This window comes from Anomalospiza imberbis, chromosome 6 (genome assembly GCF_031753505.1).
Source record: "Anomalospiza imberbis isolate Cuckoo-Finch-1a 21T00152 chromosome 6, ASM3175350v1, whole genome shotgun sequence".
In the NCBI taxonomy this organism is placed as follows: Eukaryota; Metazoa; Chordata; class Aves; order Passeriformes; family Viduidae; genus Anomalospiza; species Anomalospiza imberbis.
The window spans coordinates 5,433,808-5,496,271 of NC_089686.1; the positions used below are offsets into that span (position 1 = coordinate 5,433,808).

Below are 62,464 nucleotides of genomic sequence, written 5' to 3' on the forward strand. Positions count from 1 at the left end.
TGAGAAGCAGCCCCATTCCATGCAGGCAAGTGGCAGACTTGACAAAAACCACTTTTACCCTGCTGAATCCTGAAGATGAGGCTGTAACTAGTTTGGGATACTCCCACAGTGCTCCCTAAATAATATCTGTTTTTGGCAGTGCCAAAACCAAGTATGTGCTCTCTGCTCTCCTCCCCTGACCACACCCATGCCCGTGGCTCATGGGACTCTTGTGAACACACTCAATACATCACCACTCCTGCATCAAACCCTCGAAGTCTTGTATTGATGCCTTAGGATTTAGCTTTTCTATTTTTCAGGTCCTGTACTGCTTTAGTGTGTAACTCTAAAACTCCATGGCCTGTCAGCTGCTGTTCTCCCCTTTTGTTCAGACAAAACTATTCCTCTCTAGGCCTGAAACTCAAGGACACCTCATTGTCTCAGCCACGAGAGATGCAAATAACAGTGAACTGGGGGGGCAAACTTGGAGTAAATCACTTCATTACCTGAAACTGTATTGGAGGATTAAGCTCTGATATGTAGATGGACCAAACTTGTAACTGTATGAAAAACTTGTGACTGTTGTCCATCTTGGGTGTAGCCCCTTGGAGGCTTTGACTGCCCAAGGTGTCCCTAGTGAAGGCCTTCAATAAACACCTGCTTTTATTCTCTTAATTTTGTCTAGCCTCTGTTTTAGCCACTGCACAGCATCAGTTTCAGTAATAATTTTCTCGACCTCAGTGGGAGTAAGGACTCTGCCTTGTTAGATGGAGGCATCAGTGTAAGTAATCAGTTTTCCAACTGCTGCCTGTGCTCATCCTGCTTCCAGCCACAGCTGAAGGGGTGACACTACCCAGGTAGTATCTGTAAATCTGTTCTTTTAAACGCTTGTAAGACATAGCTGCATTTCGTATCAAAATATTTCAACTGCTAAAATTGTTAGGAAAAAAACACCCAATCCAAAAACTGTCTCATATATCTTACCTGGTACTAAAAGCTAAATGATAAGAGTTCTATTAAGGCTAAGGCACAGAGAGCCCAGTTTCTGAAATGGAATCTCTCTTAAACGTTTATATGAGCTCTATCATGACTGCTTCTTGCCATTTAATCTGACATTTCACCTAAACAGACACTGATTTGCAGAGATGATTCCAGAAGCACTTGGATTAATAAATGCCACAGTCAGAAATACCCCAGTGATACAAAGCAGAAGCAGACAAAAAGCCACACATAGATCACAAACAGTATTTTTTTAAGGATGGGGGACCCTTCTACAAGAAAATGCAAGGATGACTTTTTAGCAATGTCAGTGAAACTATCAAATATCAACACCCGTAGAAGGCAGAGACAGAAACACATGTCTGTGACACACTGTGATCCATGAGAATCTGGAGAACATCCGTTTCAAAAGTTTCCATGGCAGTCAGCAAAAGTACAGTGACAATTCCCAAAGTAAATATACAGCAGCAAAGCACCATCAGCACTTAAACAGTTGCTTTCACTGCTGTGAAATGATTTCAAATTATAGTAAAAGGCATTAGGAGAATTAGAGCAGAATGTGCCACAGCAGAAGGTAAAAGATAACACTCAAAGTGATTAATTCAGTCTGAGATAGGTTTAAAAATCCTTTACATTGAAAGAGAAACCTAGCAACTGCTGCCAGACATTTTAAAAATACTGTACATGCAAATATACATTTTAATGGCTTTATAAACCACCGCAAGATTATCTAGTAGTAACATTAGCAAGCCTTTAATGAGCTGAGTTAATGATTAATGTTGTAATGCTGCCCTGTATGTTTGCTGCAGCTAAAGAGATTAAGAATATTAGGCACTCAGATTTGAGGCTGCCAGAGCTGGTCACTCTGAGATGATTCAGTTACCTAGAAAGGGCCAAGGTGTTGATTTGTACAATAATTCCCTCCTGGTAAGATAGGAGCTCTTTCCAGTCAAGCAGAAATCCCTATACCCAAATTAGATCATTTGGCTTTCCTCACTGCCAACACTGAGTCATCCCCTCAGACACTCAGAAGCAAAAGCAGTTCCAATTTGCTACTGATAGTACCAATGAATCTCTGAATTTGGATGCCATGTCCAGGTTTAATGCTTGTCCATTCAATTACTGTTTAAAAATATCAAGCAGATCACAAAATGGTATCAGTTGGCCTTGTTGCAAAAACTAATTTACAGAGCAGATTGTCCCTAAGGTTCTTTGTCAATGAGAAAGGAAAGAAAAAAGGAGTAAATTGCTGTCAAGGAGAAAGGAAAGAAAAGAATTTGCTGGACAAGATCCTCTTTCTTGCAGAGGGTGGTGTAAAGGGAACAGAACACTTACACAAAATTACATTAAAATATCTCTAAAGAAAGCTCAGAGTAGACGACTGTTTTGCGGCTTTTTCCTTGAAATAGAAGATGTGCACACTTTTCAGATCATTAACATCTCTTCATTATAATTTCAAATTGTTCCATTATGTACTTGCCATGATATTTTAATTCAGGAGAACATATTTGGACTCATAGACTTGTTATAGACTTTTGCTAAAAGAAGCAGTACATATAAATATAAATATATATATATTTGTCTTTATGAGGCACCTACAGATACAAAGTCCAAGCTAAAACATCTTTTGCAAGGTGGAAATGTGGAAGGTTCTGCTTTCTGTGGGCTTGGAGGGACATCTTGTGACAGGAAAAAGCGGCACAAGCAACGAGCTGCAGACAGAAGATGCACCTTGGCAGAACGGCAGAAGCTGCTTGAGCAGTTTTCTCCCTCTCTACTAAAAATGTTTTTAAAAACTAATGTAAAGACTCCAACAAAAATCTTTCCAATTTGCAATAAATGTAACCTCCATACTCACAGACCAGACATCTCTGATGGCATTTGTTTCAGTGAGGATCCGATTTTCTGCCAAGCAATCCTACCCCTGGGAAACGTGCAGCTGGTCTCATTCCAAATAATGGGGGGAAAAATCCCCAAAAAAACCCATAGTGATTTAATTATAATTGATCTTACATTGATAAAATTATTCCAGTGTAAATGGCTCAGTGAGCACTTCTTTTTTGGTTTGACAATGGCCTATTTCAGGTGAGGCTCACATTTGTCACTGGTTTCAGCATCAGTAAACTCCTGCAGCTTGGCACAGTTAATCTCCATTTCCCCTGCCCCACGGACAGGACACCCTCCCATGGCACAGGACAGAGGAAAGCTCCCTAACCCTCCTTTTTTGACATTCCACAACCCAGTTTATCAGCCCCACTCTACACAAGAACAGAGCAAGAGGAGATGGCACTGCAGCTCAAATTTGCAGCCCAGCAAAGGGATGGGGAAGGTCTCCAAGGGGTTCTGTCAAAATGACAGCCAAGCAGGGCTGAGGAGCTCAAAAAAAACCCAATTTCCACCGTCTCCTTAGGGCTGGAGCACTGCTCCCATGGAGAAGGCTGGAAGAACTGGGGTACTTCAGCCTGGAGAAAAGAAGGCTCCAGGCAGAGCAACATGAATTGGACAGTCGGCAAATGCCAGGTAAAACACGGAGTAATAAATCTATGAGGAGGAAGAATCTGGAAACTGAAAATTCAGTTCATGATAGTGAAAATACAGAGAAATGTGTCCCAAAGTGTGAGACAGGCTTTGAGTACAGTTATGTCTGAATTATTTACTCTGTTGTTTACTGAGTCCAGTGGAAGGAGAAGTGGGTGCAATCCCTCATCCTTCCTTATGAAGGTGGCCAGAATAGCTTATATTATAAAAATATCCAGATATTTAGAATCTCCCAACCACCAGCCACCATCATACCCAACCCCAGGGAGATCTCAAATAACATTTCAGTCTCTCAAGGACCTACAAGGGACTTTTGACAAAGCCTTGGAGTGATGGGACGAGAGGGAAAGGCTTTAAAGTCTCAGAGGGCAGGGTTATATTGGATATTAGGAAGAAATTCTTTACTGTGAGGGTGGTGAGGCCCTGGCACAGGTTGCCCACAGAAGCTGTGGCTGCCCCATCTCTGGAAGTGTCCAAAGCCAGGTTGGATAGGGCTTGGAGCAGCCTGATCCAGTGGAAGGTTTATTCAGGGCGTAGTTTTCTGTGTAGTGGGGTTAATACATGGTATAAGTGGAGCAAAAGGGGAAAAAAAAACTGCTGCAAGAATCCCATTCATTGCTAATAAGTGTTAATTCAAGGATTAATCATAGCAGATGTGTGATTACTTCAAAACATTCTGACAGAGGTTTTTACACTCTCAATTATATTCTGGTAGATTTTTTTCACACATGCAGAGGGGCTTTTGTTGAGGTTTTTGGGGGATTCTGAGCTCTTTCCGGTTTGTTTTTACTTCATCTTTATGCTTTGTGTAAATACATCTTATTGAGTCCAAGGATAAGTGGGTGCAATTCCTCACCCTTCCTCACGAAGGCAGTCAAAAGGGCTTTTCCTACATTCTTTTCTGAACCTTTGGAATCTAAGAAAGAAAAAGAAGTTTATTAAAAAGGCAGTGGAGTATTCCAACCAATTTCAAATTTCTTGCACTGCAATCCCCATTGGACTTCCATTAGAAATACAGATTCTGCAGTGCAATAACTGAAAATTATTTTTTGGAAAAATGTTTTAAAATAATTGTAAAATATTTTTTTAGATGGAAGGTGCATTTTGGGGTGTGGTATAAAGTACTCCTGTAAGACTTTGCAAATGTGCTTTGGGAGCAGAAAAAGAGCTACTTAATTGCTATATACTAAGAGCCAAAATTGCAAACATTGCAGATTTTCGTGCAGAGAAAGTTTTAAAAGACACATTTGATGTTAATCAGCTCCCTTTGATTGGCTGTAATGGCACAAAGACGTTCTACTGCATAATGCATTTTGTACAGCATGGACATAAATAGAATATTTGCATTCCCAGTACAGATGAAATGGATTGTCTTATGAGGATGTTGATCAAGAGGGACTAAAAAGAGAATTGGTTTTCTCAGATTATCCCAAGTTTCCATGCATAAAATACTCCTCAAACTTTTATTTTTTTTTAATATAACATTTTCCTTGGATAAAGTATTCAAAAGGTTTCAGACCTGCCTGTTGCTCAAGGAGCTGTGGATTCCTCTGCTGTTTAATGGGCAGTTAAAGATGAGTTTCCTTTCCAGACAAATTTATACAATTTCCAGCACCTTAGAACAATAAATATATTCTTTCACAAGCACTCCTTTCCTCTGCTCAAGGAAGAAGACACAGTTCAAAGCAATCAGGTTCTGGCACTTTTTCACTTACGTATTGAAAAATCACATTTTATGTATGGATCATATATTACTTATTAGAGGGTTCTGTAATTTAGAACCTCTTTTTGGATTTTTTTTTCCTCTCTCATTTGAAAAAATATTTTAAAAATTGAAACCTTCTGCAGGAAATTGATTCGATAGAAGACTTAAATGAAAATAATACCTTATTTTAAAACATATAACTATTTCTCTTGAATTTTGGTAGCTACTGCTATGTTGCCATTATTGAAAAACTTTCTCAGAATTCTGCACAGAGAGTGGGATCCCAAATTATTTGGAAGTGTCTAACAACTTTCTGTGAAAGTTATTAATATTTTGATTTAAAAAGTGACATTTTGTTTTCAGTGCTGCAAAGTAATAGTTCTTCTCAGAAAACAGACAAGAGATGGTCTTAAAAAATGTGTAAATTTGCTAAAGATTTTTTGTTATTGAAATGGAATCTCCCAGATTGAAAATATGGAAGCTCTAAAGAAGTTCAAACTACTTTGGTTGAAAAATAACCTGATGAAGAATATGGAGATGAGTCTTGTGTTCTTTTTAGGATTTCTTTTCTTCTAACTGGTCAAACGTATGGTATTTCAATAATATGGTATATAAATTGTCTAATAAATAAGGAACTTATAGAACTGTTGAATAACAAGGAAAAATTATAACTTTAATTTATAAAGAATTAAGGATGAAACATTATTTGGATTTGCTTAGCTGTCAAAGTTTTCTGCATATACATAAGTCATTCATTTTCAAATATTTTCTGAGATTCTTCCTAATAAAAAGGGGTTTTTACTTTTCTTATATGTGCAGATTTTTGTCTCAATTTCAGTATTATGTGAAAGGATTGCCAGAGGGTTTTTTGTTGCTGCTGTTGTTGCTTTCTTTTGTTATTTTGTTTTGTTTTGCTTTGCTTTGCTTTGCTTTGTTTTTTGTTCTGTTTCGTTTTGGGTTTTTTTGTTGGGTTTTGGGGGTTTTGTGTGTTTGGAATTTTTTTTATTCTGGTATAACTTGGAGACATAAGCTCCTTTTCAGAAGGAACTTTTATCCTGTCTTTTTCTTAGGCTCTTATATATCAAATCATCTCCTATTAAAAATTATTTTCTCCCCATGCTAACCTTTGAATTGGAAGCTGGTCCAGAACCAGCAAGAGCTCTGTGATCAAAAATTTGGCAGATAAAGGGAGAAGAAAGGTGTGAATGCCTTTTTCTAGCAGAAGACTGTTGTAGATGTCGGTGAACCCAATGGGAAGAATGATGATGTCTGACTTATTTCAGAAGGCTGAATGATTTCTTTATTATAATTATGCTATGATACATTAATATACTATATAAAAGAGGATACTAAAAACTACATGCTACTTTCTCTAACTATCTAACTCTCTCACAACTCGTGATAACTATCTAACTCTCTCACAACTCGTGACCCTGTTCTCCAGAGTCCAGACACAGGTGGATCCGATTGGCCATCAGGCCCAAACAATCCACTGTGATCCAACCAGGCATTCGCTCTAGGTAAACAATCTCCAAACACATTCCACAAGAAAAAAACAAGGAGCAGAAATAGAAATTGTTTTCTCTTCCACTTCTCTCTGTGCACCTTTATAAAAATCCTGAGAGAGAGAGAAATGTGCTTGCCACAGAAGACCACGTGGCTTTCTGGATTCCCTGGCTCTCCACACCCCAACAGGGAGATGGAATTGCTGCAGCTCCGTCCATTTTCCCGTGGGAGAGAATGTGGGAAAAAAGGCAGAGGAAGATACTGATACCAAAGCAAAAGCAGTCAGAGCAGGAGATGCTGATAGGGGTGAATGAGACCAAATCACTGTCAGCCTTCAAACTTGTTTAAAAAAACAAGGAAAGAGAAATTGGATCATCTAAGTAAGGAAAGGGAAGACTGAGAAATTAGAGCTGACAAAGCACAAGTGTAAAGGGAGCAGAGCATTTGCAGAAATGGCTCTTTACTACCAAGTATCATTATTCTGCTATTAATGAAGCAATGGGACTACTTTTGGGCTAAGAACAATGTATTGCTTTGATAAATGTCGTTATTGGACACGAAATGAGTACTCAGAAGCTTGGGAAGTTTAAAGGAGAAAAAGAGAGAGTTTTATTCGAACATCTGGTATTTATAAAATTTTAAAGGTGACTGTGGATTGGAGGATGGAATTACCACCTCTCCAACCACACTGGTCAAACTAACAGTCCATCAATTCTCTCTTCTCACAAAGAAGATTGCAAAACAATCATTATTTACATGAATAGTGTGAGAACTCCAGTAGAAATATGTAAACATTATCAGAAGGTTAAAGAAGTTTTATGAGAACTTTAAAGCTTTCAAAAGAACTATAAAAGAAAAGTTAACACTTTTAAAAATCAGGGCAACAGATAAACATCAGTCTTTGAGGCTGTGAGATTTATGAGAGTAAGCAGCTGGTTATAGCTTAAGGGTACTTACAATTTTTTTGTTATATGACAATATATAACTTTCCAGTCTAATGGACAGATGCTACAAAGTTTATTTTGCTTTTCTAACATATTACTTTTACTTAGTTTTTCTGCACTGCTGGTAATTTTGCCTAATGGACTTCTGTCACACATAAACACATATGCTTCCATTATAACTTCTAAACTCTTAGCTTACTCTATACAACCACATTATAAACTACATATAACCTTACATTATAAACCCTTCACCATCTTATCAATACAGTTTCTCACTTGCATAAGGCATATTTTTACTTACAACCACAGAAACATAAGTTTATTATTTTTCTGCTTAGTGTCCGCGTATTGTATTTTTACATCAGTCTAAACTTCTTCTAAGGCTGCAAACTCTTCAGTGTCTCTGGAAGTTTCTATTTTTCTAATTCCCACAGGCAAGGACACTACAAACAGAAGTGGCACCTCACTGCAAGGAACTGCAGTGTCAAGGTGGAGAGAAATGATTGACATCAGTGATTTAGTTCTCGTGATTTCCCCCAGGCCAAGACATGGGCTGCAGCCAAAAGCTAATGAGCACTCCTGACACGAGGCATGATCGCCGAGGTTCCTCATGCCCAGCTGTGAAACTGTTTATTTTCATCACAGTATCATTTACAGAGGCTTTCCAAGCTAATCCCCTCTTGGCAAAATGCATTCTCTCTTTCCATGTCAAAAGAAAGCTATAGTTCATAACAGAGGCCAACATTGTTTAGACTCCAGTCAAATTTGTTTTTACATTTGAATGATCTGCCTGTTAGCCTGCAGGCTCTTCAGCATTTGCAGTGCTATATTAGATTAAAACTGTTCTGTTTAAAACATTCACAGGGCTTATATACTCTGCAGAATTTGCAAGAGGTCAACCTCACTGGAAAAAGGAAAAATAGGAAGGTGGTACCAGTCTTGCATTTTTATCATGATCAGTCTCATTATTATCAAGGATTTATGTAAATTGTTTCATTTTCTCTCATTCTAATAAAAATTTCCTACCAACTCGCACGATTTGAAGTCATATCCAAACTGCACAACCCTGAGCACCCCAAAGTTTGTGTCAAAACTCTCCAGGGCTCATCTTTGTGTACTCCAGATTCCTTCCCACAGAGGAAGTCATGTCAGAAATGACAGAATATTCATATCAGTGGGATTTGTTCATATATTTATTTTTAATTTTCAGGGCCTTTAGTATAAAGGGCACTTAATTCAAATGTAAACCAAGACTGTTTCATTGTAAAAGGAAATTAAATAATGACTGCATTTCTAAGCAGGTTTTGGAGAATCTAATATTTTTTTCTTGGTGTACTTTCATCTGTAACCAAAAAAAAAAAAAACTTCCAAATGCTATCCATACATTTGGAGTGGAAATAGAAAAGAATTAATAATTATTACATTTGTGATGTCACTGATTACTATTCTTCAGCAAAATCAACAACCACGTTTCTAGAACACTTCATGTGTTGCAGGGGATCCATTTCCAGTTTCAGTTCTGCTGGGTCCATAACTGTTTGAATCAAATACCTCAAATCTCTGGTAGAAGCTTTGACCAAAGGGCTCTTAAAAGGAACTGCAACAAAACAGGAGTCTTTACACATAAAATAGAACCAGAAAAATCTTGATTACACAAAAAGGACCCCTAAAAGTGCTTTGATCAAGAGTCAACAGATTTTTTTGAGTGAGGGTGCAGAGACCAAGGACTCTGTTGGTGCAGGCTCCTGCCATATGTGGACCAGGTAATATCTCGGAAGCAGAAATGTGCTTCAGTCACCTCATCTCTTTGTCAGATAGAAACTGCATATTTGAACATTTCAAATGATATTCACATTGAGAAGTATAGGCAGAGTGGACTAAGTTGTCTTAAGAATTTTATGGAATTTTTATACGTTTTTAGTGCACATATAGAGAGCTTATCTTTTGGAGATACAAAACCAAGATCATTTTCCTGCTGTGTTTTAAGGTGAACTTTTGCTCCTGGATCCTAATGGGGCTTTTTACCAGCTGGAATGTGAATTGAGCAAGATGCAAATGTTGGATGAAACATGAAATAATAAATCTTTAAGGAGTAATAATCTATAAACTGAAAATTCAGTTCATGGTAAGGAAACCACTGAAAATGCATTCTTGAAAGAGCAGTCTTATAAAAGAAAAATAAATCCACTAGAGGAAAAAATAACTTTCTGCAAGAGAAAACTGAAATAGTATGTTTAGTGAATAATCATATTGGAGAAATGCTTGGAAGACTGGGAGAGTTTTCTGGGCCTTTAAACAACAGACATCCAGCAAAGTGCTGGGAGTTTGTGGGTTTTGGTTTTTTTTAATGTTTCTCGAAGGGGAAGGGTTGCCTGTAATTCCAATGTCATCTTTCTGACTTCTTTTTCTTGTCATTCTCAATTCTGGCTCAGGACTTCCAAGTAAAATTCATCTAAAACCAACGGCCAGCACAAAGTCTACACACAGAGAATCCCTCACTAATGGGGCCTGGGGAGGGTGTCAGTGATGCCACAGATCCAGGGCTGGACACCAGCAAAGCTTGGAAGTTCATGCATCAAAATAAGGCTCAGGCTTTTGGATCAGTATGGGACCAGTATATCCAAATTTTAGTGTATATTGTATATTCCAGTTATAGTGGAATCATCTATCACTTTCAGACTCACAAAAAATGAAAAACAGCAATTAAAAAATCCAGACAATAAGCAAACCTTCCTGTAATCATTATTTTCTCCGAATTTGTAGTTTACAAAAAATCAAAATTATGTCAATTGTCCATTGTTGTTGTTGTTGTTGTTGTTGCTGTTGTTCCAGACAGGATTTTTAAGTATTTCAAAGCGGAAATGAAGAAAAGTTTTATTTGGGTGGTACAATTCTTGTTGGTATAATTGAAAACAGTGGGGAAAATTCACTTTGAAGAAGACTTACTGAATAATCAATGGTAAACTTTTACAGATACTTCAAACTAGAAGCTGTTTCTTATGATTCCAAGTTAATAACTTTTAACAAGACAAATTTATTACAAGGATCTGGAGTATTTTGAAGCATCAGAACTCCACAGGCTCCATTTAGAGACAGCTGGCATGAAAGGAAACACTCCCTCTCCTTTCCTTCTCTTGGTGGCAGCTGAAGCTTTGAGCCCACAACGACTGATTTTTTGTTGCCTTTTTCTTTTCTTTCTGTATATGAAGGTCTTGATCATAAAAAGGAAACATAAAAGAACAAGCAAGCTGTCCAACTGCCTCCTAACAACAGCAATTTGATTGTTCTAAGTTGCTACACATCCTTTCTTGTAGGGAAGCTTTGGAAGTCACTTACATAACCTTTGTAGGAACAACCTTGACGCTCGGTTGAGGGGAGATTCAAATTTAGACTGGCAGCATTTCAAGGACTGTTTTCTGCTTGAACACTCCAAGCTTGTCCACCTCAGGTGTGCCTTCTTTCCCTGTTCAGGGATGTTTGTTAGAGCTGCAGGTACTCCTGTACTCGCAGCTTGCATTTGAGGTTGTTTATAAATAGAATTCTGCTTGCTTTTTATGCCACTCTCTGTTGAGCCAAGGATCTTTTTGTTCTGGCAAGGAGAAATTAATAAATCAGCCTTGTAGGGATGAAAGCCAAACCAAAGGGTTTTGGATGAGTAATCTTAGCACATAGCCGTTTTTGAGAAAGAGCATTTTTAACAGCTGCAGTAATTACTTTGGCTTTCACAGCTCATTCTTTTTAAGAAACCTTTCCATTAATTGAAAAGCTGGGGAACCTGCTTCTTTTCTAGGGGGGTTCTCTGTTTAAGGTGTCTGATTACCACAAATTCTTTAAGGAATCTTAAAGAATCAGGTGGAAGTATGGGAGTTTTTTTTTTTATCAAGTTTGACTGTAGAAATTATTGTAAGTACTTGCAAACCAAGACTGGTTTAAAAAGATTTAAACAGATTGAAAATATGACACTGCAAAAAGAGAAAAAGAACACTATGTGATTAGATATTGGTATTTGGTGCTTAACTTGGAATGCAGCCCCTGCATAAAATAAATTCATTTGGCTCCATTCAAGAGAGCAAAATTATAATGCAATGAAACTGGCAAGAGGTAATGCTTGTGATTCTTTTTTCCGAGTGGGAAAAAGAAGAAAGTCATGCAGAAAGAACTGAAAAAACAATTTTGTGCAAAAGGAGAAAAAATACTATTAGCTTCTTCTCTGTATGCATTTCTGCACATGGGTTGAGTTCATGTTGAGTAATTCAATCATTATTCTCTACCAGAGACTTCAGAGTAAGCAGCATCATGGGAATGAAAATAAGATGCATATTTGGAGTGCCCAATCGAATTCTTAGGCTGAAATTTAAGAAGTTAGGCTGAAATTTAACAAGTATTTCTGTAAAAAGAAATTTTCAGTGTAGCAGAGTAAGTGCCTAAGTTCTATGAGGCATTTAATGTAGCATTGGCCTGCTTAACTTTATGATTATAAGAACAGAAACATTTTGCAAAGCAGCAAGTAGCTGAAGATTCTTAAGACATTTTACCCAGACAGAAGTGGCTTGAAGCTCCCAAAAGTCCCTATGGTTGGTGTTTCTATGGCTCTTGGTCTTCAGAAATAAATCAAATCCCATCCAGATATTGCATTTCATTGTATCACAGGACAGCATGTGCACGCCAGGACAGTCACAAGGTGCATTTATCCATGCAAGTAAGTCACAACACTTTCTGGCTAAACCTCAACTTTGAAATTTTCATGACTGCACTCATTTTTTCAACTGCCTGACAAGAAGCATTTTGAGATTGCGATGGAGCCAAGACCTTTGTTATAAACCCTGCCCTGAGCAGCTCATTGTGTCACCAGTGCTCTGAGGACACCCAATTGCCCATTTGTACCTCTGAGACAGAACACGTGAATCCATTTCTTCCTTTGCATATTTGATATTTGTGACTGTATTACAATTTTAGTAAAGATGGTGCTTTTCATCTTTTTTAAGTGCATTTACCATAAGCATGTAAAAGTTTATTTTATATGTAAGCTGAGAGCTTGAGGGGAGCAAAAAGACCTTTTCAATCTCGAAAGCAAACTCGCATCTCCCCGAGGGACAGCAGGTTCTGAGCTCAGAACATTTCAGCTGCCAAGATCAAAACAAATTCCCTGGGCTTCAGAGCATTCCCATTTGGAGATGCAGTATTTCAGTTAATGGCATAATTATGTTTTGGGACTTTTTCAGAGGGTTTTCTTTTGTTTGCTTGGGGATTTGGGGTGGTGATGCCCTGGTACAGGGTGCCCAGAGAAGTTGTGAGTTCCTCATCCCTGGCAGTGCTCCAGGCCAGGTTGGATGGGGCTTGGAGCAAACTGGGATAGTGGAAAGTGCCCTGAGAAAAATGAATTTGGTATTGTTTTGGGGACCTTTTTTGGTAATGCTGAACATGGAAACTCTTCTTAGTGGCTACAAAAAGGCAAGAGAAAAAAAAGTCTTACAAGTGATCTCCTGGTGACAGAGAAAAACAGTATTGTGGATTTTGTGTTAACCACAGTCTGTTGTACCTAGTAAATGCTGTGTTTGTGTAAACTTTAAATGGTCAGAATGTCTTTTCTTGTCTTTTTCTCCTCATTATCATATTTGTCCTACCTTGCCCTTTCTCTTTTTTTTTTTTTTTTTTTTTTTTTTTTTTGCAAATCATCTCTTCACACTCACTTCTCACCAGTGCCCCCCACTAGTGTCTGGGGGGAGTGTTTGGAAGACCCCCACAGTACCCTCTGCAGCACCTGTGTTTACTGCCTGTGGAACAGATTGGCTCAGTGGTTTCATGAGCTGTTTTTTAAACTATTTTCATTTGTATTCATTTGAACACAACATCGTTTTGCTATTATTGTGTCATTCCTACCAGCACTACACAGGTGTTAAATGCTAAATGAGCACACAGGAAAAAGATCCTGTTCCCCAGTTAATGGTCTGATTTTCTTGCACCTGTCTCTCATTCTGTTGCAATAATGACACCACAAATTGTTGCCTTATTCACTGTTCTTTACTTTCCCTGCATGCCACCCTTTATCATACATTTATGGTATATTTTATGTTATTTTATAGTTCTATTTTCATGCTGCTTAACTGTTCTAAAATGTTTAAGATATGGTCTCGGTCAAATAAAAGAACTTGGCTCTTGCTTCAATCTTTGCAGGAGTCTGACAGAAGGAAAAAGAAAAAAAAAAAAAAAAGCTTTTCTTCTCTCTAGATGTCTAAGCTTATGTGAATGTCCCAAAACAGAATTTCTGAAACAAGATGCTAAGGCAGAAGGCAAAATCACCAGGGATCCTGAGAAGTCCTTCAAGCATGGGGAGTCAAAATTTGGATAGATCTTGTAAAATATGTGCTGCATGGAATAATTCCTGCTGCAGGAAGGACACTTTGCAGATACTGCAGATGGCCATGGGGTGGCACATGCAGCCTGGAAAGAAACTCTGAATTACTGCTGAATTGTTTCCCAGTGGCATTTTGGCATGTCAGAAAGCTCCACAAAGGGCTTTGGCTACTGGGAGTAATTTGGTTCAGCATTACCAAAGGGCTTTGGCTACTGGGAGTAATTCCAGACAGGAGTTTGAAGAATGAGAAATAACTAGATGTGTCTGATCTTTTCATGACACCAATTAGTTGTGTGACTCTGTCACTGCAGTGGTTTAGGATTGGTCAGATTTCAGCCAAATTTGAAAAAAGACAAAGGCAGTCTTGAAGGTAATGTGTTTGTGACACAAATCCAAAGGATACCTGGCCTCACAGGTCCCAGTCTTTATGAAATTATTTGTATTTTGGATTTCAAAGGTTTTAAATATTAGCCAGCTAAAAATGTCAGATTTCACAGTACAATCACTTTTTTTCCTGCCAAAGTATATTTTTTAATTAATAAAACAATTAACTCAGAATCATGATATAGAAAATACTTATTTTTTTTAATATGTACTACATCTATATTAGAATATTCATTTGCCAGACCAAGATGCAGCCTGCCTGTTATTGCATTGACATCACTGTGGTGTTGTCCTATCTGCACTCCCAAGCTAGAATTAGAACCATTAACTGTCTTTTCTCCCTCACTTATGGGAAGTGATAAGTGCAAAAGTTTTCCTTGCCCACAGTTCTCCAGCTTGTGCAATGCATCAAATTTATCAAGCCAACTACCCAGAAGCTGATTCAGTAATCAGGCCATGGAAATGCCACAAAATGATGCATCTACTTCTGGCAATGGTGTGTGTTTGCAGGCACTCATTAGCATAAAGTTAAGGTTAAATTAACATTTGTATTCTAAACTCGTCTTTGACTCTGAGCTGTGTCAGAGTTTTCATTCCTCAGAACACAATCTCTGGTCAGCTGAAGTGCATTCTTTCCAAGACAGTAACAGGCGAGAAGGTTCCTCCTTGAATCTTCTCTGAAAGGTTTGTGCTTGTTTAGCTGACCGAGTGGATGTGAGAGGGGCCACGCTGCTATTTAACCATGGCTCCACACTAACAGCAGCTTCACACCTACCCTTCATCCTCTGGGACTGGGTCAGCGTTGCAAAGGGCAATGTGCAAATATCACAGAGGAAACCTTCACCCTTAAAACCCACAGTCTTTGAGCAAATAAGAATGAGGAATAGCATTATAAGTAACCAGATTAAATCACTATCATATTTATCCTCTGATATGTTCTGCTTTACCCTAGTTTTTGCACGAAAATGGAGTTCACTTCAGTAATAATTTTAATCTGTTCTGATACACCCTCTTAGCTTTACATTGCTAACAGAAAGCAACATCTCTGTCTCTCTAAAGGAACTGGAATTGTTTCTAGGTTCTCAGAAGGGAGGAAATTAAAGCTAATTTGGAAGGTGATCACACCAGAGTATGTGTTGGAATCCAAAATGCAAGGAACTCTCAGAACTTTGGTCCTGTTAAGCCAAAGCTTAGAATTAAACACAGGATTTGATCTGAGACCTTGGAAAAGGCTTCCAAACTTAGGTGCTGGAAGTGAGAATGTGGGTTTACAGTTTAAAGCAGAGACTTGTTAAGCTAAGTGGAGGAAAGTTTAGAGTTTTAGAGTTTAAGATACAGAAAAAATAAAAGTAGTTACAAAGGTAAACAAGGAGTTTAGAATGCTGCACTGTAGGTTTGTCATAACATGATTGGCTAAGAAAGCTTACACCGTGCATGAGTCCATAAGACAAAATATTTAAGGATTAAGTCAAAAACATAAATATCATTGTTGCCAGTGTTTTATTGGTCAATAAGTCCTTAAAAGGTCTTATAACTAGAAGTCTTGTGACCTCTGAACCATGCAGTGAAGATGTGAGCTGAGCTCACCCTTCCTGTCTGTGTAAAAGATAAGAAAAATAAAATTATAAACATCATGTAAAAACTCAGCAGTCCCAGTTCAAAATTCCTTCTCAAATCCTCACAAGTATGGAGCAGTTTTGGACAGTGCAGGAAGAGGAGCACTGCAGGAGAGCTGTCCATGCTCTCAGGATCTAAGCCAGACTTTGACAGGCTGAGATCTTCATGCTGGAATCTGGCAGTTGTTTATTCTGCACAGGGCATCAGACAGCCAAGTTGAACTCCTTTATCAGCCTGTGTGAGTCTGCATGGCAAAGAACTCCAATGGTGGAAAGGAATTGGTGGATCTTCACAGAAAAAGATACCCTTGACTCAACATCCTGAAATTATCAGACTTAACTTAAAAACCTCAATATATTTACCCTGATTTGCCCACTTTGGAAATGTGGGCTTCCTTGGGATAGGGGAATTGGGACTGCAGCCACGTGCATTGTGAGAGGTTTGTGTTTGACCAAGGGCTGGTCCTGCCAGAACACGCTGCTGGATTTTAGTGTCTCACACTGGTATTTGGTACACTTTGATTATGAGAAATTAAACCCAGTTTCTAGAAGATCAGTGTTATAGAAAGATGATTTCCTGACTTGATTTCTATTCGTTTCCTAATTGAACTCCTCTCATCTTACACTCAGCATTACATTTATAATTTAATTAAAAAGCAGAAAGTTTGCAGGTTTCAAATGCCTTTTATTTTATACAGCTCAAAAACCAGCATCTGTTTTCTATGTTCAATATAATTGTGGAAGAAGAAAAGAAAAACACAGAAAGATTCATTCTGTCTCACGATTTGTAACGTGATAATGGTGTTTTGAACATGGAACTGACAGTAAAGGTCAGGCCTCAGACTGCTGAAATGAAAAAAGCCCACAGTATTTACAGCGTTCAAGGCCAATATTTAGTCAGGTACAAGTGAGATATTTTTGGTCAGATTTTCAGTACAGTGAATTCATTACATAACTGTTACTTTGTTATTCAGCTTGGCCCATGACTTAAACCAAACACAAAAGTTAAAAATTAACATTTGGACTTGATTCTGATGCAACTTACATTTATTTAACATAACTCGAACTGGTATTTCTCTGCCTATCAGTTATTATGCAATGTGAATTATAATTATTGGGCTGAATCCTAATTGCATTTCTTATTGTGTAATGGGCACAAAATTTTCAGAGAAAAAATATCTTAAAAGGAATGTATCTGAAAATAAGACACAACCTAAACTATCATCCTGTCCTTTCAATTTTATGAAATATGTGACTTCATGTCATTATGTCAATTATTCAGGAAAATATTTTCTTTTTTGTTAAATCTGAAGTCAACAGAATGCAGCCTGAGAGGAAAAAAAAAAAAAAACCAGAAATTTTGGAGGTAATATTCAGGAAGAGGAGAAAGTGAATAACAATTCTCTTCCTGTTTTACCAAGGTGCCACCTTTCCAGTGATTCTGTGTTTGCAGTGAGATAACAGCAATTCTCCTCTCTCTTTTCCTTTTCCTAAGGATCTGTTGCCTGTCTCTGCTTGGCTCCACTCTTCCTTTGCTGCTCTTTCATAATGGAAGAGTTGCCATTTCCTTCCTGTCAGCAGCATCCCTTCTCCCTGACTCCCCACCTTACCCAGGTCACTTTCATTTCAAGGAGAAGTTGGAGAATAAATAATCTTCAAATAACTGCAGAAGAGTCACCACAGCCTTTTCTGCCTTTTCACCGTTTCATCCAGTGTGTATTCCCACTTTATTGTCTTTGTATGGTTTAGCAGTGGGACAATATTTCATTAGCACTCCATCAGTTGAACTTTTCTCATTTTAAAGGCAGCCATGGAGCATTAGAGAATTTGGGTGCATGTCAGGCAAAATTGTAATTTCTGATCTACTTTTGGCCTGGGTTCTGAGTTTGAGTAGGAGCAGCCTGAGCACACAGCAGGACATCTCTAGACCTAAAAACACCTCTAAAGCTTATCTTCAGCTATAATTAATTTACTTCCTTAAATAATATGTATGATCTGGTGAGAAATTAAGCTCCAATTCCTTCATAAAGAACATTTAGTAGCAGAAATATGCTTGGTTTGTGAGGTGAGCCCACAGGACAGGACTGGGCCAGGGTGCACATGGAAAACAGAACTTGGATCATGAATACTGGGATATTAGTAGTAGCCAAAAGCTTTGGTGCCTGTTTATATGACCTCCAATTTGAATTACAGCATCGATGTGATGTCACTTTATCATCCATCTGACCTCGATGATGGTCATTTCATTTCAACAAATAAATAAACACTCCTGGAGCACCCTGGGTCTCCCTCAACAGGCCCAATACTGAGCAAGGGGAGTCCTGGGCTCTGGATCCAGAGAAGTGTACTTCAAGATTAAACGTGTCTGATTACTTTAACCAAATATTTTGATGTGAATCATAACCATGTGATCACTTTTGAGGACAACAGAGGCTTGAACAAAGCGCACGCCCTCAACCTCAGCTGGAACCAGCTAAGAAGGCCCAGGGAAGAGATAAACATTTTACAAAAACACATTACTAACATAAGCCAGTCCTGACATCACACACAGCCCGTGGCACAAGGTGGGCAGCAGCGCTTGGAATTCCTGGGGAAGCATTCTAACAGTTGTAAAGGCTTAAAGCCTGGTCCTCCACCTCGTTATTTCCGAGGCTGTTGCAACGTAAGAGGGCTCGTGGTCGTGTTATGGCATTTTGTTCTCACAGAGCCTTCACTCCTTTTTGCAGTCCCAGCCTGACCAAGTGAGTAAAATGCAGCATTTTTTGCACAGAGACATCTCTGAGACATAATTCCTTTCTTTTTTTTTTTTTTTTCCTTCCCTTAGGATTTAAACATATTGGTGGCCTGTGCCAGATATCAAAACCAAACCCTTGTGTTAATTCTGCTGTCTCAGCTGCCCTGAAGAAGGGGTGGGAGCAGAAGCATTCCCAGCCCTGGGAAGAGCCATTCCCAGCCCTGGGGAGGTGTGTGCACACTGGGAGTCCCTGTTCCTGCCTGGATGTGCCTGCAGCAGCACAGCTGTGCTGGCTGCAGCTTTGGGGACAGAGCCAATACTCAGCCCTTTTTCTGACTCCCTTTCATCCCTGTTGCTCAAGCAGCTTCTGGAACAAATCTTTCTCTCTGTGCTTTATCCCCCTTCAATGAGTATATTTTAGCATTATTTAAAGGGCTCATCAGAACTGGCAGATTTAAACATGAAAAATTTGAGGCATTGAGACACTCTTTAAAAAGTTGGGTTTTTTTTAAATGATCACTTAAGTTTAGTATTTTGTACTAGTCAGCATCAGGCCAACCATTTGAACAGCATAACTCTGAAATAATTTGAACAACAAGCCAACAGAGGAGACAGAACTCCATTGGGGCACCCAGGAAACATCCAAAAAGATGCTGCCTTGTCTATTTGTCCTGCCAATTAAGCTCCAATTAATCTCTTCAACACATGCTAATATATAAAAAAATAATAATAGCTACCAGTTCCAGTCTCTGTTTTTTTTTGTTGTTATTCCTTAGCTACTTATCATAATAAACTTATAATTTTGCTGTGTTCTTTGTCACCAGCTCTATGTGTCAACAGCTCTTGAGTATTACAGAGAACTAAACCTAATGAGTGACCAGGAGACTGGAACTTGATGATCTTTAAGGTTCCTTCCAACCCAAAACACTCTGTGATTCTATAAGCTTTTGGCTTATTTGGTTGTTAAAATATACCTATATTTCACTGACAAAGACATTTTTGCTCATGATGTGAGAAGTGTGTATTTCATGTATTATGTGTTAAATATAACATGGGCAGTCCAACATATCCTGTATATATAAGACAGGTTTGAGGTTTCAGTGCCACATGTAAATCTTTTAAGTATTTCTCATGTGTCCTATGATGCTTTCTTTGGGGATTTTTTGATATTATTTCTAGGTCATAAATGAAATACCTAGACTATAAAAACAAATCAAATACACCTTATGTATTAGTGAGCTGTGCAAGATGAGTCAGCTTCTGAGCTAGCCCCTGTGATTCCAGAGCAGTTTATCACCATCAATGTCACAGAAAATGGGGACAATCTCAACTGGCTCAAAGGTACCTTGTCCCCTGTGTTTTGAGCAAACATAAGCATGGATGGCACAGTGACCCTGTTGGAATCATAGCAAAGCTCTGGCTCTTGTCACCAACGAGGTGACAGTACACCAAACAGAAAGGAAATGCAAGTCTATTTCTTGCATATAAGTTATATTAGAAATTTTAAAATATTTTATCTCCAAGCCAGCCACATTTCAGCTGAGTGTCACTGGGCAGTTAAAGGCTCTCAGTGACCTGAATCAACTCCTGATGTCTAATTAAGAAGTCACAGAAGCATCAAAAATATTGCAGGAGCAAAGATGAATGAGGCTTTATGTTCTGTTTTGTTGCAGCTTATACCAGGTACTATTGAAAAGGAAATCTTCAGGAAAAGTTCTGCAACTGTTTTTACAATGCAAATTTCATTTTCTGAGTTTTGTGAATATAGAAGCTTTGTCCTTGCCTCTAGCAGTAGGTCAGAAATTAATTATTAAACACTGATCCTACAAAGATCTTGGCTGGTATCAAATTTTTTATTCTAGCATGATCTTGGAAACAGTCATGTTCAAATTCTGCTGAATCCAGAATGCAAGAGTAACTATGTTTGACAAATAGAAACATTGGAGTGGAAAATCAGAGAATCACAGAATATTTTGGGTTGGAAGGAACCCTAAAGATCATCTTGTCCCAACCCTTGCCATGGGCAGGGACATTCCAGGTTGTTCCAAGCCACATCCAACCTGGCCTGGAACATTTCCAGAGATGGGGCAAACACAGCTTCTCTGGGAAACCTGTGCCAGGGCCTCACCAACATGACAGTCAAGAGTTTTTTTCCTAATTTCTAATCTAAACCTACTATCTTTCTGTTTAAAGTCATTTATCCTCAATATTATTATCACTTCATTTGCTCATAACCTTCTACAAGTTCCCAAGTTTGCTACCATTTGTATAAAATGAAAGTTCTGCAACTGATTCATTAACATCCCTGATTGAAAAATACCTGCTTTAAAAACATGAGCATGTTTAGATTCTTTTAGTAGCAAATGAAATACAAAATATTTTCTCTAACCCATGCAAATTATAAGATTATAATTATATTCATCCTTATCAGATGAAGAATCATCATGGTTCTTCCCAAAGGTGTAGAAAAACATTCATTGGAGCTATCTTTCCCTTCTGTATTCTGACTATTTTTAAATCCTTAGACAGGCTCAATCCTACAGCATTGCTTGAATTTCCTTAGGTCCTGACTGCGATCTGCATGAGCCCTCAAATTTTCATTGACATTTTTAGCTTCCATTTTCAGCAATCTATGTTTCTAACAACTGTCTAATTCTCACCACTATCACTTTTCCTATTTTTCATTCACTTCTGCTATAGTGGAATAAAAGGGCCATGGCCTGACCCAGCAGGCCTCATCAATATTTGCTTTTATCTGTAAACTTGAGAGCGTGAAGGTGTTTTAAATGCACATGAGTGTCTATCGATGAAGTATTTAGTGTTTCTGCATCTTTAAACATCTCCTAAACAGCTTCACATTTTTTAGATCAAGTTTCTGTGTCACTCTGGTGGCATTTTGCTCATGCCTGCTTGCAGCACATGAAAAATTTCCTTTTTAGAACATCAAGGCCGTACAATGGATGTGCTTCTGAGACACACTTGCTTGTTCTTTTAAAGCCAAGATCAAGTGCTTAATTTACTTGCTGATTCCCGGAATTCTAAATGCTCTGGAAGTCAGTGAAGCCTCAAGAAGTCTGAGCAATTTTTTAAAGATAAAGGATGCTGGTGGCAAAGGTAATGACAGAACCAGAGTGACTCAGGAAATTGCAGCCAGCTCCTTTGCATTCTCCCCCTGATCTGTAGAAATTGGCCCTGAGAATTATTCATTAGAACACTCAGCAGCTGTGCTCGGTTTCTTTATTCTGCCAATTTTGAACCCAACCTTTTTCTGATGTCACAGAAGTATAATGTTGAAACATTAATTCTCCCAGCAAATTCTATAAACATAAATTCTCTACTACATATACAGCAACAGAGTTTTCTAATGCTGACCCTTCAAATATACCCTGCCCTAAAATTTAGAGGCTTAGGAATATTTCATGTCTAAAGCCAAATGAGCTTTGCCATGTGCACGTTGAACCCTCCACACTAATCCATTTCTTGTGATCAGGCAGGATTAAAATTTCAGAGTTCTACTCAATGCCATTATGAAAAGCAGATTGCAAGGAGAGAGCCTGTACATCTAATTTCAAACCAGCAAACACTGCAAGTAACCCTCTGAGCATCATCTCTTACCTTGAAAGACCACTTGAAATTATAAACTAATTAAGTAGTGGGTGATGAGCAGCAGGACTGTGGGAAACTGGTTTGCTTTAGGAGACAGCCTTGTCTTTGGGTTAGCCAGTGCTTAATCAGGTGTGAATTCTCAGGGCTCCTCAGATCAATCACAACAGATCTCTCCTGGATCCTCCATTGCCCGGCATTGTATTTGAGCCAATATTTGAGCCAGGCATAGTATCTGAGCCCATATTGCAGCTGTTCCTTCACAGGGACCATCAGTTTATAACGCTCATCCAGCTGCTCATTTTCACAGAATTTATAGGAAGGCAAGAAATGCTAGTCTGACAAATTGTTCCCAAACTCATCAATAGGTTTAAAAATTAGCAGTAAAGCCAGCAGATGGATATACAGATAGCATAATCCCATTAGCTTGTTTCCTCAGGAAAGTGACCTAGCAAAAAGCCACTAGACTCAGTGGAGGAAGATCCAAGGTCACTCTAACCTGTTCTGATCCATCAGCTGAAATCATGTTAATCTGCCCAGTATGAAAGGTTAAAAGCTGCTCTGTCAGTTCAATTTGTTATTACAATATAGAATAGCTAGAGGAAAACACATTTCTGCTGATAACTGTAGCATTTCATTCTGTGTGCATTAGGGAATTCATGTTTAGAAAAATTGCCAGGAAAATGAATGCTTTAGCATATGTCATGTATGTTTTGTGACATCAGAGAGAAGGGACTCATAAAGGGTACAGTAAATACTTAGGAAAAGAAAATAACACAGCCAAAATGTTCTTTAGTCATTAAAAAGCAACCTAATGGTACTGATTATTAAAGTGATTGTCTTACAGACTACCTAGATACAATACTCAATGATTTGGGCCCTCACAATATAATCTGAAGTTTTTGATTGGGACTCTGATCTTTTCTGTGTTGAACAATGATTGCTAACACACCATGGTAGATGGGAAGTGGGGAGTCCCAGTCATACAAACTGATTATAGTCAGGATCCCTGACTGCTTTACCTTTACAGGAAGCTTGCTGCCAGGTGTCCAAAGTCAGATCCTGTCTAAGAAACTCATTTCACAACCAGGACAGCAAAATACATGTTTGGTATCAACATTTGTCTTTTTTCTGCTTACATCTGTCTCTTTTTGTTGCTTAATTCAGAACTGTGGAGGTGGTATTTGCAGATCAGTTTGGAAATGTCTGCTGTGTGAATTTATAGAACAATGATCTCATGTCCTTCATGTTTAATCTTCCTCCCGAATGCCAAGGGGGATTCATAACACAGTCTTATCTATTTTTTTGTAATAATAATAATGATAAGCTAATTTCTTTTGATTGAAAACAGTCTTTAATCTCCCTTAATACCCTGTTGTTTGTGGGTCTTGTAACAACAGCAATCACTCATCACCAAGCTGATTGCAACGACTCTTTTCATTTTATGGTACGGTTGCAATAATCTGATCCAAAATCAGTGAATTGCACCAAACTGTCTTAAACTGACCAATCATCTCTCTAAAGATCAAATTCCCAAATCAGGAGAGTGTAACTGGCGGTTTTGCTAATGTGTTAGCAGAGGAACATTCTGTTTGATTAACTGTGTTTCCTTTTTGCATGGATTATGGCTGAGCTACAGTCAGATTGAATCAATACTGCCTGGACAAAAGCTCCCAAATCAGGTAACAAAGAGGGAGCAGCTATGCTCAGAGGTGGCCTTCTGACTATGGACAGCAAGGACATGACAAAAGAAGCAAGTGCCATCATCTTTTAAAATCTACTCTAATCTCTCCTGTACTCCATGGAGGAGGAAGGAGGTGCCTTTAGTGTCAGTAGCTTTGGATCTCCCTTTTTTAGCTTCTTCTGAGCTTGAAGAAACCCAGTAGATTGATAGTTTTGTTTCTTTGTTTTTCACACGTATGGCATGTGGGCACCACCTTGTTGTCTTTTCTTAGCAAAGTTCTTTGTGAACAGCTTGTTAGGCCACTTCTTCATCCAACCAACTGTACCAGGCTGCCATCATCTGTACTTTGGATCCTTCTTTGCATAGGGGGCCAGGCATACATTCAATTTTTTTCACCTTTCTGCAAAGCACTTCATTCTGAGCCAAGGAACCAACTGTCTCTTTGCTGATTTGATCTGGGAGATTTTGTCCATGTGCATCCAATCAGATTGATCACTGATATTTTGTTTTCCTTCCTAAATTTGTAACACATCACACAACAAAATTTTAGAAATATATATTCGGATGGTGAGAAATATATTGAGATAGTATTTCAGTCCCTTGAGCCTGACCTGTGAAAACTCAGCTGTCTTAACACTGTAGGATGTTCTGATGGCAGTCACAACTCCTTGTTAGAATCATTGAGTTCAGTCAGTTCAGATTACTGCACCTTTTATGAGCACAGAGAAGGCTTTTCTTATATTCATCCAAAGCTCTTCTGCAGCACTGTGTGTAGTCTGAGCAGTCCTTCATCCTGCCATTAACCCTCCTTCCCTCTGCGCATTCCATAAGTGAAATTCTTTTCGTCATCCTCTGGAGGAGGGGGCCGTACTCCCTTCGTCTTCTTTTTCCCATCACTGTTGGATCTCCCTGTGTCCTAAAAAGCATTTCCAAATCACCTTTCAGTTTGCATTTCTCATCTGGGCACTTTTTCAGGGCTGAAACTTCCGGGATCTGTCAGGATTCATATACTCATTTCTGTATTTATAAGGCAACATCCATCGTCAAATTCAGCTTCATCAACTCAGACAAGTCTCGCAAAGCCACCACGCAGAATTCCCTCTATACATTGGTCAATTTTGTAGAAGTAAGAGAGGCAGAGCATCAGAGAACCCCACAGAACCCAAGTGTTGCGTGCATCCTTCTCAAGACTTCACCCAGCTCTTCTTGCCTTCATTCTTTCTATATGTTCAGCATCTGGATGGTGGGAAAAACATGAATTTGTTTTCAGATTTTCTGGGGAAAAGGGACATTGACAGAAGCACACATGGATATGGGTTGTCCAGCCATTCAACACAAAATCACAAATTTCTGTACTCATTTTGTGAGTCTGTTTCCTCATGGGAGATGAACAATCCTTACACAGACTGGTCTTGAAATAATTATTCAGTAACTGTAGGATCGCCCCTCTTGTTGATGGAAAATATTTTTTCACTCTAATACCTTCCAGCTTCTTCTCCTTTCTTTTCTTAAATAATGAGAAAATGTACCTTTTAAAATACCCCTGAAACATGTCAGATGTTCCCAAATTTAGTGTAAGTCAACATAAATATTCCATGAAGTTTCTCAGGAAGCTTCTTAGAATGTGACTTGCTCAGAATCACTGATTAAAACAGCTTTGAGCTCAGTAGCTGCTATTTAACAGAATTTAAGTCAATACTGAAATGGAAATAATGTCATTATTACTGTATGACATATATAACATGGACATTTTTTCCCCACAAAGGCAGCACAAAAGTATTTAGTAAACACCAACACCTCATTTCAGATTTATTGATGCTTCTTACCATCTTCAGTTAGTAATGCTACAGTAATATTGTCCAGATTACTTTTGGTATAGATATACACTCAAACTGCTTCCCCCTCTCCCCTTTTCTGTATTTGCTCTTTCCATCACTTTTTTAAATTTTTTTACTTCTCACTATCTATTTCTTTATTTTTTCATTTATTCTATCTGCTTTCAATTTCCCACTATGGGGATACTCTCCTCTTAATGACTGTTGTTTTCTTTCTCAAATATGAGGTATTCTAGGGACAAAAAAAATGTGTCAAACACTCCCCAGATCCTCTTGACACTTTCTCCAGAAATCGAATTAGCCCTTCATTTTTGCAGCCTTGTTGAGGTAAGCCTGTGTAATAAAGTATGCATAGAACATATTTATACACCTCATCACAAATTAGTATTGCCTGTTAACATACATTTTGGATATTGTTTTGTGTGTGATGTATGAATGTCACCATCTCTCGTCCTCTACCTGCTCAGCAATCGCCAATATTTAGCAGTTATGTGGAAATTGGGGTTACCAAGCCCATTGTTGCATTACCTGGGTCAGAAGGAAGAAGCAAAGGTAAAATAAGAACTCTTGTTTTCCCTTATTTTTATTATTAATCTGTTAGCTCATGTTGCCTAATTACAGGTCAGACAGAACATAAAGGAAGCTTTCACAAGCAGAGGAGTGGAACAGTGCATGTTGATTTGTTTAGTCCTGCTGTCATTCAGCTTGTAAGAATACACACAGAAATCACCAAAGAGGTCCCTTCCAACCCAAACTATTCTATGATTCTATAAGTATTTTACTAAATTAAGCAGCAGTTTACAGCTGTTTTCTTTTCATGTCCCCAGACTTCAATAAACAGAGTGTGTTTATTTAATTGTTTGATTTTCATGGTCTGGATGCAGAAGGTTTAACCTATCTTCCACACAGGGGGAGTGCATATATGTAATGTTTACACCTCCAAGTACTAGGTTTAATTTTTCAACACATGTCTTTTACAATATACAGATATAACTCCTACAAAATCTGTGCCAGTGATTAATCAAATTGCAGTCATCCATATGTACTCTTCATAATTACACATATAACCAATGCCAATCACAATGATTGACCTGAGCCTTATTTCTCAGGATGCCCAGATTTTATTTAGGAAGATATTTTGTTTTAAGCAGAGATGGCAGATAAATGAAATCAAACACATTGTCATCCACTGTCGTTGAAGTGGTTCAAAACAACACACGAGCAATTCAGAAAGCTTATGAGTGGCTTTTGCTGAGGTAGAACCACTGATCATTGCTTGTGTTTTGACAGCCAGCAAATGCACAAAAAAGGATGGAAGCTGCCTACCAGCCCTTTGAACAAGTGAAATAAGTGTTATTCAGATACCAAGGACAATATTAATGCATCCTATAATGGGTCCCTAATGCAGTTATCATGGCATTAAAATAGATTTTTTTCCCCCTTCTGGATAAAATTTCTATAGCAACCTCAAGGTTTGTAAAGTCAGAAAAAATAATAGATGTAGATGCATTTTAGAGGTTTCTTTTTTTGCTCTCTTTTTGTTGTCTCTCTTGTCATTAGAATTTTTATGATGATATTATTATAACAATTTTTTTTAAAATTTCAATTATTAAAGTGTTCTTATCTCAACCCACAGGTTTTACTTTTTTTCTTATTTCTCCTGGGAATGAGGGGGGACATGAATGGTGGCAACATAGTTGCTGGCTGGGGTTCAACGACAACACAATGCCATGCAACTATATCCACATGGAACAAGAACAGAAGGAGCAGAAATACCCACACTTTGACAGGGTATTTATATCTGATATTTTTTTCATAAAAGTTTCAGACATAACTTACTTTCTTGCCTCATGTTACTACATAATGCAGTTTAACAGCAATTCTGCCTGAATGTTTGAAATTGTAATTTCAAGGTGCAATACTCACCTTAAAACTTCCCTGTCCATCTTTTCTCAGTAACTGGGACTCCAGTTTATCTCCTTGATGATCATCGCCCACACAGTTCTTTTCAACTTTAATTTGATAATGCAAGAACATATTGCCATGTCTTGAAAGATGCTATTTTATCCCATCTTCTTCCACTGGAAATGCTTCAACACAGAAAATAGTCTTTATTTATTGCCTTGCCACAAGCCCGTTGGTTTGAGTCAGCTCTCACTGTTCCTCTTCATCAAACTACTTGTCTCCATTATCGTGATTCAATCCTGCCTTTGCCCATCCTTGTTGAGAGTGAGGTTGTGTCCTACCTCATGCCTTGAGCATGACCACTGCAACTGGTCATCAACACCTCTTTTTGCCATATTTCAACCTTTGCTGCCCCTTTTGGTGACAAGGCGCTGCCTGGACCTTGTTTTTCTCCTCCAGACCTTGCCCAGAAATTCTCACTGACTGTGAAACTCAAAAGAAAGCTTCCCAACAGCTGGGCATCTGCTGTGATCACTGTCACACTGACCGATTTCATTGTTCCTTATCTTCTTGTGCTTGCCCATCTGTCAGTCTGTCTGCATTCATTGGGTGTGCCTCATCTCATTTTACAGTATACATTCACTGGAACAGAGATTTTTAGAGGGATTCACTGCTAGGTTTCCTAAATACAAGAATAACAGCAACAGAGAGGAGGCCAGCCCAGCACGCGTCTCCTGCGAACAGAAGGGTCATTGTCTCTGTGGTCCAGTTTATCACTAAGACCCCACTCACTGAAACAGCTCATTGTCCCACAGCAGACCTGTATTTTTTGTATCACAGCATGAAACTTCACTGGAGATTTGTTTGATGAGTGGAATTCCTTCCTTCCAGCCCAAAAGCCTGCATAGTCCTTTTAACATTGGTTTATCCAGAAGGATCCAGTGAGTAATGAGGAGATGTGGAGTCTGTTCCCATTTTGTGTTCTGCAAGCCAATTCTCGCCTTTTGTCTCAGTTTTGTATTTATGAAGCACAGAAACAGTTCTTTTACAGATCTGAAGCACAAGTGTTAAGGATGATAAGCATCAGTACAATCCGTTTTATTTTCACATCCTCATCAACCTGTTCAAATTTTCCTAACACCTCTTTGCTTTATTGATGAAGCTGATATACCTATACCTGTATTCATAGATGTAAAGTTGAAAGAGGGCAGGTTTAGATTAAGCATGAGGAAGGAATTCTTGGCTGTGAGGGTGGGGAGGCCCTGGCACAGGGTAACGAGAGAAGCTGTGGCTGCCCCATCCCTGGAAGCGTTCCAGGCCAGGTTGGATGGGGCTTGAAGCAACCTGGGATAGTGGAAGGTGTGGTGTTCCACCCCCATGGCAGAGGGTGGAACAGGATGATCTTTAAGGTCCCTTTGAACCCAAACCATTCTCGGATTCCATGGTTCTATGGTAAGAAGCTCTACCAGTATACACCTACAGCACAAGGATATTCTATTTCCAATTGTCTCCTTAAATTTTTTACTGCCAGGGTGCTGTCCCCATGCTCAAACACATCTCAACTGTTGCTGCAAATGCTACTTGATGCACTAAATCTCACTCCTTTGCTTCCCACACCTACATCTTATTTTTATCCTTGTATAGATTTCTTGCCTTGAATATTTTACTGTATAAATAAAACTCTTTAGCAGGATGTTACCTTCTAGGTCTTATCAGAACAAATGCTGTGATTTGATACTATTTCACTGCTTTGCCAAACCTCAGTCTTCACACTGATATTAGGTCACTGCTGAAACCAGGTGGGTCAAAATCCATGTACACTCAGGCTCTGTCTCAGAACTTTATCTGTCAAAAATGTGTTAGCACAGATCTCTGTCTGGCTGCATTAATATCTCTGTTGGCAGACTCAGGGCCTTCAGAAGTTAGCAAACCACACTTTCCTACTTGAAGCCACAATGCTTGTATACAGAGTTCAAAGCACTTTTGGATTGAGTCATTTCAGGTGTAAATGTTCTATTTCAAAACTGACCCATGCTTTCATTCATCAGACATCACTTAAATAAAAACATGGCAGAATGAGTGAGTAAAGCAATAGAAGCATGTTCAGACTATATCTTCAGAGAAGTATCTGGTTTGTATTCAGGTTCAGTGAAGATGTTATACCTCATTAGCTACAACACAACTGAGCCATTTTCTCATTAGATCATCCAAGTGGAACAACACAAAAGATTTTTTGAGTTTGTCAGCTGCATTTTGGTTGTGCTTTTTAAAGTGCTTGTTCGAAAGAAAGAATTGAAACCGTATGGTGTTGCTTAAGCTTAAAAAGTGCTTTTGATCTTAAGCTTCAAAAGAGATTTTTCCCAGCAGAGTAGGCTGGCACTTTATTTAGTACCAAGTTAGGTAGACACCAGAACACTCTGTACATAATAATATTTTCTTGTTTCATGCTATTGATTAAATCTCTTTTAATGTTGTCACTGCCAAATTTGAGATGATTTACAGTTCTTTACTCACAAGAAGTTGATCTTTACTGTTTATATAACTGCAAAACCAAAAAGGCTTTTTTATCATAAAGACTATGATACAGAATCTTTATTGTTTGGAGGAGTATTTTTCTTTTCTTATGAAGTGTTTTCCAGTTGCAAACTCACCAGGGGACTCTGGATTTCCTGGAATGCCAGCAAGCTTTACAAGACATAATCCTCTCAGAGCAACAAATGGGAACCTGAATGAAAACATTTACCATTTATTTGGCTCTGATCTTATACTTGGTCATGAACATCAAGAGAGTCTCCTCAATAATTCAAATGAAAGCAAACACAAATAAACAGGATTACAGATTCCTGAATACTTAACACAGTTACACTCCTTCAGGTTACACTTCTTCATTACCCCTTCCCATCCCTGGAAGTTTTCCAGGCCATGTTGGACAGGGCTTGGAGCAACCTGGGACAGTGGAAGGTGTCCCAACCACAGCAGAGGGTTGGAATGAGATATTCTTTAAATTCCTTCCAACCCAAACTATTCAGTGATTCTGTGATATTCTGGACACTTAACACAGTTAAACTCCTTCATGCTACATGTTACATGGTCATATAGAGCATTTTTAACAAGTACAATTTTATCTTTCCTGGGTATTTTGCAAAACTGTAACTTATACACAACCTTCCCTGAGCTGGAAAATGTGTTTTCTGGAAAAATATGTGTCTTTCTCAGTTCTTCACCCTTGGATGGACCTTCAGGTAGAAGAATTAGCCTTTCAATGCTTTCAAAAGCTTTGGGATTTTTGTTGGGTTTTTTTCTTTTAATTTATTAACCAGTTTCAGACTGTAAAGTTTTAACTATCCTAGGAACTGAAAAGAAATTATGAAAACATTTTTCTGGTGAGGAAAATTGAGAAGAAAAGAAGAATGAGCGCCAGACTTGGTGACTGGCAGCTGGGGAGGCCATGCAGGGATAATATCCATGTGCATTTTGTGTTACAGATAAGCCTAAGAACCCGGGAATTACAACAAATAATCTTTGAAGCATCCATGTGGAAAGAGTTCTTGGGCAAGCCAAAGGAGCAGCAACTAATCTTCTAAACCATTTGGTGCATCACAGTGCTGCAGCTCAAACCAGCCAACTGCACCAGGGCCACACAGAGAATCCAGGCAGGTGAGGCTCTTACCCCCCTAAACCTTCTGGTTTCTTTCCATTTTGGGTTTTCTTGGAAGGGTGGTGCAGCCAAAGCACTTCTTTCCAAACATTACTTTCCTTTCTCTACTTTCTTTATCTCAATTTCCAGAGCACCAAAAACCTATTTACTCTTTTTCCTGATAAAACTTGCAGTGCACCTAAGAAAGCATTTAGACAACAATTTAAAATTTTGCAATTAAAACAATGACTGTACTATAAAATGGAGCCAGCTGTTTAACTGAAATAAGCTCATATCTCCCAAATCCATGCTTAATCCTTTTCTATCCCTAACTCAAGAATTTCCTTTTTTGTTTATTTGTTTTCTGTTGCATGAAATCTAGTTTTGCTTAGCAATTAAAAATACCAAGTATGGAAGTAGAAATGCATGGGTAGAGCTGTTACTGTGGTTAAATATTTATAGTTAATATTTTAATATTATAAATACTGTGCTAAAGAATATTATGAACAATAATTATAATACAAACAGCAGTATCTTGCTATTACTGACTGCCAGAGGCTCGGACCAGCACGTGATTGAATTTTACACCAATATTTCTCATCATGTCAAATGTTTCTCCACAAGAGGGTCATGAACAAACTTGAAACTTGGACTTTTACATTTCCATTTTGATTATTAATATTTATTACTCGGAGAGATTTCCTCAAAATCAGGTGTGTAAGCCAGTGAGGTGATTCCTTCTGCAATCATTCTGCAAAGTTGCTTTTCATGTAAAATTAGTCCCATTTTTTTTACATATATTTCATGTATTATTATATTTATACACCACATATAAGCTGTGACTTTTCTTTACTAGAAATTTTTAAATTGTATGTCATGTTTGCCAATGAAAAAGTGATAGTTAAGGGCTTGTTCTCAAAGATATTTCTCCACAACCAACTTCAGCTGGTGTTTACATAAGCCCAGAGGTGATAGGAGTAGTTCCCACAGGAACATGACTGATACCACCAAACCTCTGGAGGGGAAACACTTTAAATAAACCTGATTACAAAAAAGGAGGGCCGTGCTGACTCAGATGTGGCAGATGAGAAGGCAGCGGTCAGAGGAAGTGACATTACTCAGCATGACTGATTTATACAGAGCTAAATTCCCTCCAGCCTTGACCTCAGCTGGCCCCTCCACAGGGCTGGATTCCACCTCCACTGCACAGGACCCTGTTACAGGTTCTTCTCTCAGCTATTTAAAACATGGGCTTTTCTGGCCTAAAGCAGCATCTATGAATTTTTCCCTGTGTTGTAATTGATCCCCACACATTTAAAAAAAAAATCCAACACGTGGAGACCACGTACTTTGAAGTCATGTAGGTGAGCTGCTGCAGCAAGCATCCTCTATCAGTAGTTTTGTTTGCATTTCATCACATGCCACATCTGCTCTTTGATCTTTTCCCATATCTCTTCTTTTCCCATATCTCTCAGCCTGTTGTACCTTTACAACTTCATGCTTAGTGTCTGGGGGTTTCCAATATAACAGTGCTTTTTATTAAATTGCTAAAATTAGAAGAACACCACAAAGTGATGTTTTAGGGCAATTGAGACCGTTTTTTTTTTAATCTTTTCCCTCATGGCATCTCTTTAGGCAGAGATAAAGCTATTCTGGTCTCTTGACAGCCTAAATCTTACTGTGATTAAATTGCTTGGAAGTATTATCTTCCCTAAATGTATTAATTTCTATTATATTTGTAGCATCTTTTACAGTTATTACTGATATTTACTTATTGATTTCTATTTACAATTGATTTTATTAAAAAGGAGAAATCTTGCACACAACCCTTAAGTAAAAATGAAACAAAAAATGCTGTTAGTCATCACAGTTCATTGTTTCTGCTTACTGGATCTGTCTTTAATCAGCATTTATTTTTTAAACTTCAAGGAAGATTCACTGATTCATCAAAGCAGGAAGACTAAAGTAATCGTTTGAGCTAAATTTTTAGTTGCATTCCAGCCCCAAAAACCATCTGAACCCATGCATTTTTCCTTTAGTCTTTGGTGCAGTTAACTGAATTTTTGCCCTTCGTTTTTGTGTTGCCTAACTAATCATAACACTTGTGCATGACTTCTAATTAACAACTTAAATTTACTGCAAGATAATTAATGCAAGCAAATTCTATGTATAATATATAGATTTCCCTTGAAAGTTTAAAGTGTTTTCCTTTGCTGTGATCTAAAGAAACAACCCACACAGGAAGGCAAAGCTCTTTAAAAGACAGAATTTCACCTCAATGTTCTTCAAAAAGTAACAAATTCTTGAATTTTCCCATTCTATTAGAGAGATGGTAATGAGCTCTTTAATATACAAAGGCATGCACTGTTTCATCTACAAAAGAAGGAGTCTGGATCCTTGCTTATTTAGTAAAATATTCTTCTATAACTGGAGTCTCCACTACAGTCCCCAGCTTAAAAGGGAGCATCACATTTGTCTGCTTTCCTGAATATTAAGAATTTCCAGGCTCCATTTTATTCTGCTTGAAATATTTTAGTTGTAAATTATATTTCAGTAGAGGGGAAATTCTAGCAAAAAAAAAAAAAAAAAAAAAAGAGGCTTTTTAAAAGGATAATTTTGACTCAAATGGAAACACCTGTGTTTAAGACTGTCGGGATTTTATCCTTTGATGGCATCAGGCAGAAGCTTTGGACTCAGTCATTCCACCATCCAGTGACCTGTAGATGAGAGGGATAATTTGCTATTATTATGAGATAAATTATGAGATAATTTGTTATTATCTTAGGGGTTCCTTCAGGTCCCCTTCTGGGACACATGTGCCCTAGTGCAGGGCTGGTTTCATGGTACCACAACTGGAACAGGGCTGAAAGCTTTCTGATTAACCAGAGAAATCAACAAGTTGGAGCTAAAAGATACAAGAGGATGCTCAGGAACCACTGATAGCACATTCCTCTGCTCTTTATTCCTGTTTTAGGGAAGCAAATTCAGTATTTCATCTTGTTTGCAATAATCTCTTCTTTCTAAAACAAATAAAGTTCTAAAGATGTCTGTAGAGGGATGTGCTGAAGTAGATGGTGAAACCCTGCCTTGTCTGTGTTAGCAGTAGAACTCCAAGTTAATTAACAAGTTCCTGCTTTCATCCATGAACAGAACATAATAAAGTTATTGTCATAGGGGTACATGATAGAACTAAATGTGATGTTACTAATATATTAAATATTATTATAATTATTACTTCTCTAAATTAATAGATAGTTTTTTTAAAAAGTCTCTGTGGTGCAATGTGGAGTTGTTTCTAGCCTCCCCACCAAAATCAAACCTAAGGGTAAAAACAGAACTGCAAAAATGAGAGAAATCCTGGGGGAAAAAAAAAATATTCTGAGCATTGCTCCACAGACTTAAGTGGTGTTACCAAAGGGAGAGTTTGGGCATTTGTACTTTCATTTTAATACAGTGATCATGAATGCATAATGAATATGAAATATCAATTATGTAAAGAAATTATTTAATTCAGTGAAGCAACCATTTACACATATGCAGAATAACTGTGGGACTCAGAGATGCCTTTACTTTGTTCTGTTTTCAGTCACCCTGTTAGAAATCAGCAATAAAATCTAAGAAATTAGTTTACAATAAGTCTGATTTAATATGATTTCTTCAGATTTGCACCTGAAAAAAAAAATGGAGGGCAGAATCTGATCTCTCCCATTGTACTAGATAGTGGGTTGGTCTATTTTCCAAGAGCTTCATGATCTGACTTAATTACTTTTCTTCTTTACTGACCTGGTTATGATACAACGAAATTTCATGCAAAGATAAGGAAGGTGGTAAAACATAAGTGTGCATCAGCTCGAGGTTTTATGCTGGTACATTCACTGTGCAAGATTTTGTTTTGCTGTTCAGAAATATTTTAATCAAAAAAACTTGCCACTTTGTTAAAATAAATGGGCTTATTGTATCTGTAGAGCCTTTCTCACATATATATGTGTGTGAGGTGACATCAAGGATAACAATGAAACTACATCTGAATGTAATGATGGACTTAATTATTCCATCTATTTTTAAAAAATACATTTCACTTCTCATGTTTTAGTTCTTAAAATATGGTGTTTTGTGGTAGAGTGTGTAGTATTATATAGGGTTTTAAAATACTTACTGGTATACAAAACTGTAAGCATGTACCTGCTGATTTCTAATAAAATTGTAAGTAGTTTAAAAGCAAATGTGGATAACTTACCATGTTACTATGAAATTAAAGATCTTAGAAGGCTTTACAGAACTGAAGGATCTCACTTCTAGACTTGATAAATCGTTCGCAGCATTCACTTCGCATATCAGATCAAATGAAATTATTGAAATTTTAAAGGTTTTTTTAATCTAATAATTTGAGTTCCTAAGCTTAATTCAGAAGCCAACATCACATTTCTAACGAGTGCATTATTTATTCTTCACAATTAACACAATGTACTCCATTTATTAGTATAATTTCTTGTTTCTCCGAGGTGATTTGAAAGAGGGGTTGGTATTGATTACACTTTTAAGTAGCTGTCAGGGAGTAAGGGTGAAGATTGCCACCAGAGCAGACACTCCTGGCTGGCGGGTTCTTTGTCTGTGTGTGGTTTGCAGGGCAGCCACGAGGTGTCTTTGTTGTACCGCTGAATTTCCACATCAGGGATACCAACACATGCCCGGAGTGCATTGAGGAACGAGGGCTGACCCACTTGAGCCGGGTTGTGGCACATTTGTAACAGGAGAAATCAAAGATTTAAATCCCATTCTTTACATTTTGGGTTGGCTTGGGTACAGAAAACGTGAATCACTGCTGGTCACTGCCTGGCTGTCACCTGGCAGCAGTTTTCAGGTGTTCCTCTGAGCCAGAAGGATGGGAACACAGTTTGTACCTCCAAAGGGAGCCTGAAGGAGTGGGGCACACGAATGTGGCTGAGGAACAGCACAAAACAACAGGAGACAGTCACTTATGAGCAAACTGGTTGTGGAAGTACCATATGGAGGGAAAAGAAGAGTAGAACTGCCCGTGCAGAATTTTGTGCTTTGTGTTACTGATCTGTGTGCAAGGGCAGTTCCAGCCCCACAGAGGTAAAACTGGATTTTAAGGCAAGACAACAATTGGCCATAAGTGGGATACGGGGAGAGGAAAGGGCTGAGTGAGCTCAGTTCTCTGCAGAGGTTGCTCAGAGCAGCCTTTTGCTCTTGTGCTCTCTGTGTAATTCTGAACCCTACAGAAAGACCCTTGTATCATCCTGAGCAGAATTAAGCTAAGGCAGCCAAAGTTTCCCAAGGTCTTGGAGTTTCACTGGCCTGCTGCCTCCTCCTGAGAGGGAGAGCACTGCCTGTTGTAGGGGAAGAGCTTCCATCTCCTTGGGCTGCAAAAGCACAATGTAGTAAATAAAATCAGAAATATTCCTGTACCCCCTGTAGCTTGGCTTCCTTTTGATTCTCTGAGTTTATCTATGCTTTAATTCTCTTGAACTTATCTATTGTGCATAACATTCTTTCAATTTTCCATCTCTGCCTTATAGCCAGGGCTCCTTTAAGTGCAGAATTTTATAATGGAAGCCTATTTTGCTATTGGAGGCTAACTGCACTCCATTAGAACACACTTTCTATCTCTCTTGGTGTAGAAAAAATTTCCTTTTTGAAAAACAGTGTCATTAAAGATAGTTAAATGCTGAAGCACCATAAATACACAGGGCACTTGCATTACAAAGCTTTTAAAAGAGGTGTCTTTATGTCTAGAAGACACAGTTACAACATTGGATCTTGTATGTTCCAGGAAATACAGAAGGTGTGAGAAGGTTCTCAGCACTTAGCTGTTGTCTCCCAAATGAAGTTGAAAGATTGAAAGAAGGGACATGGTGGGCTTGACAGTGCTGCCTTAATGGCTGGACTCGATGGTCTTAAAGGTCTTTTCAGCCTAAATGGTTCCATGATTCTGAGTTTTAAAAACTTTTGGTTGCTTTTGACTCGCACTCCATGCACACAAAGAGTAGCAGTGCAGCAAAGGGGCAGCAGCAGGACACAGACAGAAGCCTGGAGGCTGTGGTGCTGTTTCTGTGTTTCTGCCTTATCAAACACTGGCTTGCTGGTATAAAATTCAACATTATTATAAGATTCTGCAATTGATGCTGGAGCACACAGGATGATGGATGTGTTCTCACCACCACTGATCTGTTTGTGTCAGGACAGGCAGCTCCACCACAACCTTTGCAGTGTGGAGACATTAGTGGGGTGCCACCACTTCCAAACTTGACTGTGCAGACCCAGACATAAGTGGCAAACAGCCCACAGACAGTTCAGCAGGAAAACCACCATGAGCTGACTGACAAGACAAAGGATAAACCTGCAAGTAAAATCCCAGACAAGGATTTAAAGGCTTGCAACAGGGACACAATCAGTCCTTTGGCTGGATGCACCCAGGATTGTCTGCATTTAGTCACCAATCACTTCTGTGGGAAGAATCTCAGAAGGAAGCAGGACTGAGTTTGGCCCTGTGACATGTAATGGGGCTAACACGAAGTTTTGATCCAATATTTGCATCGAAACTAATGTTTTGCCTGATAAAAGAATGCAGAAATGGCCCTATTTTTTGTGACTCCTGACTCTAAGGAGCAGTGAAGCCTCTCTTTAGTAGAGACACATTGGCACCCAGGCTTTCTGCACAGATCCCCTGCAAGACACAAACAGAGAGTTTAGAGCCTGCAGAGCACAGACAGATCTGCTACAGAGGCCTCACTTCTCTGTCCCCTGGGCAGAGCCAGGGATGCTGCAGTCTGTCTCTATTCCTGCCTTATTTAATTTTGTATAGAGCTGATTGTCAAAAAAAGCAAACAAAACTTTGACCCCCCCCGTCTGTTCATGCATTTAAAGAGTCCTGCTACTGCAGCATTTCAATAGCTTTTGCCCACAAAGTGTCACGCTTTTCATCTACCATTTAATTCTCCTAAATGGATGTTACTCTTCTCCCCATTATGAATCTCTATCGCTTCCATGAAACATTATTTGCATAAAAGGAACTGAATAATTGATAGAGGATGTGAGCGAGAGCCAGCAGACAGCTTGGGAGGGGTTTGCTGGTAGTCCCAGTGAGTCCAACACATAGCTCCTGGCTCGTTTAATGGGATGGAAGCTGACAGGGTTTCCTTGTAGCTCTGCAGCAGAACTCAGCGCTGCTGCATGACCTCCTTGTACTCAGCTACTTTGCTTGTTGATCTCGCTGCTCTCCTCCTCCATTAAGGGGAGAATTCATAAAGCAAGGGATACAGTCTGCAGTTGGTGCTCACATACACCTTCAAACGCGTCCGCAGCAGAGGCTTGGCAGGCTGATTCCATTGCCTTTAGAAAATAAAAAGGAACAAAAATCTCAAATTCATCATATTAAAGGCAAAGTCTGGTAACAGCTGTCATTTACAACTTTGTGGATGAATTCAAGCCTGAGTTTGATTTTGAGGTTCAAACAGTGTGGGGTTTTTTCCATATTAAGATGTTTTTTAATTCCATTAGAATTGTAAAACTCACCCTATGCAGATTTTTTGCTCCTATTCTGCAACGTAAGTCTAATACTGAAAGTCTTCTGCATTTTAGATGTCTCCACTTAGTGAGATGACTGTCAGAATGAATATCTATATTTCTGAAAAAGAGAAAAGCCATAGAAGTCATACATCTTGTAAATAAAATATGTTTGGCAGCTGCCTGAAAAAAAAAATCTAAAAATAAACCAAAATCTAATGATTTTTCATTCAGAGCTTTCCACATTTCTGTAAAGTGCATATTTTTTAATGATAAGCAGCAGTATTAGGAGAGCCTGGAAACAGCTGGAACGATTAGTATTTTGTTTGGTGAGGAGCTGCCTCAGCTGCTCTGACAAGCAAGCTGCCATTTTCAATGTAATCACTTTTGATTCTAAAGCACTTGCTTTGCTTTTGACTTTGTGCAAATCCCTCTTGATATTTCTCTTTTTAAAGCAGATGCATTTCCATATGTCCATAAAAGTTTCCTTGACAATTCAGCATGCTGCTCAGAATGACTTCCCAGATTCCTGGTGGGGGATTTGTGAAATGAGGCTGCTTTGTTCATTAAGGATATGTGTATATAATGTAAAACATACTTAATATCCTCAGCTTCTGCACAGATGTTTTTGTCCTGAAAGGCACTCAAAGTTTCACAGCTTTAATTAAACTTTTTTCCTCATTTGTACAGAAATTTATTAATAAATCTTCCAATTCCTGATAAATTTGTTATTCCACGGTTCAAATGTTAAATACTTTTCAGTACTCTCTGAAGAGAAACACTTGAGAGTAAAAAATATTTTTTATAATGGAAAATCATGAAAATAACGATACAGATACTTCTGTTCATTCTGACATTTTCTGTTCTCAGAACTGTGCCTGATGTTTTCTTGGGGAAAAGGCTTTCTACAACAACAAGCTACTGCCTGGCACATTTTGTTAAAGTCTTGGTATTTTATTCCTCAAAATGTTTTACACATGCTTTTTTAATTCTTATAAAAATAACCAGCAACCAAATACATACCAATAGCATTTTTAAATTTCAGTTCTTATTCCTTCCCACCAATTTGTCCAAAAACAGGTATTTGCAAACACTGGTAGCCTAATTTCTTGTGGCCTTTCATTTTTTATGAAGTGTTTTCAAAAGACTTCAATCAACCTTAATGGTGCATTTTTAGTTAAGGAAACAGTGTGGAGAGAAGTCAATTTAATCTCCCCAATGAACAAGTGTGTACAGAAAAAAAAAACATAAATGGGTTTAGAAAACAGAGCCAGTACAAGCAAAATGCAGTGAGCAAAGCGCTCAGGGAAGCCAAGATATAATGGAAAGAGTAAAATACTGCAGAGCTTTTTAAACTATATACAATTGGAACAATGGGCTGGACCCAGACATCCATGTTAAACTGTTAGGAGATAGGTGAAAAGCAAGCTGCAATTCTGTAACCAGGGCTAGAGAATATGAGAATGGAAGGGCTTAGAGCTGAAGCAAATGAATGTGGGGTAGTTTAGCAGCATAGAAATCGAGACAAAATTGGCATATTTCACTGTTTAATGTACCATGTGAAGAATCATCTTCTGGCTTTCTGAATTAAAGGACTATTAGTACCAAGCTCCTTAATGAAGCTGCTTTTATGCCACCTGGGAAATAATAATACCTTTATTTGCACACCTACTTTTTACCAAAATACTGTAAAAGCATGGGGCAATTAAGTAATGCAGCCTTTGTGAGAACACAGTATAGATCTACAAAATATATAAAACAGGAATACACCTGGGAAACTATCACCCAGCGATCGTTTAATTGTCTCTCATTATTTAAACATGGTGTTAATAATGCATAGAACACATTTTTCCAAAGCATCACAACCTCCCTGGTAAAAGGGTAACTGCATCAATATTAACAAGCCAAAGACTTAAAATAATTCAGCCCTGCCAAAGCAGAGCGAGGCACTCTCCCGGCTGCCTGGGCCCCGGCACTGCTTTCAAACAAACTCCTGAACAGGGTCCCGGCGATTATCGCCGCTTGTATCAGTTTATACGTGGCTTTCATGCCTGCTCACAGCTGAGTGCAGTTGTTTTTTCAGTGTCTGCCTCTCGGTATGATTCAATCCGTTTGGGTGGCTTAATGCAAAGATTTCGTAATGTACACAGGGATGAGCAGCGCTAAGGCAACGAACATCGTGCTCATTATTCTTTTAACGGGAATGTCAACAAGAGGAGGAATTAGAGAGGAAATCGTTGTAACTCCAAAAGAACATCTGACTAACCACTACAGATGACATGTTTTTTCCCTTTTTATCCTCTTCATGATCCATAAAGCAGGATTTTTCCAAAACAATTAATTTGGTTGCCAAACCCTTCTTAATTCTAAGGAGATTTAAAACTCATCTACTTGGAGTCTGTCTCATGGAGTTAGACCCACAACCGGATTACAAGCTATTCCATCATATGGCTGGTGTTAGCCCAGTTGCTGCTACGTGGTACATAATTGGACTGTTGGATTGTTTAAAAAAAAAAAGGGAAAGAAATATAAACCTCCAAGTCTTCTTTACACTAAGCCCACTGGCACCTCTGTCTTTTATTATTTGTGTTACTTTCTCCTCAAAATAAAAGCTCTGCAGCCTGAAAGAGTTTCCAAAAACTTCTTCTAAGTAACCTTGATATCTTTGATATACAGACTCCACAACAAACATAAATGCTCTTTAAACAAGCCAATCAACAGTACTGGGCATCCCAATTCTACAGCAAAACAGGGGTTTATGTGGTAAAATGGCTCTTCTTTGTGTCTAGTGTTGGAGAGCATATGGCAAATTTCCACTTAACAGTCTCTTGGTTCGCAACACAAACTAATTCCCGTGTTAATTCTTTTAATTATTAAGTGTGTGTATTTGTGTGCACACAAGTCTGCGTGTTGTTTTGTTTCTTTAAAGAGAATCAGTGACCTTAAAAAAACCGAGGCGGACTTAAATCCTGATTCGCTCCTTTGTAACATTCTCTTAGAGCTGGGGTCATGGTGGTAGCTTTGTCCTCTCTGCTGGTGCTGCACAATGGTCTGTGCTTGCTCTTTGCAGCCAAGATAAGGCCAACAATTCAATAATGTCACTGCTGATAGCTGTGGTCTTGGGCCTCTGGTCATCCAAACATCCTGCATACAACACGACCACCACCTAGCCTTTGTGCATGTTACCTTCATGGGGGAACTGCAGCGGCCAGGGAATATGGAAGAATGAACTGAGATGGCACTAGAAGCGCTGTCCAAAAGAGAGGAATCCAGTAGCACATCAGTGATCTTACTTCATAATAGGTTTCTAATTTTTCAAACCTAAACCAATTGCAAAACCTAGAAGCTTTTGCCCTTCATCAGTCTCTTCACTCATTCCGTCCCCTTCTAACTCTATGACTGGATGTGATATTGACTGCACTGGATGCATCTTTTTTTTCTTTTCTTTTTTTTTTTATTTTTTTCTTTTTTTTTTTTTTTTTTTGGTGTTGGCCTTTTATGTCTGTTATCCTCAGGATTAAGCATAAACTGAGTTCACAAGAGTAACACAAACAAGAGCAACCTGGAATGACCTGATTGCCCAATATGCATCACGCTGGCAAAGAGACATGAAGCCAGGAATTTGAAGTAAATGAGGACTCAATTACAGAAAATGGAGAACAGTTGTTCTGTTGTCAAACAGAACAACTGCTTGACATACAGTTTGGATTGATTATTCAAAAACATAATATGGTGCAGTCCAGATAAAGTATCTCCCTGGGAAAACTCTTCACCTTTTGCAAACAGAAGGAGTGAAATAGACAAAGAGATGCTGATGCATGTGAGGACCATCCATTCACATTCCAACAGAGCAGCCTAATTTTTAGTTACACTTGAATTATTTAATTAAACTGAGTGTTATCCTTGTTGTCCAAGGATATAAGCTGCTTAAAACTAGATATACAGATGAACTCCTCTAAACTATTTTATTTTAAAAAAGAAATGCACTGGTATCAGATTTTTACCTTTGGTTTGTAATAAAAATTCAAGTTATTCTATGTTTACCCTTGTCCCAAGAAAGGAATTGTCCCACTGGGCTTCTACCCTAACACTGACCCTCTTGGGGGAGGAAGGCTGAAGTGTGAATTTATGATGAATTCCAGCCTCTGAATCAAGGCTGAGATTTCTCCTCCCCATTTCCCATGTGCAGCTTTGACACTCCCTCCACTGCTCTGCCTGGAAGTGTGTGGGATCTGTTTTGCCCTGTCACAGAAAAAGACAGGGAAATTCTATTCTCATTTCTCATCCTTACTCTCTCCAGGGCTCAGAGGGAATGCCCTTTTCCACTTCCTTCTCTTTGTGCAGCTCAGACCATATTTACCAGCAGTAAATAACAACACCCCTCCCTATCTCCGGCTTGTTCAGTGTGTAACATCATCCAGAACCAAACAAACTGCAGCATTTCCTAAAACATGAATTGTTTTTGAAAAATTCAGGCTGGCCAGCTGTTTGGAGTCTCCCAGCTAGGAATGCTGCCTTCAGAGCCCCCACTTGATGCTCCAGCACGGTCTCTGCTGCTCACCACTGTGTCCATCTGTCTGCGTGGCGTGTCGCCAACTCTTAAGCTGGCCCCATCTTCACCCAGGGTACCAAAGCAACACGGATTTGGACTGACAGGCTCAGTAACTGCAAGTGTCACTTCTTCTGCTCCAAGTCCCTCTGCAGTGACAGCATTGCCTTCCTTGCTAGACTGCTATCTCAGGTTGGTATCTCGCTCCCGTTGGCCTTTCGGCTCTGTTTCAGAAAATGACAGAGGGATATTGATGCAGAGCCATAGAGATACTAGTGAACATAAAGCAATAAATACTGAATGTTTATATATGCATCATTTTTATGTACACAAATGTGTTTCTTCCACTTAGGAGTTACCTACCTGAGGCACATGAATGTGTAATAAAAGGTAATTGTTGTATAGTTTGAAAACTCAATCACAAAAATTCCCTTGGTCTTCTTGTGACAAGAACTTGTCCTAAATGTAATTTTGCTAAAGCTGGTTTAAAACAAGCAGGTTAGGACCCAAGTTTGCAAACATAATTTGAACAGTACTGTGCTCCAAGGAAGTCCCACCAAGATAAATTAATTTCTGCTAGAGACATTATCCATTGCAGTTCTGGGGATTGGGATAAAGTTCTGAGTGCAGAAAATGTGGGTTTGCAGTATTTTTCTTTCTTTTACATAGTTCCATATGTGAATGATTTTGCTGGAGGTGCTTTCTGACTCCACCCTGCAAAAATCTTCCTCTCGGGGCCATCACAATTAATAATTACTTCTAAAATCCCTGGTTTAGAAGCAGGCTATTTCCTTCATAGATTCCTCTTAATTTCAGTGGGCATATTTGCTCAACAACCATCACCAGGCAACAAAGCATTGCTCGGGTTTTTTTTTTTTTGTTTTTTTTTTTCTGAGATGTGAGTAGTTCATGCTCTGGATTGAGGACAGCAAGAGCCAGATTGTCACTGTAACCGTAATTTATCTCTCAGACAATTTTTAAAGAGTGAAACACAAAAGTTTGAATCTTTAATTTGGAAAACTTGTTTTCAATGATGACCTCATTTATGCAGAGTTGATTGTATCTGAGTGGAGGGATCTTAGACTAACTTTCTATTAATTAGCATTGTAAATGAATATTACCATTTAGAGCTGTCCTAGTTTTTCTCACAGGTAATGAGCAGGGGGCACAGCCTGGAGCTCCAAGTCAAACTGAATTGTTTCTGCAAGCAGCAAAAGCAAAGACTTCAGTCTGCTGGCTCAGCCTTGGCTGAAAGAGTGAAGAGTTCTGCTGAATACAACAATTAAGTCAAACACTTTGCTAACTTTGATGCAATGCTGTTTCCATCTGGATCACCCCATCACATGGGGGTGCATTGTTATGCACAGATCTGATGGCTTTGGCAGTTTAACATTCCTGCAACAGGACTGATGGATTACTGTGATGTGTGCGATGCCATGTGTCTGCACCACACAGGGCTGAAAAAATCTCCCTGTGTTGAAGGAACTCCCAGGCTGTGGAAATATCTGCCATTTTGTCTTTGTCTCAGCGGCCTCGTGGAATTGCATCAAGGTAATGGAACACCCTTTGTGTGTAAATCACCCTTTTGTACACTGTTTTTTGAAATATTGCTGCCATTAGTGTTCATTTCTCACCCCATGGCTGTTTGCTGTCAGTAAATTATCTCAGCCCAGAGTCTCTGCCTTTGTCCCTTTGTCACCAGAGGGAAACAGGGGAAGATGAGCAGATTATCTGAAGATTAAGTTAAAATCTTTAAAAGAAGAAATTTCTGAATCATGTACTGGAGCTTAACAGAAAGTTCTTTAAAAAGTACTGCTGGTGGGTTGTGCTTTCTGTATAGGGACAGGGTTATAATTAGACAGGGATAACTATTTTCCAATTTCCCTATTTTAATTCAATCCATTTTTATGAGGGTTTTTTTGAGCTTGCTTGTATGTTCTGTTGTATTGTTAACATAAGGTCTCACTGAGATTCTTCATCAGACTAAGCTTTAAGAGAAAACATATGCACAGCATAGAGCATTTTCTCTGCTATTTCTGCAGAGAAACGGCAAAAATTCTGCAGCAGCCCAGAGCCATCCTCAACTACCCTCATACTCATGCTGGCATTCAGCCTCTGTCAGCCTTCTTCAGGGTAGTAATAACATTATAATGGGACCAGGAGACAAAACTGTCAAATTCTTTCCAAGACAATCTTCCAGGCTCATCAGCATAGACAATCATTCCTTTTACATCTGGAGTAATAGGAAGATTTTAAGCAATATCTTTTGATTTGAGTTGGACTTGAAAAATGACATAGCTGGGGGCCTTATTTGAAAATGCAATGAGACTGAAATGTAAAGTGCAATTTCCCATGCAGTCTGCGGGGAGAACGAGGCACTTGTCCCAGTTCTCTTAATTGTCTCTGATTGCTGTTTGTGTAGCACAGTCACTTCCTCGTCTTCGAAATCACCTTCAAGGGCTCCAACACTTTTCACTTCACTGTTTTAAATCAAGAAGGGCTAAACACCCACCCATTCAACCATTATGGCTCTTTTATGTTATTTATGTGGTTTATGCTATTAAGCTTTAAAATTTGGTTATTTAATGGGCCTTAACAAGTGCTTAAGTAACAGGTTTGAGGACACATCAGTGGGCCTTGGCACATGTTGATTAAGGTGTGCTTAACCTGACAGTTAATATTTTGTACCATTTTCCCAGCAGCCGTGACTGTTATGGAAGAAGTGCTAATTTTCCAAAAATGGTTAGAGCTTGATTATTACGTTGGTTCTTTATTCACACGGCTTCATTATTTTGTTGGCGCTGCTCTGTGAGAGATGAAGTAGTGCTATTATTTCTACTCCCAGCTCCTTTCAGTCTTTTGCAATCACTTAGGCACACATGTGACATTACTCAGATAAGCAATTCTGTTTGCCTTCAGTGAGAGTGGGCAGCAAAAAACAGTCCATAAAATGAGCTGCTCAGCTTCAGGAGGGACCACAGGATTTTCTGGCATGTACTTGGGGAGGCAAACAAGAAACTTTAAAAATCATGGTCATATGTCCCACTAAGTCTTATTTGTCTGCATAAAGGGATGTTGTGTCAGATGAAAGCCTCCAAAGCCTCTCTCATTTTTTGGGAAGCCCAAAGGAGCCTGGTTATAGTTGGGAAGGAGGGAAAGGTTAGGTATTTGAAATAAGTGGAAACCAGAGAAGCCACTTTGTCCTCTAAAACTAGAAAATATCTTTCTGTCTGTGGCTAGAATATTAGAAGCTGGTACTCCCAACTTATCCGACACAGCAGAAGTCCAACTTAGCTTTTTACATCAAATTATTCATGACAGTCAGCAGGAGGTGGAGATAAACTATTCATTCTGTGCATATCTATGTGAAAGGAGCTCTCAGGAGACATCCTCAAGATCCTGCCAAGAAAACAAGTGAAAACATTTTAAGAATGGGAGGGAACATTCATAATTGAAACCACCAACAGCGTAATTTGATTAGTTAATTCTACCAGAACAAAGATGCCACCTTTCCTTAGATGAGGGGGTGGCACAGAGGAGAGGGCAGGAGGGAATGTGATTGTCATCCCAATATATTCTGCCAGCCTGATTTTAAACACCATAGGACCTGTGTGACCCTGATGCTCCAGACATCCTGTCCTGACCAGAGCACCCAGGCTCACCTGACACTTCTCTCCTTCACTTCTTCCCTGTTCTCAAGTTAATTCAATAATGTCATCTGGAGATGCCCCTAAACTGACACCTCCTACCACCTCACCTCACTCACTGGAGTTTCCAAAACCATGTACTGAGTGATCTCTGATTCCCTAACAGCACAGTGAAAGGCAGGACTGCAGACAGAAACCAGCTTACTTTTGCCCTTTTTTGCTGAAGAAATAAAAGGTAGAATAATTATTTCATGTTATCTTATTTTTCCATGGCTTTTTGTTGTTGCTATTTCAATTGCCACAGCAATTCTGTCCAGTCCTGGGTCTGAATGTGCTGCTCATGGTTCCTGCTGATGACAACAGGGGGCGAAACCACAGATGGACAGAGCCCAACAGACCAAAGAAAAGGAAATAATAAAACAAGCCAAGCTGGCATGTGTTTGGGGGGGGATTCAGAACACCTGAACTTTCACCTTAGAGAAAATAAAACTCCATTAATATTAAAGACAGAGACAGTTTTAGACCATTTAAGCGAAGGATTTCTTTCCGCACAAAAAGAAAGTAAATGCCACATAAAATGTGAATTTTCTTCAAAGCCCCTAGTCTAGAAAAAGGGAAAAGAAATAAATGATGTTTTAAAAATGAAAGCTTTTGATTTAACTCCAGTATTTAAAATGAAGAATATTAATTGTTTTTCATTCTTTATCTTTAATAAGATGTTAAGAGGTTTCTTAGTGGCATTTGTGGCAATGGGAATAAGTCAAATTGGCAGAAACCCTAAACCACACTTAGCTGTTCCCTATTGTAACAGGGAACAAAGGTTTTATTAACATCTTACCCCTTGTTGGGCCCAAAAGTCCCTTTTCAACACAAGCACGGCCTTGAGTCTTCAATTTGCTGCTCTGTGGAGAGGATTTATGCCTTCAGATCCAGCATGTTGTTCAGCATCTGTTTACATTTATCCCCAACAAAAGTTATCTACGAGTAGCAGAGATGCTTAGAAAAAGAGTATTTTTAATAAATCAGCACCATAGTGTGCTCATCTCTCAAACTGGATGTCTTTGCCCCAAATACTCAGCATCAACTCTATCCCAATCCAAACCAAAACTGATTAATTCACTGCCTTTTCAAGACCCAGTGTATTGCCAGTCCTTGCTCCTTGATGAATTTAAGATGAAACATTCTTGGAAGGACAATCTGCTGTCACCTGGAGAGAGATATTTCAATACCATGCATCTAACAGTCACATTTAAAGAGAAACCAACAGTTTGCAGTCCTTCACAGTGAGGTGGTGATAATATCCAAGGCATTTGGCTTCCTCCAGCCTGGAGAGACCAGCACCTCACTCACACACCTCCCTCACAAGCACAGTTCCCTCTGTTTGACTTTACCCTAAGGTCAGCCTTCCTCCTGTGTCAAGTTTTCTAATCCACTTTAATATCCAAACACATCAGCATTTCCTGATGGATTTTGTGCTTTGCCTCAAGGGCACAAGAGCATGTTGTGGGAAATGCGTTCCCTTCCTTCAAGGAAATAGCCTTTAACCTTGTATCATCTGCTGGTTCATGCTCCAGGGAAATGCACCTCTGTGGCCTCAGGGCACTGCAAAGAATCATCCCCTGTGCTCTTCGTGTCCTTTCAAGTGCTGGATCTCATGGAAAACATGGAAACAAAAATACTACTGTGCTTTTATAAATGGGAATAACAAACTCCACTGATTTTGCATGGATTTCTAGCACCTTTAATTTGTTTTTTCACAGCAAACAGCAATTTCTCAGCTTCTTCCCCAGCATCTGTGTTTCCAGTTCATGATGCAGCTGCAGCTGTAAAAAAGGGAATAAAAGGGGCTGCTCTCCTACCTCGAGAGGGCACCACGAGACAGTTGAAAAAAGGAATGGAAGCAAACAAGCTTTACCTCAGGCAGCAAATATTCTTGTCATGAGGATGTTCAATTACAGTAATTAGCAATAATCACATAAGCAACAGGAGCTTCCTTTACCTCCCTTCACCCCTTGGAAGAATGGAGTCTGCTTCATTAAAACCTCTGCTTCCTGCCTAATCCCAGGGACCCGTTCAGGGGTGTTTCCTTCGGAGACCGGGGGACCTGGATTCACCAGCGCGGCTTCCCAGCACTGCTGCCAAGATGCTGGGACAATGTGTGAACTGCAGAAGGAAAAAAAAAAACCATATTGGAGTGACTCATTTGACTCTGAAATGGAAGTTTTAAAAGGGAGGGAAAGTGGGAAACATTAACAGGGACTATTAAACACTGTGTGACTGTGGCTATGCTTTCTGAAACTACTCTGACCTACTTTTAAGAGATGAGCTCTGCCCATGAAGCAGGATTTGGGGTTTTATTATTAATAATTATGCTTTCCCTCCTACTACCTGGTATCCAACCAACTTAGTTGGAGAGCACCTGATTTGCAGGGGGAAAGCTGAAGTTAGCAGATCTACAGAAGGTCACAAGAAATCACAACTGTTCAAAGAAAACATTTTTTTACTGTTTTAGCCTGGATGCATCTCAGTCCAGTGTCTTAAACTCAAGGCCATTCTTCCACCCTTCAAACTGAAGCATTCTGAAGGGAAGGCATGGGGAGCTGCACTTGCAGGCAATGCAGAGAGCAAGGCAGCCCCAGGTAAGGTAAGGCAGGGCTATGTCCTGCCATGCAAGGAATGGAGCTGAGGGGTTAAAATGTGTTGCCCTGATTTTCATGAACCCAAAGAGATTGATATCACCATGCCATGAAGACCATCTGCCCTGACCTCCTCCAACAGTCAAGTTAGGAGTGAGCAGATTAATTGTAAATATCATAAATTAATTTTAGCAACATTTCTACTTCCTTTTTCTGCTGCACCGCCTTTAAAATGTTGTTCTAGTCCCACACCATTTTGATAAATCTAACTTTAGGTACTATTGATAAATTTTCAGGATAAAACCTGAAAGAAAATGAAGACATTTCAAGCCAGAGAAGTAAAATAAACAAAGTAAACTATGTTAATGTTAAAAATTAGTCAGTGAGTTTGGGTAAAGAAAGGTAGGCAGAGGATTCTGAATATGCTTAAATTTCTCAGTGTGGATGAAGGAACAGGCCTGGATTTTCCTGATCTCCAAATGCTTGGAAATACAGGCAGCACAAAAGCATCTTCTTTGCATAAACCAGGATGGTGCTCTCAGTGTCTTGAGTGCATTGTCTGAGCCATCCAATATAGACAGGAAAGTCCGGATTCAAGGTAAAGCACAAAGTAACACATTTCACAGATGGGTGAGAATCCATGTCGTGAATCAATGACTGTCCCATGTGAATGGCAAAAGCAAAGCTAAAAATCAGGAATTCTCAGACAGTTCTATTAGGCTTTAGGTCCTTCTACCCCAAAATAGCATGCAACATTATAAAGGCAAAGAACAATTTGCATGTATTCAGGACATTTGGCAATCTGATGGCAATTCCAGTCAGGGACATTTCACAACCAGAATTTTGCTGTATCCTCTGTACTCAGGAAACCAGATGGACACTCTACATTCTCACCATTGGTAAGCTGAGGGCAGAGACGGTGAGGTCTTGCTGTTGGAAAGACCAACCATGCAGAAAAAAACAGCATACAAAAGAAACTATGAATTTCAGTCACATAAACATACAGAAAATAAGTGGTTCATTTGTAACTATGAGGATTCCATTTACACATATTTATTTTGGGGCAGCATTGTCATCATTTAAGCATAAATGCTACAAATACAACATTTTAGGCCTCAAATTGCAACACAGAGAATTAAATAGTTGCAGTTTCTTGTTTCAGTATAGATTTACACAGATAATCTTTGTATGGATTGGTTTTGTCCTCTTTTCAGAGTTCTGACAGCCTCCAGAACTCAGGATGATGATGTCTTACATGTGAGAACCATGAAGTAAAAGATGAAGTGTGGGTTTTGTGGGAACCTCAGATACTTCCACCTCCATCCCTCCAGCTCTATCCCAAGCATTTATTTATAAATACTTCCAAATGGAAAAAAGCAATATCATCAAAGTCAACTCAAAGAACTGCAAAGTCACAGAACCACAGACTAGTTTTGGTTGGAAGAGGCCTCTGGAAATCAAGTCCAACCCCTCTGCTGAGGCAGAGCCACCTGGAGCAGGTGACAAAGGAATGCATCAAAGGGGGTTTGGAATGTCTCCAGAGAGAGAGAATCCATGATCCTCCTGGGCAGCTTGTTCCAGTGATCTGCCGCCCTCAATGTAAAGAAGTTCTTCCTCACATTGAGTTGAACCTTTTTGTGTTTTAGTTTTTGGCCACTGCTCACCATCCTGTCACTGGGTATCACCAAAAAGAATCTGGTACCATCCCCATGGCATCCACCTTGGAGACATTTGTACACATTTATAAGATCCCCTCTCAGTCTTCTCTTCCCTGGACTAAGCAGGCCCAGCTTCCTCATATTTCCCCATTAGAAGGATGCTCCAGACTCCTGATCATCTTTGTGGCCTCCACTGGACCCTCTCCAGTAAGCTCCTTGTCCTTCACTCAAGTATTAATACCCCCAAGTACCAGAACTGGATGAGGCCAACAGCTTGGAAAAGAGCTTTGCAAGAAAGGCTCTGGGGGTCCTGGTGGACAACAAGCTGACCATGAGCCAGCAAGGTGACCACTCAGCAGAGAGGGCCAGCAGCCTCCAGGGCTACATTTGGGAAAGTACCTCCAGCAGGTCAAGGGAAGAGATCCTTCTCTCTTCAGCACTAGTGGGGGTCACATCTGCAGTGCTGGGTCCAGTCCTGGTCTTTCCAGCACAAAAGTGATGTGGCCATACTGGAATGAGTCCAGCAAAGGGCCATGATGATGATGAAGGAACTGGGGAATCTTACATCAGGAGAGACTGAAGGAGCTGTGACTGTTCAGTCTGGAGAAGATCAGAGAATTATATCAATGTACATAAATCCACAATGTGAAGGAATAAAAAGACAGAGACCAACTCTTCTCTGTGGTATCCGGTGAGCAGACAAGAGGCAATGCAATGGACATGCAGTGCAATGGACATGCAGTGCAATAGAGGAAACTCCATTTAAATATGAGAAGGAAATCAAACACTGGGAAAGGTTGTCCAGAGTTGTTTTGGAGTCTCCATTCTTGGAGATACTGAAAACCTGAGAGGACACAGCCCAGAGAAACCTGCTGTAAGTTGACTCTGCTCTGAGCAGGGCTTGACCAGACAACCTCCAAAGGTCCCTTCCAACCTCAACACTTCTGTGATTCTGTGACTGCCGAGCCATGTTTTTTTCCAAGTTACTGATGTGTTTGGAAACAGGAAGAGCCACAAGCTGTATCAACAAACTTTTGTGACTGGAAAAGCTGAATTAATTGCTAGAATCACACCAGTCAGCTGGAGAGGACGCGAGTTTCTGTTCGATGGGCTGCCAACGTAAACATTATTGTTGCAGAATCTGAGCTCTAGTCGAGGGCTGGGTGCCAGATTTCTCGATGTGCCTTGAGAACACCGACTTTATTAGCCACAGCAGTAGCAGCCTGATAAGAGCTGCATGTGATAGCAGTGAGAGGGGCTGGCTGAAACAGGGATTGAGCCTGTGCCACTGGATCTGCTGCACCAAAAGGGGTATGGATGCCTTAGCCCAACCAGAAAATCACCCTGTGGCAAACAAGTGCCAGATATAGGAAAGAACTATGGAGATGGCTCTAGAGCAGCCAACAGAGAGGCTTTGGCAGACTTGGCCGTCTCGTACTTTGGGGGAAACTATCAGCAGCCCTCAGATCCCTCTGCTCATTTCTAATCTGCCACCCAGCCCCTGGAGGATAAGCATTTCAAGAACATTCATTTCGGCAGAAATATTGTGCTATTCCATGGCTGTAGGTGTAGTAGGAGTAATGGGCAGTCACCAGAGCAGGAAAAGGTAAGGGACAAGCAAAACTGAACACTGCTGAAGAGGTGGGCTGGCAGCTGAGTCTCTTGGTGGAGCCATCCAAGCCTCTTCATGGATGGAAAACAGGAATGGAGAAAGAATGGTTCCTCCCTTCCAATTTCAGGTTAAATGATGAGCTGTTAGATTGTGATAAGGGAGATTTTGTTTCCCGCTTTGCCTGTTTGGCAGAGGACTCTTTTAAGCTCCAGTTCCTGGAATACATTTAAGATTTCTTTTTTTTTTTTTATTCAGGCCTAACAATTTCAGAAAAAGTAATGTAAACATAATTCCTAAAGACACAAACTAAGAAGCAACACTCAACACATCTCAAAATCCTTCAGCCTAGTTTTTAAGTCCATCATGTAAGTTAGGGAAGAAGGTCTACCTAATTATTTAATCTGGAAAGACAGATGAAAATACTATTTTAAAGTGTATCATCACATCAAGTGCATTCCACATCCCATTTTTATATCTAATAGTGTGGTCTGTTATATCAATCATCATATGGTTGTAGGTTTCATAGAATCAATTGCAATGCTTGCCTGCCCCCTTCTATATAGATGACATGAAATGAAACAAACTGGAACTAGATGCTATGGAATTATTTATTTTGAAAAATGATAGCACATTTTTAATCATGTTTGCCATGGTTAATTAAGAAGACCTGCTCAGGAACAAAATCAATCTTTAGGCTGGCTTTACTTTTCATTTTGTGAAAAACCAGGTCTCTATATGTTGAACTATAATTTATTCCCAACAACACTGGTGTTTTTGTAGCACGCTCAATAAACATCCAATGAAGGACATCCTCTGCATTTTGTTATTGCTCAAGCAATTTTGACTTCAAACCACGTTATTCTTTACTCTCTGCTTTCTTGTCCAGTTCTGCACATCAGATGTATATAATTGCCATCCTCCAAATTGCATACACAGCCTGTTTATTTCTTACATCCAAAACAGGAGCATAAGTAAAGGCTGATGAAGACAAGTATAATTGCCGTTCACTAGAATAATCCTCTGAGATCCAAAACTAGAAAAGTTTGTAAGCATGTATTTAATTTAAAACATGCTTGTATTTCCATTGCCTTTGAGAGAATCTGTTTTATGTTAAGGCTTCTATAGAAATTCTCATACTTGAATTATGCTCAAGCTAAAGACCTTCACTGGACCAAGATCTGAGCACCTCACAAACGGAGTAGATCTATTGCACTAAATGCAACCTTCTTTGTCTTTCAGAAACAAAATTCCTTTATTGTCTTTACACTGCAATAGATTCACACTTCAGTTTAAGATCTAAAATGGAGAATAGAAATATGACATACATATTAAGTGAAATTTCAGATATGAGAGTTTCTAATCTGCAAAAAAGCTTCACTGGAAGTTGTTCGTTCTTAGCAAATTACCTGTGACAAGTCAGAATTTCCTTGATCAGCCTCTCAAATACTCAGTGTCTGTTCAGAGGAGTATCTAAAAACTCATCATGCCCAGTCCTTGACGAGGAACAAGAATTCAATTCAAACTGAAAAGAAGCAGTGCTGGGAGAGGTTCTGACATTCAGAAAGGGTAGCAGGATAAAAGAGAGAGAAAAATGACAGACTCAGTCTGCACCATTACTAAAATTAGATCACTTCTTTTGTTCTCCTGAACCTTCTGCTCTATTTGCCAGGAATCATATTAGCAACAGAAACTGTGAGAATCTGTCCAACCTTATTTGAGAAGCTAGACACGAAGAAATTACGAAAATCTCTTCTTAATGCACTTGCACATAAAAAGAAAAAAGGAAGAGTTACAGAATTCTGCAAGATTAGATCAAATCCCATGGCAGAAAAACTGGACATCAAATTAAGATTAATTAACAGTATTGCAGTGTGCTGCACATCAGCACAGCACAGGATTTTTTACCATTTCTGCCTTTTTATATAGTTTTACTACTCAGGACAGACCTAGACAGGCTCAGAGGTGTGCCTATGGCTTTTCACAATAGCAACCAGTTTACCCAAAATGCTTTTCTACTGTCTAAGATACAGTTCAATATTGCCACTCAAAAGACCTGTGAAGGTCCAGCTTTGCTCTTGGGTAGGATTTGGATGGTTGGCTGGGAATCCTTCTCCATGTGGAACCTAATAGTCTAATAATGCTGTAGAGGCAAGAGATGATTCTGGTGTATACCAAGGAATCATGGCTAACTTCTCAATACTGCTGGAATTTCACAGGAGAGTCTTCACACTGAGACCTTCCCTCCCTGGGCTGCTGATCTGAAGGCACAATTAGAAACAACAGGTAAGGAGTAATTAACACTTTAAGTCAGGCACACAAGGGAAATGTGTTTGAGTGATGAAATCAGGCTCCTTCTCTAGTCTGATTTCACTAGAATAGCTGGTAGTGGCTTTTCCATAGCTTTGTCCACAGCTTCATCTTTTAGGAGTGGCACAGTGAGCTAAGAAGGCCCTTGGCCTCTTGCCACTTGGGGTGGGCCACTTGCCCCCCTCAACAATGCAATTCCTGACACCAGACCACTGCTTTTTATTCCTCCTTAAGAAGGTACCAGCCCCACCAGGGACATCCCAGTTCTGAGTGCATCAAGGCCCTTTTTGCACCATCACAAACCAGCAGCTCAGACCTGCTTCTGGAGAGATGTTTCCTAATGACCAATGTGGTAGCTCTACACTTAATGGGCATCCAACTCCCTGCAGAGACACCTCCTTCATTCCAAACATCCCACAAAGCCCAAATGTTGCACTGAGATCTCTGAATTTTCTTGGTCAAGAATATTTTTTAAGTCTTTGAGAAGTTGGATGCTAGACAGTGGTGACCTGAGCCAAGTTTAACAAGCAGCAAGTGTATATATGTGTGGCAGGCACATTCTTCTCTCTCTCAGGATTATTCATAGAGGAGCACAGAGAGAAGAAAGAGAAAACAATTTCTATTTCTGTTCCTTGTTTTTCCCATGTGGAATGTGTTTGGAGAATTGTTTGCCTGGGGTGATTGCTTGATTGGATTCTGGTGAAGATTGTTTGAGCCCGATGGCCAATCCAATCCACCTGTGGCTGGACTCTTGACAGAGGGTCACGAGTTGTGAGTGAGTTAGATATGGTAGTTAGAAAAGCACATGTGTAGTTCTAGTATCTCCTTTAAATAGTATATTAATGTATTATAGTATAGTTATAATAAATAAATCATTCAGCCTTCTGAACTGGAGTCAGACATCAGCATTTCTTCCCACTGGGTTCACCTGCATTTACAATATATATGACCATTTTTAACTGGGTGAAGTGGTCAAGGACACAGGACACACTACCTTGTTGGTGACTCAAACATTCCTACTCCACTGGAAGCTACGAAGTGTCTTGGAGCTCCAGCTGTAAGAGCTTGTGTGTCACTGGAGTGGAGAGTGTGCCACATGATCTGTCTCTGTTTATATCCACAACATCCGTGTGGCCACGCACTGGGGTATAAATGACAACTGCGAAGGCTGCATGGCCACAGGACTGTTGCACCCTGTCAAACTAAAGATGCAGAATATCCCATAGTCAATCCTGGGTTGTCACTTGTGATTCCAGTAGTACAAAAATCTGCGATTTGTAATTCTCTCTCTGTCCCTTTCTCCTCAGATCAGTGACAGGTTCTCAAAATACAGCAATTGAAAGAGACTTCCAAGAGAAGTGAGTCTTTCCCAAAACATACAATATTTAACTAGATTGCTTCCATAATCAAGAGGTTTTCAGCATGAAATGCAAAGAGGAGAAAAAAATGGAAAACCCTACTGTGATAAACAACAAAAAGAATTCAGCTCAAAGCTCCTGATTTTAAGAATATCCTACACAAATTAAACAGAAATCTGCAAACTCAGTATTTTATCCTTCATCTGAAGAATACAGTTCTTATAAAATCCAAACCACTTTATACACAATGTTAAATTGATGAGAAATACTCTCAGGTTTTAATATTGTAAAAAAAAGCTAGGTAGGAATACTGAAATTACTTGAAGCATATGTTTAGCTGCCATGCAGGAAGGGCACCTGAAAGGGAGCTGATACTTCAGTTACTAAAACTTATTACATGGATGTTACCCTGGAATTCCTAATGGTTGCCCAGGAATGTCAACAAAAGCCTTTCCCTTTGGGAAAACATGGGTATCTTCCACATGTAGGAATGGAGTACCTTTTCCTAAAGTTTATTTTAAAGGGATAAAGTCACCCAGAAAGGAGTGAGCTCCTCTGCCAGCCTACAGCCACGCTGTCAAAAGGCATTACTGCCAAGGGAGCCACAGGAAAGTAGTCATGGATAACACACATCCAGCACACACGGATCTCCAGAAACCTACACACAGACACAGGATGGGTCCCCTCTAGGTTGCAGGACAGATTGAGTAAAACAAGGAGTCAGATTTCACTCTGACGTCCTCCCTTTGGGTATGCCAGCCTGTGGATTGCTATAAAACAAAAATTAACTTTGGGTATCAGGAAAAAGACAATTCCACAATCTAATTTGAAAGTAAACTTTTTTTTTCCTCTAGCAGTAAATGTCTTTAAAAAAAATCCTACAAACTCTTTCTTTCTTAATAATCAATAACTGCAAGAAAGCATCTGTTTCCCCTACCCTTCTAGCAGCACACAAGATGCATTTCCAAACAGAAAACACTTTTTTGGTTTACCTTTGAAGAGAAGAAAGGTCAGTAAGAAAAGCATTTGTACCTGTATTACGCCAAACAAAGTCAACATTCAAAATATGGAAATGTTCATATTAGTATTCAGGGACTTAGGACTAATAGACTTTTCACAAACTGAAAATAAGCAAGCCAAAAACCGAGTCCCAAATCTGGAAATAGTTTATGTGTATCATAATTTTAAGAGGATCAGGAGTTTTGTTAAATTCAGTGAGATAAATTCCAGCTATACATCGTGTGATAATCAGAAAAAGACAGCTGGAGGTCAGCAGAATTTACTTTGAACAGTTTACTCTGTTAGCAGGTTTTTTCTTATTTTATATGAAAAAGAAAATTCTTAGAACTCTTAAGAGAAATAAATTACTATGCTCCCTTCACCAGTAGCTTGGAGTTTGCACCGACAGAAATTCTGATTTATTCTTTTGAGCAAGAGTGAAAATATAGGAAATGATTCCTCAGAGTTTTGAAGGAGCTTTATGTAAGTTTAGAAACACAAGCAGCCGAGCTTGCAAATAAATAAATCCAGTGCCTCCTTCCCTCACTCCGCTGTTGTTATTTAGGATTTAAACACTCCAGAAGAGAACTGTCATCTTTACAAAGTTGTAACTGAATTGGGAAACTGGGACAGGATGAAATTTGACAACCAAAAACTAAATACCTGCTACCATCCTTTAGGGAATTACAAAGAGATGCTATTTACCTTGGAATACCTATGAGATATAAATCATTTTAATAGGATTGCAACAGATGCATTTGAAAGAGAGAGTGAAAAAATATTAAATCAATGATAGTGAAAAAAACATATTTTTTTTTAATTTATTATGCAAGAGGATGGAATAATCTGTGCCACTGAAGTACATTTAAAAGAAATTCAATAAAGACAAATGGTCATTGTCCTCTGGTGGTGTTTCCAAGGTTTTACACTGGATTCCCCAATCCAACTGTCTTTTTGTCTCTGAAGAATAAAGATTAACAGACCTACAAGAAGGTTATGATGCTTCTGATAAGAACTGCTTCCAGTCAATCCTTTGTCTAAAATTCCAAGCACATGCTTGTGTGTTAAATTATGTATTCAGATTTAAACTGTTTCTAACTATCTACATGGTGATTGTTCTAACAGGGATTAAGGTAGACATGTGTGCCCTGGTGTTAATACACTGAATTATTGTTATAAACGCCAATCACTTGGTTTTTAAAATTTTAAAAGTTTAATAATAATAAAATGGTTATAAGAATAGTAATACAATTAGAGTAATGAAAATTTAGAGTTAGGACAATTACAAGACAATAAAAAGCAAAGAATTACGGACGTCCGGATGCTCTCGGGCACTTAAGCCCGATAAGCATGCCTTGTGAACAAAGGAATAATCTTTAAAAGCAGTAGCCTGTTGCATATTCATACATCTCATACATGATGCATAAATTCCTTGCAAATTAAGAACTTTTCTGGTTTTTGTCAACTTCTTCCCCTTAATCCTGGTGGTTCCATAAAGACGGAGAGAAGGTGGAAGAATGTTTGTCTTTTCCGATAAGGAGGCAGTAATTCTTTATGGGCCCCCATCATTGTCATCTCTGTGTGAAGAGTTTCTTCATTATCTCATCTCTTGCTTGAGCTAGTAAAAAAAAAAACCCACATACATAGGTTCTATTTTAACTACAAAACTACATATACCATACTATTAAAATGTTAATACAGCACTTCTAATCAATATAACATAACACATACAGTATTCAATTTAATATTTGCGAAAAGCCAATCATAAAATATGCATTTTTCACAATTATATATTTTAGTATTATTAGATGTGAATTCTATTATGCATGCTGACTCTGTTTAATATTCTCAATGTTTAACGGGTGTAATTTGAAGCAGTACTGCTGTATTTGGATTTATATTTCAGTTTCCCACTGAATGTTCAATTTGACTTTACCTAGAAGAGAATGGATTTGGTTCTACCTGAGGCTAAAACCAGTGTTCGTGTCTTGAATTAGTTAATACATAAAGGCCATTAATATTCAAGATTTAGGGAACTTTTGTGGGTATTCTGTAATGATGTCAGAATGCTGGAGACCTTCTCGCTCTCTTTAACTCCCTGACAGGAGGGTGAAGCCAGGTGGGGATCGGGATCTGCTTCCAGGAACAAGGGACAGGATGAGAGGACACAGTCTGAAGATGTACCAGGGGAGGTAAACTGGACATTGGAGAACTTCTCCCAGGAAGGAAGATGAGACATTGGAATGGGCAGGCCAGGGAAGCGGCGCGGTCACGGTCCCCGCAGGTGTTAAAGGCTGGCACGGTGTGCTCGGCCACGGGCTGGACTCGATGATGCCAGAGGTCTGTCAGCCCGGACCCATGCTGGGGTGCTGCGGGGCCCTGCCCGCCGTGAGGGAGCGGGAGCGGGAGCACCGCGGCCCCTCAGCGCTCCGGTAGCGGTACCGGCCCCGCCGGAGCCATTTCCCGCGGGGCCCTGCCCGCCGTGAGGGAGCGGGAGCACCGCGGCCCCTCAGCGCTCCGGTAGCGGTACCAGCCCCGCCGGAGCCATTTCCCGCGGGGCCCTGCCCGCCGTGAGGGAGCGGGAGCGGGAGCACCGCGGCCCCTCAGCGCTCCGGTAGCGGTACCAGCCCCGCCGGAGCCATTTCCCGCGGGGCCCTGCCCGCCGTGAGGGAGCGGGAGCGGGAGCACCGCGGCCCCTCAGCGCTCCGGTAGCGGTACCAGCCCCGCCGGAGCCATTTCCCGCAGGCCCCTGCCCGCCTCAGGCGGGCAAAATGGCGGCGGCCGCTGAGGGGCGGGAAAAGGGGGCGGGCAGAGAACGGGAGCGCTCCGCCATCCTCCTCCTCCTCCTCCTTCTCCCGGCGCCGGCTCGGCCCCGTGCCCTGCCGCCCCCTGCCCGCTCCGAGCCGGGCCACAGGTAGGTGCCATCCCCGCCGAGGCTGCTTGCCGCGGGTTTGCCCCCCGGCCCTTCCCTCCGGAGACCGCAGAGGTGTTTTTTGTAGTCGCTTGGTGTTGGGTGTTTTTATTTCGCGCCTGCAGAAGAGGTGAGGGGAGCTGGGTGGGTGGGAAGCCTGGTGGCTCATGTGGGAGCTCCTCTGGCCGGGGGCGCAGAGGTGCCTCGGGAGGAGGCGGCCAGAGAGCCTTCCCAAAGGTGATCCCGGGATGCTCATCCCATAACTGCATGGGGGGTGTTCCTGAAATGCTGTGTCCCCTGGGGAGTGCAGTCAACGCTGCTGAGCAGGGGCTCGCAGCCTGTTCTGCCCGGCTCCTGGCTGGAAGCTGGCCTGCGGCACAGTGGGGTCTTCAGCCATGGATGCTCGTCCAGGGAATCTTTAACCAGGTGTGTGGGCACGGGGTGCATCTGGATTTTTGGTGGGACAGGGGATGCCACAGCTTCCCCTTCACCTCCCACCTGTTCCTCCAGCTTGGTTAGCAGGTGGTTTGTAACCCCTACCCTTAAACACCTGTAAGACCACCGAGGTAAGGATTGTTAAGCCCTATATGTTTCAGCTGCTTAGGTGGCAGACAGCTGTACCCATACTCTGTAATCTGCTAAAAATAAAAGCAAGCCAAACTCAGCTCATCCAACATCAGCCCACGTGAAGGATGGTGTTCATTTAGACAAAAATGTGTGCCTTCCTGTGAGTTCCTGCCTGAATTTGTGGCAAGGTTTGTTTGTTTTTTTTCCCTTTGTAATAAAGGCACAACAAGGTTATTGCAGGGAAAACTTGTGAAGTGACTTCATGGTGTTAAAGCCCTTTTTCCATCCTTGCTGTGATAGTATCCATGTGGCACAGATCCCTCCGTGATGACAGACTGTTGTGTTAGGGGTTGTTTGGGTATCCAGGCAAGTTGTCAAAGTGGGGCCAGGCCTGTATGTCAGGAATGTGTATTGAAGCCAGGTCCTGTAAACACTTACAAATGTGTGGAGCCTTGTTGCTAGGGCTTTGCACAGGAATAAGACATGGATGAGTCCCTCTTTGAAGTCTTGATGTGCTACCTGACTAGCTGGAAGCCAGGAGAACAGCAGAGGGAAGAGTTTCCATAGTTAGCGAGCTTCAGCAAATAAATTCACCTCTCTTTATGGCTCGTTTTGGAGCAGAGCCAGGTGGAACTATATTGTTTATGTGTGTAGATTCTCGCGTCTCACACAAAGATGCCTATTGTTTACACAGAAACTGTAAGAGGAATGTTTTGTTAACATTTGGTTAGCAATATAAACTGACAAACACAAATGCAGACTGGAACTTGAAACAAAAATAGCCCTTCTCAGAGCAGAAAACACAGCTGCCCAAAAACTGTTTTTCAAGGAAAACTCTGCACCTATTGGTTCTGTGTTTTCTTTTTAAACTCAGCTTCTGTCATTTCCATGCCTATAAATCTTCTGCTGCATGTAACTATTCTAGCAACTTAAGCTCCATGCCCATGCACCCTCTAAAAGTGCTTATTTTGCTAAAGAAGATTGATTCAATTGTGATATTTTATAATTACATTTGAAATTTGTTTCTAGTTGGGTGTGTCGCTGTTACATTTTCAAATTCCTGAGCTGACTGGGATGAATTCCCCTTTCCATTGTCAACATGTGTCTTTTCCATTAGTTCCAGTAGGACTGACTGCTGCCTTCTCCTTACATTTAAGAAACTTTCAGTTGCTTAAAATAGTAGGACCAAAAAACCTGCGTTTTCAATATTTTATTGAAAAAGAAACAAAAAATCCATAACCTACATAAAGAGTACTTACAGAGCCTCTG

At 39.7% G+C, this 62,464-nt stretch overlaps 1 protein-coding gene across 1 annotated transcript; it reads left to right on the forward strand.

Annotated features, from left to right (window-relative positions):
* Window positions 1–3,471: 3,471 nt before the first annotated feature.
* LRRC9 (leucine rich repeat containing 9) lies at window positions 3,472–31,448 on the forward strand. The gene is given in 19 exon segments (XM_068194864.1): window positions 3,472–3,498; window positions 5,585–5,767; window positions 9,700–9,899; window positions 10,322–10,326; window positions 10,504–10,632; window positions 11,903–12,032; window positions 13,900–14,004; window positions 14,338–14,396; window positions 14,767–14,906; window positions 16,432–16,530; window positions 16,725–16,893; window positions 18,411–18,556; window positions 18,558–18,590; window positions 20,285–20,355; window positions 23,531–23,653; window positions 23,997–24,075; window positions 25,048–25,173; window positions 30,333–30,600; window positions 31,273–31,448. Coding segments are annotated over 19 exon segments (2,268 nt in total).
* The last annotated feature ends 31,016 nt before the right edge of the window (window positions 31,449–62,464 follow it).